At 37.0% G+C, this 72089-nt stretch overlaps 2 protein-coding genes across 2 annotated transcripts; one reads left to right on the top strand and one right to left on the bottom strand.

Annotated features, from left to right (window-relative positions):
• Positions 1-45747: 45747 nt before the first annotated feature.
• On the top strand, positions 45748-46894 carry LOC140891345 (cytochrome c-type biogenesis protein CcmE homolog, mitochondrial). The gene has a single exon (XM_073299797.1). It carries the CDS (start codon positions 45808-45810, stop codon positions 46630-46632), a length of 825 nt encoding a protein of 274 aa, XP_073155898.1. The 5' UTR covers positions 45748-45807; the 3' UTR covers positions 46633-46894.
• A 272-nt stretch (positions 46895-47166) lies between these two features.
• LOC140891337 (chlorophyllase-1-like) lies at positions 47167-48672 on the bottom strand. Its single transcript, XM_073299787.1, has 2 exons — positions 48202-48672; positions 47167-47928 (listed from the first exon to the last, which is right to left on the bottom strand). The coding sequence occupies exons 1-2, from the start codon at positions 48532-48534 to the stop codon at positions 47266-47268; spliced, it is 996 nt and encodes a 331-aa protein (XP_073155888.1). The 5' UTR covers positions 48535-48672; the 3' UTR covers positions 47167-47265.
• Positions 48673-72089: the final 23417 nt, after the last annotated feature.

The following is a 72089-nucleotide window of genomic DNA, read 5'->3' as shown; positions in this document are numbered from 1 at the left end:
TTTTGTAGGTGAAAAATTCTAAGCCCCAGCATCTAGGCCACAAAAATCAGCGCCTAAGAGCTGAAATGAGGCCAAGATGCGAAGCTGCGGAGCCTAGGCTCTTAATAAAAAAATTTCATAGGTGCAGCGCCTAGGCGCCACCCCCACCACCCCCAAAAAGGAAAATATAATATATATATATATATATATATATATATATATATATATATATATATATATTTGGGAGAGAAGATGAAGGATGATGGTGATAGCACCAAGTCCCGAAGCTCGGTGCCCGAGGTACGTGTCACTTACTTTTACTTATTACTATACCTTGGGAAAAATACATGTATTTAATTTTGGGGGGTGTGTGAAAAAATTTGATGAATTAATTTGAAGTTATGATTGCTTTTTTATTATTTGATCGATGATTGGTGACTTTAAAGACATGACTTTGTAAATGTATTGGTCTTTGATGATGAAATAAAAGATATGAAAACAGTTAGTGTTAGCTATATTTTATCTTGAGTTCTCACGCATATGCACTAATGTCATGATTTTCGATACTCCTGACAATTAGAGAAAAATTGTGTGGATTTGTAATGTGGATTAGAGAAATTGATTCTTAACTCTTGTGATTTTTTTTTGAACCTGAGGTAGATTTTTAGGAACACAAGTGATTTAGGTAATTTTTGAATCAATCGAACTTTTTATTGAGCCCTTTTAGTCATTCTATAATCATGAAAAGTACAAAACAAAATGAGTAGCTAAAAATTTGCATAGCAAAAAATTAATGACGGAGAATTAAGATGAGGGGAGGCCTTGAAAAAAATGGATTGAAATTCCAATCCAATCAAATCCAATGTTATAAATAAGGAGAATGTATGGAGTAGAAAGAAGCCAGATGCAACATCTAGCAGTACAAATAAAATTTTATGCTACTCGTACTTCCAACTCCGAATCATTAAAAGATAATTTAATCCAATCCCTTTTCTATAATCCTTAATCTTTGATTAATGTTTATATATTCTTGGATACATGCTTTCCTGCCTATATTGATTGAACCAATGACAACAAAAAAATTCATATTGATCCGTGCAAATAAATATTGAACTCTGTTGATTGCGTCTTTAAACTTGAGGGGAAATTTAATGAATTTATAAAGCACATTGATCGCATAATTTTATCGAAAGGTGGGTGTGTAGATGAGATTGGAAAATCATACACACACGAGAACTCTTGATGAAATTAGCCAACATGTAGACTAAATTGTGGAATATAAAAGTCAAAGGACGATTGTATTACAAAATATCATGTCTTCATGTGATCTATTTTCTTGTCTGCATGAGTTGTTCTGCTTGGGAATATCAAAGGTCTAACTTTGGGAGGATTTGATAAGTGAAATTTATGCACCTAATTGTTTTACGATTTATCTTGGATTTTATTATGAATCAAGAGATATCATGCACATTTCAATGTTGTTTTTGTGATATGCAGAAAATAGACAAGAAACATTAATTGAATGAAAAGAGATGTGTTCAGGATACAAAGGAGGTTAAAGAAGAATTAAAACATGATTTTGGGAACACAAAAGAAGAGCCTAAGCACTGGAAGAGGAGCCTAAAGCACCGAAAAACACATTTTGGGGTGCAGAGTGGTGCCTAGGTGCCTCAATGGATGATGGGAGCCATGAGGGTGGAGGCACCACTGGTCATAAAAAAAAACTAGCGCTTAGGCACTGCTGTTAAGCGCCTAGGTCCTGCTCATGCACATAAAAATAAGGAAAATACGAGTTCTTGAGATTCAAAACACCGGACGTGTTGGACATTAATTTTTGTGTTTTGAGACTTATAAAAGACATATTTTAACTACATAGAGGAAAAATTAACTGCACAAACACATGCTGAACACACAACAAAGAGAGGGAAAAAGCTGAACTGCACAAGAGAAAGCAAAGGTTTGAAGGAAGATCGATCGCGAATACGAAGAACGCTGAATCTGGGGACAGACAAGCAACATCGGCTTCGTTATTATTTTATTTTCTTTTAAATTCTGCAAATTGATGTCTAGATTCATAAACAAGCCGTTTTGTTTTGTTTCTTTTGCATTATGAACTAAGTTTTTTATTCTAGAGGAATGACGTACTTTAATTGAGACAATTTCTATGAATTTTTTATTTATGTGATTGAGTTACTCAAGTTTAATTGTGTTTTCTGGATTTTAATATCTTTAAATTGATTGGCCATAAATTGAATATTAAATTTATTTGAAATCTCGCATTCCGAAGATGAGATTTTGAATAAGATAATATAAAATACACTGTTGCATGTATAAGTGTCAAAATAAGCTAGTCCCGTCGAGTTGGCCCGTCCCATCATACAAAATAGGTGGGTTGGGTTGTCAATTTCTCAACCTGCCAAAAGGTGGGCCACCCTGCCCTGCCCCGTCTAATGGTGGGTTGTGGTGGGTTGGCCCGCAAAAACTCACCAAATTACATGTAGGCCCATCGGGTTAGCCTGCCCCACTACCTAAAATATGTGGGTTGGTACTTGGGTTGGTGTTTTCCCAACCCGTCTAATGGTGGGTTGCGACGGGTTCTGGGCCGGCCCACCGCGCTAATCCATTTTGACACCGTATGTTTATATAGTTTAGGAGGCTTATAAATTCAACAGAGCTTTAGTAAGAACATCGTTTTTCAGAATTCATTAAGTCTATATTTATAATAGGGATATTGAAATCAAAACTTAATTGATAAATTCTATATGTTACTTGGGTTATATCTGCTAGATAAGGGTTATATCTGACCGAGTGTTTCACCTTGGGGAGCCTTTTCCCTGTTTGTCAAGAAAAAGGATGTTTCAACGCGTATTTGTATTGATTACAAGAAGTTGAACCAGGTCACAGTTAAGAACAAGTATCCTCTTCCATGAATAAATGACTTGTTTGACCAGCTTCAGGGGACTTCCGTTTACTCCAAGATTGATCTGAGGTCTGGGTATCATCAATTATGAGTCCGAGATGAGGATATCCCAAATACATATTTTTGTACAATGTATGGTCAGTACGAGTTTTGAGTGATGTCATTTGGCCTGAAAAATATGTCTGTTGTCTTCATAGATTTGATTAACAAGGTTTTCCGAGATTACTTGGATAAGTTTGTGGTAGTGTTCATCGACGACATCTTGATATACTCGCACAGTATTGACGATCACGTCTACCACCTTAGGAAAGTTATGTAGTTTTTGCGAGAAAATCATTTGTACACAAAAATCAGCAAGTGTGAGTTCTCGATTGACCGAGTTGTCTTCCTTGGACACTTGATCTCTAGGGATGGAGTTTCATTTGATCCTAGCAAGACGGAGGAAATATTGAGTTGTTCAAGACTGTCAAAGTCTTCAGAGATCCGTAGTTTCTTGGGTCTGATAGGTTACTATCGTTGTTTTATTGAGAATTTCTTGCAGATAGCTAGAACTCCGACTCATTTGACGAATAAAGATGCTCCCTTCATTTGGTCTACAGAGATTGAAGAAAGTTTCTGCGAGTTGCTATGACGATTGAAGACAGCCCGTTTTAGCATTGTCATCTGGATCTGGTGGCTATATATTCTAAATTGATGCATCTCTTCATGGATTGGGTTGCATTCTCACTCAAAATGGGAACGTAATCGCATATTCCTTCAGACAACTGAAGACTCACAAGGAGAATTACCTTGTACATGATTGAGAGCTGGCAGCCATTGTCTTCGCTCTAGATATTTAGTGACATTACTTGTACGGTGAGAGATACGAGATCTATTTGGATCACACAAGTTTGAAGTACCTATTCACTCAGGAAGAGTTGAATACGAGACAACATCGATGGATGGATCTGCTAAAATATTACGATTGTGAGATCAAGTACCATACAGGTATTTCAAACCCAATGCTGATGCACTTATTCGTAAAGTGTAGTTGAGTTCCCTTCGAATAAGTGTAGTTTCTCAAGTGGTACGGGAGTGTTGTGCTTTGGGATTTAATTTTCTTCATAAGAAGGAACAGCAGGGGATTCGAGATTTTTGTGCTTGCGGAACCAGCTTGGTATTCGAGGATCAGGGAAGCCCATTATTTGGATCCTAAGACTCAGAAGTTAGTCCAGTTAGCTCAGGACGACAATACTTCTTGTTTTCATCTTCAAGCAGAGGGTTTTTTGTGCCTATCTAGCCGAGTGATAGTTGTCTCAAGCTCACCGTATCAGATTTTTTGTGCACCTAGTCAGCATGAAGATGTACAAGGATTTGTGTACGAGATTTTGGTAGAAGGGTTTGAAGCGCAGTGTCTACGAGTTTGTATCGAGATAACTTTTTTGTTAGAAGGTCAAGGCAGAGTACAGATGACCTGGAGGGTTGCTACAAATTTTAGAGATTCTTTAGTGAAAGTAGGAAAATGTGACGATGAACTTTTTCACCCACTTTTCATTATCTTCCAGGAACAGTGGTGTGATCTAGGTTGTAGTAAACAGGTTGCCTATTTCTGCACATTTCCTTCCGTACAACCGAGACTTCACCTTTTATTGTATGGAACTGTTGTACATCCAGGAGATTGTTAGATTCCATGGGATTCCCTTGGGAATTCTCAATGATAGAGATCCGAGGTTTACTTCCAGGTTTTAGGGTAGCTTCCAGCATGCTTAGGTCCTCTTTGAGTCTGAGTACTGCTTATCATCAGGAGAACGTTGATCAGTCAGAGAGGATGATTCAAACTATTGAGGACATGATCAGAGCTTCTGTGATGAATTTTGGGCCATCATGGAAAGACCATTTACCCTTAGTTGAGTTCGCGTATAATAACAGCTATCATCGTAGTATAGGCATGGTACCTTTCGAGAATTTATATGGACGGTTTTGTCGTATACCTCTATTTTTAGATGAGTTTGGTGATCGTCAAGGTGAGACTAGTCCAGCAGATTGCCGATAAAGTGTATTTGATTAGGTATAGATTTAGAGCTGCTCAAGATAGGCAGTCTAGTTATGCCAACACGCAGCGTAAACCCTTACATTTTCAGCCCATAGAGCATGTTTTTTCTGAAAAGTTTCACCTTTCCAGAAGATGATGAGGTTTGGGCTAAATGGTAAGTTATCACCAAGGTTCATCAGACCCTTTGAGATTCTAGAGAAAGTTGGGGATGTATCTTACTATTTGGCTTTGTCGCACTATCTTTCAGCATGAATTCAAATGTGTTACACATATCTCTGTTGTGATATTATATAGCTGATGAGTCGCATGTTTTGAACCCGACTGAGGTTCAGATTGAACAGGATATGTCATACGTGGAGAGGCAACTCAGGATCGTCAACGGGAAAGATAAAGTGCTGCAGAAAAAGCGCATACCAATAGTCATGGTTCAGTGGAAGCGTAGAGGCACCAAGGAAGCTACTTGGGAGTTAGAGAGTCGTATGCATTTGTATTCATTCAGAGAATCTTGGGTTGTTTTGAGCATTGTATTTTCTTTTGCATTCAGTACTTGTATCTTGTAAAATGTTCAGTTGTAATAAAGAACATTTCGTTGTGTTGATTATCAGTTTTCCTCAAGTTTTATTTCGAGGATGAAATATCTTAAGGTGGGGATAATTTATTAACCCACACCCCATTTTAAGAGATTAAATAGGAAACATGACTTCAGAACCACCGAGGATTTCGGAAGATCCAAACTCTAGATTGGTAGATCCGAACATGTTCGGAGGCACTGTTCAAGTTCGGAAGCTAAGGGTGTATTTCGGAAGATATGAACCATGGCAAAACGTCTGATCAGAGTTAGGCCATGCAATTAGTAAGGTGTCAACCACACTATGAAACATGGGAGTTCGGAAGCTCAGAACTTGGGTTCGGAAACTTTGAACACAACCAACCACTTAGGTGTCAAGGAGCTTTAGACACGTCAATGCAAGCATGGTATTGGAAGATCCGAAGTCTACATTGGTGCTTCTGAATTTTCCAAGTACAGAACGTGGCATGCAGAGATCGAAGCTTCTGATCGGGGGATCAGAGTTTTCGATCGCCTATAAATAGTCCATCTAAGGACCTCATTTTGTGCTCATTCACACATAATTCCTCTTTTTTTTGGGGTGATTTTTGTCGTTTCCAGCCATATAATCGGAGGCGGGCAGTAGCGAGGCATTTCTGGAGGAGCTGCTGAGCGGTGCTCAAGAGATGTGGCCTTCGACAGCAAAAGGCTGACTATAGACGTAGGTATAGTCCGAGATCCCTAGTAGAAATAAGGAGTATCTATTAACTTAGTTTTGGCTTTTAGACCAACTTTATTCATATGATAATTATTGTCTTGTAGGCTTGGACGCTAGAACGGTATTTCTAGGACTACCTTGGAGAGGTACATTTAGTACTGACTTAGATTGTCAGCGAATATGCATGTTTATATGTTGTATTTTTTATGTGCCATGACCATGTTTTATTGTTTTATATATTATGTTGCATGTGCATATTCATGTTGAGCCAAATATCCTTCGAGAAAGCCATTTGAGTAGGGTCTCTCAGCCCTATATCCTTGTTATATGGTTGTACATAGTGAGACGCCATGATGATGGAGACTGACTCTACGGTGATCCTCGACGAGTGTTTGGATGTACCCAGCAGAGTAACCACTGATTTTACTACACGCTCATTGGCACCTAGACTGAGCAGGACTTGAGAGTTAACCAGTACCTCGTCATAAGCATGCATCATACTAGGTTTTTATGCTCGTGCTTTAGTTTTTGAGCATAATTTGTTCACGTCTATGTTATTGTGTTATCTTGGACACCCTATTCAATGGGACATGGCTCAGATTGGACAAGGTCGATGGATTGAGGCAAAGCTGAGAGCAGGTTTAGTGGTTGCAGCAAGGTGTTGCTCTATTCTCAGGGTTTTATTTCAATGGTTTTGGTACTGATCTTCGATATGTTTGTATAACACTATTTTACATGGGTTTTATTCACCATTTGTATACTGTCGGTTTGGGTTGTAAACTCGTTTTTATTCCATTTCTTATTACCGTATTAGGTTTATCTTAATTGTATGCTTAATAAATTAATTAGTAGATGATTTGGGTCGAGTCCCTACATTTATGTTATGAGAGCATGCTTAGTATTTTGGGACATAGTATGGCATTTTGGGTTTTGATGGCGTACTTCTTTCAGATTGCCGATAGAGACGACAAGAGCCACATTAGTGTGGGTCGTTGGGGAGATGATGATGATATTAGTTGTTCCCGTGGACACTGTAGTGACCCACTTCGGAATCACCTACTAACAGAGACTTAAGCATGTAATTAAACTTAAAAAAAATTAATCAAATATAACTGCGGAGACTTAAAACAAATAATAATCCAGCAAATTACAACCAGTAATTAACTGGAGCCAGAAATAATATACAACCCAGTCGAAAACCCAAAGCACAAGAGGGTCAATCCTAACTAGCTCTGCTAGCACCAACTGAGTTCAAAACCCATGGTCTCCAACTACACATTGGTCCCAAAACCTGGAAAACCTGTAACTACCCCGTATAATGGGTTGTCCAAAGAAATTACACGGACCTGGGCGATAATAACGCTCAACAATAAGGTATGAGTATACACATGCTATGAATACTAATCAAATGAACGGGTACCAGAAACCTATCACGATAAAAATCACTTCTCAGTTTGGAGATTTCATGGTATGTAGAACTCTATGCCATCTCATCTGGAGGTGGCTCCCATACCATAAAATGTGGAAATAACCGGATCCAAATCCATGGAATCCATCCACAAAATAACTCGGAGTTGAGTGATCCCTCTACTGGTAATATCAAGGTATATGCTCAACATGATAATTCATGTAGCAGTAATAATCGTGGCATTGTAAATGAACATAAGCCATGCCATATAAACCATGCAAACATAGAACATGAATTATCAACCGGGATATCTCGAATACTACGTCTGTACATCAAATCAATCAACTCAAGCAACCTAGCCACTCAGGTACTCAAGTCCAAGCCTAAAAGAATATAATCACCATATCACTAATCACTTGCAAAAAGCCTTAACTAGACTAATAACAACTTATATGAGCTAATTAGAGTCCAGCAATATACCTGCATCCGTTTTCAGCCCTTTGATGGAGATGGCCTCAAAACCTGGCACAACTCCAATACGATCCCAGTAGTGACTCAATATTATCCGGTATCCGAAATGACACATAGAAATGCCTAAAAACCAGCAAGAAACCGAGAGAGAGAGAAGGGAAATGAGCAAGAAAATGAGGGCCTCGACTCCCCTATTTATAGACCACGATCGGAATGTCCGATCTCCCTTCCAAACTCCCTCCACCAAACGCGTGTCATTTGATTGGACAACACAGTTGTGGACAAAGTTCGGACCTATGGAACTAGGGGTTCGAAGCTTCCTAACTCACTTTTGTCAAATCACCAGTCAGAAACCCATATCTACCTGTCGGAGAATGTTCGAATTTTCCGAACTCAAGATCGAAACTTCCAAACTAAATTCTAGCTTCCAAAGGGTTTAGAATCACCGAACTGTTCCTAGCTCAAGTTCGGACCTTCCAAAGTGTTCTAACCCTTGGACCTTTCCGGAACATTTCCGAACGCTCTGAATCTGATTTTCTACTTAATAATCTCATCCAAGAATTCCTTAATCATATTTTAACTATTCTAAACATGCTTAAATAGTTAATTGTTTATTTCAGGAATCGAGCTACTAAATTCTCTATACCTTAAGAGATTTTGTCCTCAAAATCAGGTTTTGGTCAACCCTTTGAATGTACTCACAACAGGATTCCCAAAACTGCTAATTAATCATTGGTCTAAAGCATAAGAAAATTTACTCTCTGGCAACCTAAAATGCCTGATCGAATACACATTCGTACGGAACTTAAAATTTACTCGAGTCCAAACACCAAAATATTCTTGAAATTTCACCGTATGTGGCACTGAAGTCTCTCTTGCCAAGAACTTCCTTGCTAAATATTTAAAGTTTCATCTGTTAACTTCCTTAGCTAAGGCTAGAGAACAAGTTTATTCAAATTTCCTTGTTCTTTTATCAGATGCAAAACCCATCTACATAGGTAGAACCTACATTAATCCTTTTTCGAACAACTGAATATGATTTATCTAACATTATACTATTGCATCCCAAAGCTGATTCCACACTCTAGCACTCATTCATGGTTCAAGTTATGAGAACCCTTGGTCGAGTCACAAAACTCAATCATCAATTTCCTTGCCACGCGGTTGAATTTGAATGACAGTCTCATCGCCTAATATCTAAGCAAATATACAAGACTGGTCTCATTACGGAATCCTAATAACTCACGTGAAAATTTCCATCGAACCATCAAGAAATCTCTTGAAATCCTAGCATATCTCAACGCACCGATATTTGATCACGATAGCTTGAACCACACTAATTTGAGATTCCTCTAATATCTATTTATACACAGTAAAATCAATGGTTGTGTTGCCTTACTAGACTGTATTAAAATTATCTCATCAGTTCTTGCAACACTATGGCTAGCAATACTGGCAATTAGCACTATCAATAGACAGTACGAGTATCCCTTCTAGCTACTCACATGCTTTCGACTCATACTTAAGGAACAATACTGCTTGATAGTCGAAGTTATTACAACTCAAATAGTAATAGAACACCTTTGTAGATTTGCAATCATCCATTGCAACTAGTCACAATTCAAATCTGAAACATACAACATCCGTGATAATCCTTTAGCTAATCGACATTCAACTATCATATGTCATTATTAAGTAGATGGATACTATACAAAATCCACTGTATCACCTTTCTGGTCTGTCATTGGTTCTGATATCTCCAGTGTTAATCCACGATTGACGATTGTCTACAATCTTTCTTATAGGCTAGCTGTGCCAAAGCTCTTATCCCAGAGTCAAAACCTCTGAATATAACAAAACCGAGTTACTTCTGATACTGCAGGCAAAATCGTTGTACCCAAAAAGATACTACTATTGTGAAAATGGCAAGGTCTCCGCCAAATCACCTGCGTTGTGACAACGTCGTTGTCCACAATTCACATGTATTTTCAAAACAGAATCATTCGGGTTCATTACTCTAAAAATAGTACAATATATAAAATTGTTGGATGCTCGTGTTAGTTAGTACAACTCCTGGTGCTAATAGTTTGAATAGAATGGTTACATTTGTCTCATGGCATGTGACAGTAGTCGTAGTATTCAAAAGAAGAATACATTATATTTTCTTACTAGCAAAAGTAAGTCTAATCGAATCCTGACTCACACTTCTTGATGAACACAAACGAAGACATCCATTATTTTTTGAAGTCCTCAAAAGTCTGTCGCAATTTAGTTTACTCCCGAATCAACTATGTCAAAATATTCACGTCAATGTTCTAACACATCAAAATACACCCGAGAAGTCGGTGACAATAATCCCGCCAGACGCAAAAAACTGCAGGTCTCAGCTACTGTCATCTCCTATGTCTGATCATTAATTCTATCATGCTAGAGCCCATTGAAAAGACTCTGCTCACTCATCAGCATACTGGTCTTTATCACTGTCCAACTAACACCATTGTATCTCAAAAAGTCACAATCCAAACATAATTCAGCTTGGATACCTTATCTAATACTTATATTCCAAAGATTAAACATCTCTTCATCTATCCGTGATAAGGATATTCAAATTTTGCCAATTATAAGAGCCACTTGAATCTCTTAAGTGTAAACACTCTAATGGTATGTGTTAACGGTCTCCCAAGGGTAATTTTTCCTTTGTTAAGTCCTAAAGCACAACCGGCTCTTAGAACTCTTACTGTCATCGCTAGTGTTTACATTCCACTACGACACAACTGTAAGTCATCATTACAACTGTATCATCTACTGATATCAATTGACTGCGGCTCCTGCTTAGCCTCAAAATCTCGATCAAGTTATGCCAACTACTTTCGATCTTTGATTCCTACTGGAATCTAGAACTATGGATCAATATATTCTTGAACTTAGAGTTCCCTTTGATCAATTCAAGGAATCACTGTTCAGTCAAGAAATTACCTTTTACAAGAATGTTGGAATCACAGAAATATTACACCAAAGATTTATCATTTCTGCCTCTGACAAATTCAAATGATAACTGTAAGTAACCACTGGCATGAACCCTGCACCAGACCGAATCAATTCACTAGAACTATTCGAGTCCAATCTTTGGTAGATATTGAATTGCATACTTAGTTATGAACTTATTCTATTCAAGTAATAATCCTCTGTCTCAGATGATACTAACAAAATAAAATCTAATTAATCCGGATCTCTAATGAAATTAGACGATAAATATACTATAATTTTTAGTACTAACCCAGTACCAAACTTAATCAAATGAATTCAGCTATCACTAAAAATACTCCTGGTAGTTATACCCCTTTCTGCGACTATGTAAAACATCAATACTGAGGTAGCCTTCTCTGAAAGCATATCTGGAACACAAAGAATGCTCCCAGAACAAACATCAACATAGGGTCACGCCTCCTCAAACGTCTAAATCGAAAACCAACACAATCCACAACACTTGGTATAAACCATCATTGTGCCCCCGATGAAACTCATCATCCCTGGAAACAACCAACAAGATCACAAACTTACCCAATTATACTAGGAAACACCTAAAACTAATCACATGACAAGTAACCAATTTACTCAAATAATCCATGATTCACAGTACTTGAACACTAATATACTAGAAACAATTACTGAAATCAACCGAATAATCTAATACCGAAAACATTAAACCACTTAACCAGGTTTAACACAATTCTTATTTCAAATTCTTAGTTACAACCACTAATAAATTTCTAAAAGTTTGGAATCAATAATACAAATGATTCAATTTCTTACAACAGAAATACTTACAATCTAACTAAATGTGGAAATATTACATTCCGTCGAAGATACCCTATTCAACTCAATTGTCATATGCATACTGGTATCCACTGATCTTGAACATAAGATTTCTAACTACATCTACTAAGCATCCATTCAGACTTCTAGTAGAACATATTCCTCCTAAGATCTACAAGACCTCACCAATCTATCGGATCTTTTCAATATTGTGGGGTCCATTATCTGGTAGATGAGGCAAGACCTTCATGAAAATCTATCCCACTACTAGTGGAGAATCTTCACAGGTTACTCCTCTGATCTAGAGATGATTTGAATTACCACTCCATGCATCCCAACCAATCCCCTGCATCCTTCGGTGTCTCATTGTCCAACAATGGTCTATGCTCCAATCGGATAGATCTATGCATATCAAACTTACAAATATCTTTTGGTGACGGCGATCTCTTGATGTTTATGGTCATTACCCAATGTTCGTCCCTAAAATGGATACTCTCGCCGTTGAGTCTATCCATGTACTAAAATATCCCAATGGAATTAAATCTAACAGAAGGTTCTATATCCCAAAGACCTAATGCATGCTCTGATACCATAAATATAGTGAACCACTCCGAAATCACCTACTAATAGAGACTTAAGCATGCAATTAAAACTTAAACAACAAGAATCGGAGATACCTGCGGAGACTTAAAACAAATAATAATATGGCAGAATAAAATCGGTAATTAACTGGAACCAAAAATAATATACAACCCAATCGAAAACCCAAAGCAAGAGAGGGTCGATCCTAACTAGCTCTACTGGCACCAACTGAGTCCAAAACTCATGGTCTCCAACTGCACACTGGTCCCAAAATTTGGTAAACCCCCGTCAAATGGGGTGTCCAAAGAATACACGGACATGAGCGATAACAACGCTCAACATGAAGGTATGAGTATACACATGCTATGAATGCTAAAGCAAATGAATGGATACCAAAAACCAATCACGGTAAAAATCAATTCTCAGCTGGAGTCGCAAGGGTATGTAGCACGCTGGGCCATCGCATTAGGAGGTGGCTCTCCCATACCATATACCGTGGAGATTATCGGACCCAAATCCATGGAATCCATCCACAAAATTACTCGGAGTTGAGTGATCCCTCTACTAGTAATATCAAGGTATAGGCTCAACATGATAATGCATATAGAAGTAATAATCGTGGCATAATAAAGGCATATAAGCCATGCCATATAAATCATGCAAACATAGAACATGAATACTCAACCGGGATATCTCGAATATTACGTCCGTACCTCAAATCAGTCAACTCAAGCAACCTAGCCACTCGGGTACTCAAGTCCAAGCCTAAAAGAAGATAACCACCATATCACTAATAACTTACAAAAAGCCTTAAATATACTAATAGTAACTCATATAAGTTAATCAGAGTCCAACAATATACCTGCATCTATATTCAGCCATTTGATGGATATGGCCTCAAAACCTGGAACAACTCCGATACGATCCCAGTAGTGATTCAATATTGTCTGGTATCCAAAATGACACATAGAAATGCCTAAAAACCAACAAGAAACCAAGAGAGAGAGAGAGAGAGAGAGAAAGGAAATGAGCAAGAAAATGAGGACCTCGGCTCTCCTATTTATAGACCATGATCGGAACGTTCGATTTTTTGTTTGGAGCTTCCGAATGCATTTCAGAAATTCCGATCTCCTTTTCGAACTCCTTCCACCGAACGTGTATCCTTTGATTGGACAACACAGCTGTCGACAGAGTTCGAACCTACCAAACTAGGGGTTCGGAACATTCGAACTCACTCTTGTAAAATCACCAATCAGAAACCCATATCTGCATGTTGGAGAATGTTAGAATCTTCCAAACTCAAGATTGGAGCTTCAGAACTAAATTCTAGCTTCTGAAGGGTTCGGAACCATCGAACAGTTCCTAGATCAAGTTCATACCTTCCGAACTTCTAACCTCAGACACTTTCGGTTCATTTTTGAATTCTCTGAATATGATTTTCTATTTAATAATCTCATCCTGGAATTCCTTAATCATGTTTAAACCATTCTAACCATTCTTATACATTTAATTTTTTATTTTGAGAATCAGATTACTACATAAGCCGACATCACAACGAGGTTCGACATCGTTTTGAGATTAACAGGTTCCTTTAGATAGGGCATAAGCCTTTAGTGGGAGGCTTGACTCCGTATGCAGCTGAGGATTGGCTTGAGCGCATGGAGATTTTTTTCTGTGTCTTTGACTGCTTGGAGGAGCAGATGATGGAGGCCACTACCTTTTTGTTGGAGGTTTGTGCCTGCAAGTGGTAGAGATCTTTGTCCGCACAGTTGCTCCGAGTGCAGGGACAGGTCTTGTGGGACCGTTTTCGTAGGGCATTCATGAAGTTGCACTTTCCTCCAGCCCTCCGTCAAGCCAATTCGATTGAGTTGCTTAATATGAAGCAGGGATCCATGAATTTAGATGAATATCAGCAGAATTTCATCGATTTGCTACCATAATGCCTGCATATTTGTGCCAGTTCTGAGGCGAATTATGACCACTTATTTGCAGGGTCTGAATCATGAGATATTTGACCTGGTCATTGTCTGTGATGACCGCACTTATTATGAGGTTTTAGTGAACCATTGCCGACAGACGGAGATCAGTGTGAACCACGCGTTTGTTTCAGTCTTACCCTCCGACCAGTTCTCTTGGAGCACAAGTTTAAACATGAAAAATAACTTAAAACACGATAATCAAATAAATAAGTAAAAACTTAAATAATTCAACTAAAAACTACCACCAAGAGTACAACCGGCACCAAAAAAAAGTAGATAAATGTTATACAACCCCGTAGAAAAGTAATACTAAATTCAACTAATAGAAACTTGGTATAGTACAATCCACTCTCTTGTAGTTCAACAACCGCTACCTCTCAGTCCGTTCAAGCTAAATCATGTCCCGTAGAATGGGGTGTCCAGAACCAAAACCAAGGACATGAGCTAAAAATGCTCAGTACAAAAGTATGAGTATACATATGCTATGAATGCTAAATGTAAATGAACGGGTATCGGAAACATATCACGGTAGAAACTCTTGCTCAAACAAATGGCACCGTGATATGTAGCACACTGGGTCATCGCATCAAGAGGTACTCCTATACCAAAAGAAATACGTGGAATATCCGGACCCAAATCAATGGAATCGATTTACTAAACCTCAAGGTTGAGCAACCTCTATACTGGTAATATCAAGGTATAGGCTCAACATTATAATGCATTTAGCATAATCATCGTGATATAATAAATGTACATAAGTCATGCCATATAAACCATGCAAACATATAACATGCATACTGTAGTAGCCCGGTTCTATTTTACAAGGTTGATGATTTAATTATGTTTAGAATGGATAAAACATGATTAAATAATTTTTATATGACCTAATGGACCAATAAATCGGATCCAGAATGTCCAAAAATGGTAAAGGAGCAAATTTGGGCTCAAGTAGTTCGGATGGTCCGAACTACATAACTTAAGTGGATTCGGAGGCTCCGAAGGGTTCGGAAAGGACGAAGGAGTTCAGAAGCTCTAGGGAGATCAGAACGTCCGAAGTATGATCGGAGCTTTCGATCATAGTTAGGCCATGTGCATTATTGACGTGTAAACTTGCTCGGACATGCAGGAGTTCGGAATGTCCGAAGATGGGGAACGAAGCTTCCGATCTTTGAATTTCTGTAACGTGGACTACATGCGAGTTTGGAGCGTCCAAACTCGCACTATAAATAGGGTGATGCGGTTATATTTTCCTATAATTATTTAAGTTAATTTGTATGATTAGGAGAATTTCCATTGATTAAATTCATTTTATAGTTTCTAATCATTGTTTGTGTTTTTATATAGGAAAATAGAAAAATGGTGCAAAAGAATTGAAGAAAAAAAAGCAAAGAAAGAAGATGGAAGAAGTAGAGCTGTTCGTTATAGCTATTTACGAACAGCTCTAACCAACAATATCTAACGAACAGCCCTTGAGAAGTGATATCGCACTTGTGAAGGGCGCTTGGGAAAGAGAGAGTGAAGCGCTATCGTGCTTGTGAAGGGCTCTTGGGGCTAATGAAGAGCGCTGATGTGTATGCGTACAGAGTCTCTGGCAGAGCATGTACCGCTCGATTGGTAATTTCTAACCGATCGAGCAGGAGAAAGGAGAAAAGAAGGAGATTTGGACCAGAGAACATCTCGCTCGATCCGCAAGTTTTGACCGATCGAGAAAGATGCGAAGTTCGGGAAATTTCATCTTAAAAGGAAACTTGCTTGGGGAGGACTCTAACCTTAATTAGCTTTTATATTTTGAATTTTAGAGTATCTTGAATCATCTTTTGGAAGGCTGAAGAGTGAAGAATACATCTGGCGACTAGGTTTTATCTTCCTTGTTCTTAGATTCAATTTCTTCTTCAATTCTTTTAAGTTTTAATTTTTGGTAGAGGAAGACAAACCCTTTGAAGTTTATTTATCTCGTGATATTTTGATTTTAATTGTTTAATTTTTATTTGAGTATCAAGAGTTGTTTGAAATTGATTGATATGCTTGTGTGTTTAATTATTGGTTGAATATCTAATAATTTTCTCATACAATCTAAAGCTAAATTAAAAATCAAATCTGTAATTGTTTGATCACTCTAATTTGTGAAACAACTGCAATTAATAATTTTCCGCTTGTGAATTTTTTAATTCCTAGGAACAACAATTGACTAGATTACATAAAACCGTTTGTGTTTGTATTGTTTAGCTTCATCAATTTCACTAGTTTGAATGCTACCTTAGATTTAAATCTTGATCGCTTGTATTTTGATTGATTTATTGGTAAGGGTTAATTCAGAATGCTTGTGTCTAATTAAATAAAATTAAGGTGAGATAGGAATTAAATTTTCAATGATGAATATCCAATGAAAATTAATTACTTTTAGAGAATCGATGATCGGGTGAATAACTTCAAGGGTGTAGTCGTCCGATACCAAGGCTCGTTAATTAATTGCTTTTTCATAATTTTAATTCTTGCATGCTAGTTAATAAAATTTATTTTATTTGCTTTTAATTTTAGTTAGTTAATTCCAAAATCCAAAAATCCCCTTTTATTTATTTTTAGTTTTTTTAAGAAGACAATAAATTGCACCTTCCTTGTGAAAATGATCTCTACTTTTGCTACTACATGTTTATTTAGGTTAACTGAGTGGGGTTAATTTGGGCGTGATACGACTAAGTGCTACCAAATTTTAACTCCCTCATACTTAACTTTTGCTCACCCTTGAGCAAGTCATGCAAAAACAATGCAAACATAAGCAAGGATGAATTATGGACATCACAGCCTCAGAGAAGTTCCAACATACAAAACAAAATTACGAACACTCTCGATTTTCCATAATACATAGGGCATCCGAGGCTCACTTTTATCTTGCCAATTCAAAACTTTCTCTCTCGGTTCTTAGTAGTTATTAGGGGTTTTTAGTCTTCCCTGGTGTGCGACGGGGCATTGACGAGGCGTCCAAAAGTCGTAGAGGAGCTGTGCCCAAGTTTTGGGACATTCGACAGCAACGGGCTAACGACGGACGAAAGTATAACCCTAGATCCTATAAATAATTTGGGAGTATCTATTATCTTATTTAAGGCTTTTAGATGTTTTTTAGTGATATAGTAATCTTGTGATTTTAGGCTTGGACAATAGAGCTCGTGTAGCTTGCCTATTAGTATTAATGTACGAAAGTACTATTCGATATACCCTTACTGAGTAAGCATGTATTATGTGTTACATTATTTATATGACATGATTTCATCTGCACATATTATGTCACGTTATTATGCTTCATGCATGATTATCTTGAGGTTGTATCTTTGTGATATACTGTAGTAGGGTTTTTCACCCAATCTTGTTAGTGGATGGTTGGACACGTAGATTCGTGATCAGGTCACCTATATTCACTGTACGGTATGTTAGCCACCTCTTGGTGCGACGACGCATAGTGCTACATACCTAGGGCCCGAGTCTTTTATTGATCAGATATTCTTGACCTCAAGTCTTGGTAACCCGTACACTTGCATTCATGCACATATAATGTAGTGAACTGTAACCCAACTAAGGTAATTAAGGGATTAATCAACATGAAATGAACCGTTAAGAACTAATGGAGATTGGAAGCTCTGAACGATGATCGTAAGCTCTAAACATGACGTCACGGATAAGCTCAACAAAATGACATCATTGCTTACATGTTGATGGGACATCGAAAGCTCCGATGTTGGGATCGGACGTTTTGATCGAGGCTCGAAGGTTCCAATCGAGTTCTATAAATAGGGGTGCCGAGTCTCATTTTCAGACGCACCAATCACCTCTCTTCTCTCTCAATTCCTAGGCCTTCTAACTCAGATCTATGGAGTTCTAGGCGTCCTATGGAGAATCCAAAAGTGGCATAGCGATCCAGGCATCGTAGCGGAGCTGTGGCCTAGTTTTGAAGCAAGCGGCAGCAAAGGGCTGACAACGAACGCAGGTATAGCTTTGATTTCCTAAAAATATTTAGGAGTATAGAATAGTTTAGTTAAGGCTTTTACAGCTTATTTAATGATGCATGGGTATTTGCATTGTAGATACCTTAGTGTGGACTAGTAGGCGTGGGATTTAGACCAGTGGTGCTAGGATTTTCCTGCAGTGTTAGAGGTACGTAAGTACTGACCGAGATATCCGACATGATATATATGCTTATATGTTGCATGAGTATGTGCTATGTGTTTTACCATGTTTTACGGCTTTAGCACATGCATGTTTTTACACCGAACTGCATCTGGTATGATGTGAGTTGTGACAGTTTTCATTGGTGATGAGTCACTCCTTATGGATTCGTGTCTGGGGACACTTAGCCCCTAGTTTTTTTCTATCACTAGGAGCGACCATGACGGTGGAGTAGACGCTATAGTCCGCGGAGTCGCTCTCTTAGCATGGTACTGTGTATTCATGGAGCCCTGAGTAGACTTTTTTAACCAGTATTTTAAAGTCATTTGCTTGCTGCATATTAGTCTATATATCATTACTTTCGTATTGAGCGTTGTCGTTCACGCCCTGTGTTGGTTTCTTTTTGGGATTCTTTGTGGCAGGGCAGGTTTGAGACTGGATGGTCCAGGTGACTCGCAGCAGGGTTGAGGTGGTTACCTGTTGCAGCGAGGTTTTAGTGGTAGGTTTTGTTAACCTAATACTTTTGATCTGGTTTTATAAAAGTATTTATACACTATATTGTCGTCGGTTATATTCTGTCGATTGGATTTGCTGTATTTTAATTATTCCGTTTTAATATTAATGCATGCGCTAATCAAACTCTGATTAGGTAGTGGATCCGGGTAGGGTTGCTACATATAATATTTGTAAACTCATACTCTCATGTTGAGCATAGTTCTCTCACGTCCATGTTTCTGTATTTCTTGGACACCCCATTCGACGGGGCAGTTGCAGGTAGATCTCCTAGGGATTTGGAAATTAGGTGGTGATCAAGGCAGGATTATAGGGTTAGTCGCTAGGTTTTACTTCATTTATATTAAGTTAATTCGATTGGGTTGTATTATTTGGGTTTATTTATCGATTGTATTCTGTCGGTTCAGTATTTTGAATTAATTCCGCAGTTACTCTAATTATGTTTATTTTATAATTGCATGCATAAGCTTCTGATTAGTAGGTGATAATGGAGCGGATCACTATATTTATGGCATCACAACATGCAATAGGATTCTTTGGGACATAGTATTGACATTTGGGTTATCCTTGTAGATTACTAATTGGATTCGATGATGATAGCAGTGACAGGAGTTGGAATAGCAAGATACTTAGGCTTTTCCAAGATCGTCATCACCAAGATTTGCACAAGTAACTTGCCTTACGTGGATCCCAGAAAGATTAAGCTGGAAGAGATGATCCAATTTTGAACTCCAGGTATTTCTCAAGGTTGGTTGGAGCGCATGAGACGCTATGGTCTATCCATCTTTGACCAAGGAAGATACCCCCTGAAGATTCTCCACTAGTAGTTGGAGAGATTGTCATGAGAATCTTGTCTCATCTACCAGATAAGAAACCCAACAATATTGAAAGGATCCAGTATATTAGCAAGATCTTTTAGATCTTGTGAGGGAGATGGTCCGACAGCAGTCCATGGAAACCTTTGACTGAAGACGGACGGAAACCTCACGTTCAATATCAGTAGATGGAATGTAAGATTTTGGAATTTAGTCAGATTGTAAGTTTTGTATCAAGATTTTTTGTAATAAATACTTCTGTTGTAAGAATTTGAATCTTTGTATTCTAGACATTTGATGTATTGGTAAATAATATCATTGCACATATTTTCGGTGTGATTTGATTTGAATCTAGATTTCTTGTTTCTGTTAATTGGATTTGTAATAAAGAATTGTACAGCACTTGGGTTTTTTTATTCAGCACTCGATATAATTCTAGTATTTGGTTTTGGGGTTAAAATCAAATCCAGAGTTGGATTATTTCTATTCCAGTGTTTGGTTGATTGATATTCAAATGCAGTTACTTCTGTATAATCTGATTAGAGTTATACGCGTTGTCGAATGATTAGTTTTTGGGTGTTTACCCTAGATTATTGACTATGAGGTTTGTGCCAAGGATGATGTGTTTCACCAAGGGCATGATTCATACCAGTATGTTTGATTTGAGCTGAGCAGTTTTCTTAGATCAGATGATTTAGTTTGGATTTTGCTAAGATAGTTTTCAAGTGATGATAGGTTTCATCAGGGGACAATGAAAGATTATGCCAAGAACTATGGACTGTGAGAATTATTATCTGTACGAAGAGGAAGCGCGACCCTATGTCAGCATTACTCTGGAAACATTTCGTGTTTCAGGGGTAGGATATGTTTTGGGGAGGCTACCTTAGTCTAGTGGATTTACAACAGTCCCAGAAGTATTTTAATTTTGACAGCCATGTCCTTTTGTAAAGAATAGGTTGAACCCAGATCGTCTGACTTTGCCAGAGATACAGTTTGAAATAGGTGTAAAGAACTCGGTTTTAGTAATCATGTGATTCCAAGTGTTTTGAAATTAGATGAATTCTTGAGAAGTTGTGATTCAGATATTAGAATTTTTTGATTGGCAAAGTAAAGTTTTAGTAATAAAAACGGTAAAAGGTTTCTTTAATTGATTAATCTTTTCAGGGCTAAGTGCGATGCCACAGTGGATCAATACCAATAGATAATACTGTTTAGTATGATGAGCATCGAATTGTAGTTTGGTAATGGATATTGTGAATCCTGAGGTAAGTTGGGATAGTTCTGTAAGCCTGTTTTTCTTAGGGACTTAGTCAGATATTGATCTCAAAAAGGATATCTAGATTCACATAGATTGTTGGCGTTCAAAAATGTAATCTATCAAAAATGTTTATGTCAAAGTTTTTAGAATTGTCTTCTACCTAAGGAAAATAGTGGAGATTAAACTCTCGATATTATGGTAATGTTAACCCTGATTTACTAAAGTATTGACATCTATCAGCAATTAGATGATTAGATAAGTATGATCAGAGATTGTGTGGGTTGAACAGTTGGTTTTTATTAACCATGATTGTGGCTCAGACGGAACATGTTTCTGACTGTATCTGTTGCATTACACCGTTAGTGAAACCAGTAAAAGACAAAGTATGTATTTTATTTTAAAAAAGACTGACTTGTTATTGTACCTAGTTTGGTACTAAATGATGATAATCCAATAATCTGAGATTAGACTGGGTAATTGATATGAGTTTATCGTAAAATGTTAATTTTGAGGAATGGTATACAGAACATGGTACTTAGGAATCTTGGTAGTTTTCTGGAGAAATTTAAACGACAGGTTTGGATTTAACAAGATAGCATCAAGTGATTCGACATGGGGAAAGGACAGTAGCTGAGACCTATGGTTTTTGGGTATGGTAGGAATATTGTCACTGATTTTCCCGAGATATCTTTTGGATGCATTAGATCATTCTTGTGACTGGATAATAGAGTCGATCTGAGCAGGGATTATAAGACTTGGCAATTATTAAGTGACTCAGTTTGTGCTTCTTAGGACCAGTTAGTTAGGAATTGATGATGGTTTATTTCTGTCAGTGAGATGATAATCAACATCATTTGATCGACATAGTAATGTTATTTCAAGTTGTATGTTGTGAGAAAAATGTAATTATTCAATCTAGATTTTAGTACCAAGATTGGTATTAAAGAACTTGAGTGTTTAGTAGGATTGGAGATTGGTCCTCAAGTATAACCCGAAATGTTTCTGGAGGACAAGTATTGTGGACAACGACGTTGTTACAGTACGAGGGAGTGGCAAAGACTTGGCCATTTTTTGCGTTAGTGGTATCCTTTCGGGTATAAAGATTTAGCCTATGACGATAAAAGAAATTTTGATTTTCTCTTCTAAGGTTGATTGATTTGAATTTTGGCATTGCTTGCCAACATTTTGTAGACAATGTTAATCGTGATTTTTCCACTGGGATTATAGAGATCAGTGTCAGAATAGATCAGTGATACAATGGAGTTGTATCGAGTTTATCTACTTAATGGGGTCAGTTGTTGATAGAAAAACGATTTGCTCGAGGATATTCGTGTAAACTAGTGTTAATTTTTCCAAGTATGAGGGAATTGATAATGAGTAGTTTAAAGAACTGCCAATTTTATCTAAATATGTTACTGAGGGTCAATGTCAAACCCTAGTTAGTTGATGATGAATTAGATATCAGAGGAATCTCGAATAGAAAGATAGCAACTATTGTGATATATCAGCAGTGCATTGAGATCTGTTACAGTTTCATGAAACTCAGTTAATGAGTTGTCAGTGATATTCGGTGAGATTCTTGTGAATTTTCAGATTCAGTTTACTAAAGTTGAACGTAAACTTTTGTATGATTTATTGAGATTCAGGAATGACTCCAATCTTTATTATCAGCTAGATATTGGAATTACTAGATCGTTATTTGAATTTATCCAAATGAGTAGAAGATTTGATGGTTGAATTTTGTGGTTTGGCCATCAATGTTTGTAATTCCTATCATAGGAAAATGATAAGACCTGGTAACAATTTTTGGAATACAATAGGGTAATTCCAGATAGACTGTATTCAGTTTCGATAACAGAGTAAATGTGGATTTTACTATTATGGGATGAGATCATTTTTCTCGTTCTAGTTAGTGGTAGCACCTAGAAAATAAGGAAGTTATTTGGGAATCAAAGAGCTGTAACAAGCAGAGCATCTGGAATTGTTTGGGATTGTTATTTCGGAATGAGGAAATTGTATCTTGTAAAATGCTCAGTCATGAAAAGAACGTTTTATTCTGTGTTTGTATACTTAAGATTGATTTCGAGGACGAAATCACTTAATTGGGGAGAATGTAGTAGTCCGGTTCCATTTTACAAAGTTAAGTGATTTAATTATGTTTAGAATGGATAAAACATGATTAAAGAATTTTTATATGACCTAATGGACCAAGAAATCGGATCCAGAATGTCCAAAAATGGTAAAGGAGCAAATTTGGGCTTGGGTAGCTCAGATGGTCCGAACTACATATCTTAAGTGGGTTCGGAGGGTCCGAAGGTTCGGAAGAGACGAAGGAGTTCGAAAGCTCTGGGAGATCGGAACTTCCTAAGTATGATCGGAGCTTCCGATCGTACTTAGGCCATGCGCATTATCGACGTGTCAAATTTCTCGGACACGTAGAAGTTTGGAACATTCAAAGATGGGGATCAGAGCTTCCGATCTTTGCATTTCTGCAACGTGGACTGCATGCAAGTTTGGAGCTTCCGATGTAGGGTTCGGAGCGTCCAAACTCTGCCTATAAATAGGGCATCCGAGGCTCACTTTTAGATTTCCAATTCACAACTTTCTCTCTCGGTTCTTAGTAGTTATTAGGGGATTTTTATCCTTCCCTGGTGTGCGGGGGCCTTGGCGAGGCGTCCAGAAGTCGTAGCGGAGTTATGCCCAAGTTTTGGGCATTCGATAACAACGGGCTAACGACGGACGAAGATATAACCCTAGATCCTATAAATAATTTGGGAGTATCTATTAGTTTAGTTAAGGCTTTTAGATGTTGTTTAGTGATATAGTAATCTTGTGATTTTAGGCTTGGACAATAGAGCTCTTGTAGTTTGCGTATTAGTATTAAGTTATGAAAGTACTGTTCGAGATATCCTGACTGAGTATGCATGTATTATGTGTTACATTATTTATATGATATGATTTTATCTGCATATATTATGTCACGTTTTTATGCTTCATGCATGATCATCTTGAGCTTGTATCCTTGTGATATCCTGTAGTAGGGTTTTTCACCCTATCTTGTTAGTGGATGGTTGGACACGTAGATTCGTGATCAGGTCACCTATATCCACTATCGGGTATGTGAGCCACCTCCTGGTGCGACGTTGCATAGTTATACATAACTAGGGCCCGAGTCTGTTATTGATCAGAGAATCTTGACCTCGAGTCTTGGTAACCCGTACACTTGCATTCATGCACATATAATATTTCTATACTCATACTCTCGTGCTGAGCATAGTTTGCTCACGTCCATTTTTATGTGTTTCTTGGACACCCTATTCGACGGGGCAGTTGCAGGTAGATCTCCCAGGGATTTGGAAATTAGGTGGTGATCAAGGCTGGATTACAAGGTCAGTCGCTAGGTTTTACTTCATTTGTATTAAGTTTATTCGATTGGATTGTATTATTTGGGTTTATTTACCTGTTTTATTATGTCGGTTCAATATTTTGAATTAATTCCACAGTTACTCTGATTATGTTTATTTTATAATTGCATGCCTAATCTTTGGATTAGTAGGTGATCATGAAGCGGTTCACTACACATACTCAACCAAGTTATCTCAGATAGTACGTCTGTACCTCAAAATAAGAAACCTAGCAACACTGGCTGTAGTAGCCCGGCTCTATTTTTACAAGATTAATTAAGTAAAAATGGTTGAACATGGATTAGGGCTTAATTTTGAATTAATTGGACAATTTATAAAAATTTGGTCAAGTTGAGTTCGGACCGTCCGAACCAGGGATAGGAGGATCCGAACTACTTCGGAGGCATGAACAAGGGATCGGAGGATGTGGAGAGATCGAACCGTCCGAACCCAAGATCGGACCATCCGAACTCAGTTAGGCCATGCAAGTGTGAGGTGTCAAGACTGACCAAACACGTAGCAAGATCAGACCGTCCGAAGTTAGGATCGAACCGTTCAAAGTGTGCATGTAGTGACGTGTGATGCATGCAAGGTTCGGACCCTCCGAACTCAGCCTATAAATAGAACCTCCGAGAATCAGATTTCTCACACTTTTCTCTCAACTCTCTCTTGGTCTTTAGGCCTATTTAGGTGTTTTCTAGCCTTCCTAGGCTTGGTCCAGGTGTTGGCAAAGCTTTTATAATAAGGTTATAATGCATGAGTACTTTGCATTTATTGTGGACTATAGGCTTGGATCATTAGAGCTGGTATAGCTTGCCTAGTAAAACTATGATACGTAAGTACAAACTGAGATAGCCAGCTGAATATACATGTTTATGTGTTGAATTATTATCTGTCATGATATTCATGATATATTGTTCATGATTTGTATGCGGCATTTTCATACCATGTTGAACCTGTTATCTTTAGAGATATCCAGTTGTTCTAGGGTCGCTCAACCCTAGGGTTGTTGTTATATTATACGATGGGGTACCGTGTCACACCCATTGGACCGACGGGGCAGCGTGTGCGGTTTTACCCAGGATGGTGATAGTCCAAGATTGGGTTCAGTATGTGTGGCACCCACTGAATCTTCGGAGCAGCATGCGCATACTGAAGGCGCCTATGTACTGAGCATGATTTCCATATATGATCCCAATTTACCCAGAGCATTCATAGTTCATGTTGCATGCATCATATAGACATGTATATTCGATACTTTACGTACTGGGCGTTAGCGCTCACGTTCTTGCTTTTATCTCGGACACCTCATTCGACGGGGCAGGTTTGCAGGTGGACCAAGAGCGAGAGAAGTAGTTGATCGGTGTCCAGAGCTTGGTAGCTGAAGTTTTCAGAGGAGATTTAGACTAAGATTTTATTTGGTATTTATTTCAATTTGGTTTTATTTGAGATTTAATTATCTTTGGTTGTATTCCGCTACTATTTCTCTTATTTTGTTTGATTAAGTTAAATGCATGCTTAAGTTTCTGATTAGTAGGTGGCTCTCTGTTCAAGCCTATAAACAGATAATCACTGTATCACTAAAAGTCTACTAAAAGTCTTAACTAGACTAATAGCTACCCGCTGAAGCTACTCAGAGTCTAGTAATATACCTGCATCTGTAGTCAGCCCTTTGATGACGATTGCCCTAAACTCAAGACACAACACTGTTACGATCCCAATAGCGCTTTGTCAATGCCTAGCCCTCGAATACATCGCTCGAAAACCCTTAAAAATAACTATAAGCGAGATAGAAACTCGATAAAGGAGTGAGGAAAGTGAAACTCTCTGCCCCTATATATAGACCACGATCAGAATGGCCGATATTTCATTTGGAGCTTTCGAATGCACTTCGGAACTTTCGATCATCCTTACAAACTCCCTCTACCGAATGCGTGTCCCTGATTGGTCATCACACTACTGCCGACACATTTCGGATCTTCCAAAGTCTAGTTCGGAACTTCCGAACTCTCTCAAGTCCAATCACCAATCAAACCCATACCCTTTCTGACTGTCACGAGATCGGAGCTTCCGATCTGTAGTTTGGTGCTTCCGAACTTCTCGGTACTTCCGATTAACAACACAATCTACAAACTAGTTCCAACACATTCCGAACTCTCCTTCGGAGCTTCCGAACTATTCCAATACATGAAACCCTCGAAACCATTATTGGTCGTTTTGAATCCGATTTCCAACTCATTAAAATCAATTGAGAACTCCATAATCATGTTTATTCAGTAGATTAACTTAATTAAGAGTCGGGCTACTACAGATCCTCTCAACGAATTAACGAAACTGCAAATTTTTACTCTGCAACGAGAAAACTAGCAAACCAAGTTACACCTCGTGACCCTGCACCACTGGGATGGCCAACATAGTTTTGATATCCTCAACCACCTGGGCATTGGTATTCGGACTGAATGACATAGAGGACTTTTCAAAGTTAATAAGCTGTCCTGAGGCTCTCTAGTAAGATCTCAGACAATTCCTTACTGTAGCATAGTCCTCCAACCGTAGCCCGAAAGGACATAAGGTTTTCATCTGCAAAGAATAGGTGAGAAATAGAAGGAGACGTGTAGGAAATGTGACTAATATTAGCAATTTGCATTCCTCCATTGCTATAAAAGTGCTGAGGAGAGTCCATGTGCACACAGAATGAAAGATTATGGCAAGAGAGGATCTCCTTGACGTAGCCCTCTCATTGTCAAGATATTCCCGAAAATCTCCCCAGTTTCAACATGATACCCTCAAGAAAACTTCATTAAACTCTATCGTAAGCTTTACTCATTTCAAGCTTCAATGCTACATAACCTTTCTTACACCCTTTCTTATTGTGAATCCAATGTAAGATCTAAAATCTCAGGATGATATTGTCACTAATCAACCGAATTGGTATGTAGGCACTCGGAAACTCATTCACGACCTGTATGATGATCGTCCTTAGCCTGTTTGTCAAAGTTCGGGCCACTATTTTGTAGCAAACGTTGCATAAGCTGATAGGTCTGAAATCTTTCATTTTCATGAGAATCTAAATTTTAGGAATAAGAGTCACCACAATTCTGTTCCACCCCATGATATCATTCTCTTCATCGAGAATTTTTAGTACTGCTGAAGTAACCTCCCTTCCGAAAATATCCCAGAATTTCTAATAGAAAAAGGCAGACATCCCATCTGGTCCTGGAGATTTATCCGAGTGCATGTCAAATAATGCCTTCCTTACTTCTTCCTCCGAGAAAGGTGCACAAAGATTTAAATTCATAGATTCATCTATCAGAGGTGAAACACAATCCACAATATTCCTTCTGTCCTCCATGGCAGGATTATCTGACTGGAAGAGGTGTGTGAAATAATTCTTAACAATTTCCCCCATCTTGTTACTCCCGTACACCAATATCCATGTTTTGACACTAGCCCTTTGATGTGATTCTGAGCATGCATAGCTGAAAATACTTCGTGTTACGATCTCCATGGATAACCAGTTAGCCCTACTCCACTGCTTCCAATACAATTCTTCCTTAGATGTCAGCTTCCCAATCTCTCGTTCTAACACTCCTATACGGTGTTCTGATACCTGCCATAGATTTTGAGATTTTAAGTGGTTCAATTATTTCTTTTTATTCTACAAGAGTCGAGGTATATGACGAAATTGATCCTCAGCACAGACTCGGAGAACTTCCTTAGGCGATTAGGGAAAGAGATGGCTATGTCAAGGGTATCCCAACCCTCTTTCACAATTTCATGGCATTCATTATCCGTCACCCAGTGAGGCTCAAATTGAAATACTTCCCATCTACGAGTCTGCTGTGATTATATTTCTCCAAGCTAGATGAATATGGGTCTATGGTATAAGTGAAAAAAATTACAAAGATTGCGCAGCTGCTATTGGATACAAGAGTCGCCACTCAAACATGGCTACATACCGATCCATACTTTCAAATATGATATGCTCAGCCCCCCCCCCCCCCTACGATTCACCATGTAAAGAACTCTCCACTGCTGTGTAGGTCCTGTAAGGAGCAGTCATCAAGGACCTCTTTGAAAGATTTGGTCTGAGCAAGCGGCCAAGGCAGGACCCCATTCTCTCCCACATCAAAACAGATCTCATTAAAATCTCCACTCACTAACCAGAGAATTCCATGAAATTCCTGCATGCTGCCCAGGCTCCGCAACAAAGACCACGAGAATGTTTAGCATTGGTCTTCGGGTGGCCATAGAATCTAGTAAATCTCCACTTTTTATTCTCGTGCTAAACCATACAATCAATATGTCCAGACGAGTAAGAAAATATGGATATATCAAACGGGTCTCCCCACAGAAGCATCAGTCCTATTTTTCTGCTAATACTGCTAACTACAAATTCTAATACTGCTAACTACAAATTTACCAGCAAAACAAAGAGTCTCCCTCCACATATTACATTCATGCTCCGTCATTTTCGTCTCACACAAGAAAATAAGGGTTGGGCTCTTCTCAGCGATAAGTCTCTTAAGTTCTCGGAATGTCTGTTGGTTCCCAAGTCCTCGAGCATTCCAAATAATACAACTCATTGGTTCCGACGGGATTTCTTAGAAACCACCACCGTTGATAGATTTTCATTCAATCCTCCATCCAAATCAAGTTTAAGTTTCAGAGAGAAAATAAAGGGCTCGTCAGGCTTACTTCATCATTAAAGTCTAAACCCGTAATATTCACAAGTGCGAGCTGTCGGGCTTGAGCTCCCACTTCCCAAGCACGGTGCTTCCAGCTCTTCTGAGCAATATGCTTCACGGGCGAATCAGTACCACTCTCTCACCCACTATCTTGCTAAAAACTTCCTTGACCTGGCTTAGACTTGCAGGACAAACAACCAGATCTATAGCTTCTTAATGGACCGCGGATTTCTGATTCTCACATATATCCTACGTTGGGTCTACTATAGATTTCACCATTGAAGCAAGCATCCCATTAAGTATGAGAACTACCTGCAACTGCCCATGGAAAATAGGGCATCCAGCCAATAGAAAACAACTGAAAGTGAGCCTAACATGCTCAGTACGAGAGTATGAGTATACACTATTATATGCGCATGAATGCAAATGAACTGGGTACCAAGACACTCAGGTAAAGAAACTAGCTCATAGACCGGGCCCAGGGTATATAGCACGTTGCGTCATCGCCTCAGGAGGTGGCTCATATTCCCAGTGTATAATGGTGACCTGACACAAGACTTACGTATCCAACCATCCAGAAACTCGTAGAGTGAGCACCCTAATACAGGATACCTCTAAGGTAATGGCTCAATATGCTCATGTATGCAACATGTTGGAGAACGGTGTTCAGATCAATCAGAATTGATACCCGGTGCAGCGGAAGTTTAAAAATTTTATATGGAACGATTCCATAATGGGTATCAAAACTTTACGATTAAATTGTGTGTGTAAAAATTAAATAACAATTATAAATTTTTACCTCCAATCTCGAATCGAGATTATGGACACCAACAGATTACTCTGCTCTTGTTGTATATCCCAGGAACTGATGGACGAACAATTCTTCAATCAGGTCCACGAACAGAGATTTAATCCCTCTGATAGATTGCACTAGAAAATCTATCAGAAGTTTCTACGAAGAGAATTAACGAATTTGATCCGTTAAACCAGACTGCAAATTCAAAATTCACAGGCTGGATTTTCCCGAGCAGAGAGGGAAGGGGGCGGCCAATTTTAATAAAAACAACTAGGGTTTTTCGAAAATTGTGAGCCTCTGTTGTGTAATTTCTGTACTGCAATAACTTATTTATAATGTGGGCTGCTAACAGCTTAGGGCCCATTAGTCATAAGTTCAAGCCTGACAAGCAAAGCCCGCATGTTCAGAAATTAATATAAAATTCATCGTGACTCAGATTGATAAACCAATTTCACCAATGTTCACAGAAACCATTTTTGCATCTTTTAGAGTCAAGATAAATTTTCTGAATCCGAATTCAGTGGTTTCCAAAAAATGCCCATCCCTATGTCATTTTAGGAAATCTTACTCCTCTACTCTTAAATAAGAAGTCCCACTTCTTTGTTCATTAAATTTAACTCTTTAAATTTAACTATCTCAACGGGGATTAAAAATCCATTACTCTGTGTGACCCTCAATGGTTCAGGGATACAGCTAGCCGTGGGCTCACAACTCCTTGTGACTCGGAACAACAATTTCCGACTTGCCCATCGAATCATGGTAAGAGCGCCTAGCAACATCGCCCCATGATTCCCTAGGTATCACTGATAGTGCCTGCAAGAACCAATAGATTTTGGTTAGCGTACAGTACGGTCCCTTCATCCATATATCCCGATCGAATCAACAACCATTGGTAAATCGAGAGTCGTTCGAGATTCGATAACTATGCAATACATCTTGAAGATCAAATAGTGACATCGCATGTGCTACTAAGAAACCATTTCTTAAAACACATCATGTACTCTGGCCAGAGATTCGTCACACTAATATCTCCTCAGATTGCATAGGATATCCACACTCGCAAGTATGTGGTGAATCCTTGACAACAAAACATCGACTCATATATGTGTCGTAACTGTACCCAATCCCGACACCTGATGACCCCAATAGAGTCGGTAAACGAGTCAAAGCACAGTACTAGCATATAGAGTCTCAATGATGTTTCAAGTAGTAAGGACTAATGGTGTACAACCAAAACCGCGGACTTCATCCACTCGATAAGTGATAACCACTTGGAAAGTCCGGATAGGATAGTTCGATCATTCATCGTATGAATATCCATTTGCATGCTTTGAACATCTCTATGTTTCATACCAATGAAACGTGGTACTCAGCATCGCAAATGCTAGTCTTAATCTCGAGCGATCCTTATCCTTATTAACGGACGGCTCAATCGACTAGGAACTGTTTAGAATATACAGTGACTATAAGATGTGTTTCATGATAGTCATCACCATGTACTACCACATCTTACATACACTATAGTATATTCAAGGTCTTTATCAAAACAACAACAGTATATCACAATATAACAATATGAAGAAAGATAAAGTCATTGCCATTAATAAAAGTGTAAATTATATTAAACAAAAGATTGTTTATACAAAGAGTCATCAAAGCCCTTAGCCACAAGTTGGCTCACCGGGCACCCACTCTTTCAATCTCCCACTTTCCCTAAAGCCAACTAGTCATACTACGTAGACCCATTGCTTCGCGATGTTTGTCAAATAATGGTCCTGGCAAGGGCTTAGTAAGTGGATCAGCGATATTGTCTGCAGAGGCCACTCTCTCGACAGTGATGTCTCCTCTTTCCACGATCTCCCGGATGATGTGGTATTTCCTCAGTACATGTTTGAATCTTTGATGAGACCTTGGTTCCTTTGCCTGAGCAACGGCACCCGTGTTGTCACAGTACACCGGGACTGGACCAACAATTTCAGGAATGACGCCCAACTCTTGGACGAAATTCCTCATCCAAACGGCCTCTTTAGCAGCAGCTGATGCCGCAATGTATTCTGCCTCAGTGGTGGAATCCGCTGTGGTGTCCTGCTTGGAACTCTTCCAAGAGATAGCACCGCCATTGAGCATGAACACAAATCCAGAGGTTGACTTCGAGTCATCCACGTCACTTTGGAAGCTAGAGTCGGTATAGCCTTCCAATTTCAGTTCTCTTCCTCCATATACCATGAACATATTCTTAGTCCTTCATAAGTACTTAAGAATGTCCTTCACGGCTTTCCAATGCATTTGACCGGGATTAGCTTGATATCTGCTCGTGACACTCAGAGCAAATGCTACATCTGGTCTGGTAGATATCATCCCATACATGATACTACCTATGGCTGACGCATATGGTACATGTGTCATTTTCTCTATCTCTTCATCAGTCTTGGGACACATAGATTGGATAGAGAAACTCCATGACACATAGGTAGATGTCCTCTCTTGGACCCATCCATTGAAAACCGTTTCAATATGGTGTCGATGTAGGTTGCTTGAGTGAGTCCTATCATTCTCTTAGATCTATCTCTATAGATCTGTATCCCTAGAATATAGGATGCCTCACCCAAATCCTTCATCGAGAATCTGCCTGATAACCATATCTTTGTTGACTGCAACATCCCTACGTCATTCCCAATGAGTAGGATGTCATCAACATAAAGTACTAAGAATGTCACAGCATCCTTAACTACTTTTTTGTACACGCACGGTTCCTCCGGGTTCTTGATGAAACCAAAATCCTTTATTGTTTCATCAAATTTCTGGTTCCAACTTCTTGATGCCTGTTTGAGACCATAGATCGATCTCTGAAGCTTGCATACATTATGCTCGCTTCCCATGGATGTGTATCCCTCAGGCTGCGTCATATAGATCTCTTCCTTAATGTTTCCATTAAGAAATGCAGTCTTCACATCCATTTGCCATATCTCATAGTCATACCAAGCAGCTATGGCAATAAGGATTCTTATGGACTTGAACATTGCAACTGGTGAAAAGGTTTCATCATAGTCAACTCCTTGTCTTTGAGTATAACCTTTCGCCACCAATCGTGCCTTGTAGGTCAATACCTTACCATCAGGCCCAAGGTTTCTCTTGTAGATCCATTTACACCCTATTGGAACAATTCCATCGGGAGGATCTACTAAAGACCAAACTTGGTTTGTATGCATCGAATCTTTTTCCGACTGCATAGCTTCAAGCCATAAATTTGAATCCGCATCAGAAATTGCTTCCTTGAAGTTTCTTGGATCACATCCAACGTCGGGTTCATCTTGATCCCCTTCAAGAAGAAGACCATATCGAATAGGAGGTCTAGAAGTCCTCTCGGATCTTCTAGGTATAGGCGTGTCCGTCATTGGTTCCTGAGGTGTAGGATCATTATTTTGTATTTCGGGTTCTTCTCGAATTTCTTCGAGTTCCATCATCTCGCCTTTCTTATCCAATAAGAACTCCTTCTCCAAGAAGGTGGCATTCCTTGAAACAAACACCTTTGTTTCAGCAGGATGATAGAAATAATATCCGATTGAATTCTTCGGATACCCTACAAAATAACATAAGGTGGATCGACTATCCAACTTATCTCCCACTGTCTGCTTCACGTAAGCAGGACATCCCCAAATTCTCAAGTACGAATACTTAGGAGCTTTGCCATTCCATAACTCGTATGGTGTTTTATCCACTGCTTTGGTGTGGACGTTGTTCAAACACAATACCGCCGTTTCAAGCGCATAGCCCCAAAACGAAGGTGGAAGCTCAGTGAAACTCATCATGGATCGAACCATGTCCAACAAAGTTCGATTACGACGCTCCGATACACCATTTAGCTGAGGTGTCATAGGAGGAGTCCACTGAGAGAGAATCCCATTCTCTTTTAGATAGTCCAAAAACTCGGTACTCAAGTATTCTCCACCTCGATCCGATCGAAGTGCTTTAATACTTTTACCTAGCTTGTTTTCTACTTCAGCCTTGAATTCTTTGAACTTTTCAAATGCTTCAGACTTATATTTCATTAAATATAAATACCCATACCTAGAATAATCATCAGTAAAGGTAATGAAGTAGGTGTGGCCGAATTGAGTACCAATTCTAAATGGACCACAAACATCTGTATGGATCAAATCCAACAGATTTTGACTACGCTCAGGTTTCCCCTTAAAAGGAGATTTAGTCATTTTTCCTTTTAGGCAGGATTCACAAGTAGGTAGAGAGTTAATATCAGACATATCAAACATGCCCTCTCCCACTAGCTTGTTCATCCTCCTTGAGGAAATATGACCTAGCCTAGCATGCCAAAGGTTTGCCGGGTTTTGACTATCAATTTTCCTTTTGTTTGTTGTTACCGGTTTATCAACATAATTTATTGGAACGTCTTTTAATTTTAAGTTATATAGATCGTTTTCAAGTTGTCCATTTCCAATCAAACATTCATTCTTGTAAATATTTCAAATCTCATTCACAAAATTGCAAGAATAACCATCTCTATCAAGCATAGAAACAGAAATAATGTTTTTAATCAAATCTGGAACAAATAAAACTTCTCTCAAAAGTAACTTAAAACCGTTCTGCAAAATTAAATAAACATCTCCCACAGCTTTAGCTTCAACTCTGGAACCATTTCCGAGCCTCAGTTGGGTCTCACCCATTATAAGCCTGCGACTTCTTGTCATCACCTGCAAATCATTGCAAATGTGAGATCCACATCCGGTATCCAATACCCAAGAAGTAGTATTAAGTGAAACATTTATTTCAATATAGAACATACCCTTCGCAGTTCGCAACTGCTCTAGATATTCCTTGCAGTTACGTTTCCAATGACCGGGTTTCTTGCAGTAATGGCAAACATCCTTGGACTTTTCCATGTTTGAAGCCTTTGTCTTGTACTTCTTCTAGGGTCCGGTTTTCTTGGGTGGGGCAGAACGTTTCTTACCCTTTGTACTTGGCCCCTTCTTAGCAGAAGAAGAGGAGCCCACCAAGAGAACTGGTTTATCCTTCTTTAAGGTGGCTTCATATGTTACAAGCATATTGACCATCTCTTCAAGGGAGGCCTCTATCTTGTTCATATTGAAATTCACCACAAATCCGTCAAACGAAGAAGGAAGAGATAGAAGTAATAAGTCCACGTTGAGTTCATGCTCCAACACCAAATCAAGTGTTACCAACTTCTGTATGAGCCAAATCACTCGTACCCCATGATCACGGACCGAAGTCCCTTCACGCATGCGACACGTCATTAGCTCTTTTACAGTAGCGAACCTTTCAGCTCTCGATTGAGCCCCAAAAAGTTTTTTGAGTTGTACGTGAATGTCAGCAGCATTCACGGTATCCTCAAATCGCCTCTGAAGTTCATCAGACATCGAGGCTTGCATATAGCATTTGGCCTTGATATCATGGTCTCATTATGTATCAAGTTTAGCCAACTCTTCCGGACTTATATCAGCTGGTGCTTCCTTCGGAGGAGATTTTTCTAACACGTAGAGCATCTTCTCCGAGGTTAAGACAATCTTCAACTTACGAAACCATTCCGTATAGTTTGCGCCAGTCAGTTTATTTTGTTCGAGGATAGAGAATAGTGGATTGCGCGAATTCATATTAATGAAATACTGAAAAGAAACAGATAATTATCAGTGATTGTTTAATTAATTTACTAAGACATAAAATAGGCGAAATTTATTTTATGAATCTCACTCCCACTATTTTAACGATTTCACTGCCCTCTAGTGAAAACAGGAAACTGTTTTTCTTAGTGGAAACATGGAGTCCAATTGACAAACTATGGTCCCGAATAATATCAACCAACCATAATTTTCAAAAGGTAGAGCTCAATTGCTTCCAAAGCAACCTCCACGTTTTTACCTCATGTCCAATAAGGGCCCAATAATATGACGCCGTTTATTGTGACATGTCAAGATGACCCATCAATATTAAGTTGTGATGGACGGTCGCCATGTGGATCCCCCAATAATATGAGCCGATCCCATGGGAGTTCCACCCAACTTACAACATGTGTCGATCCAATGTACAGCTTTCCGACGAACGGGCCCCCCCAATAATATGAGCCGGACCGTATCCGCGGGTAGCATCTCATACATTGATCGTTGATGGAAGGTAGGAACATTTAAACAATATTTAAATTTCCTTTATTTATCTTGATATCAATTTTAAATCATATTTAAAATGAGGGATTTTAATTTTGAAAATTTGTCTCATCATTTTAAAATTTGTATGCTTGCGGGATTCATACAATTTTGTCTAAAACATGCATACAACTATAATATCATATATTATATAGGATGATCGATTCCATTTCTAATCGACCCGTGGTTGCCAATCACGAGTCTAAGTCCAATCCTAGGTAATATGCAGGTATGCAATGCAATCCTATTACATTGAGCTTCCAATTTACATTTCTTCAGTCTTTATTGTCTGCTGGGCCCACCTCCGTCTTCAAATCTTTATCTCCCACTAAGTCTAATGTATTTACAATAAATAACCATGACAAGTAGGGGATACATTTTAAGGAGTGGGAACGGGCCATAAACCAGGCCCATTTTTATTACATATGACAATTCATATTGGGCCATAAACCAGGCCCATTAATAAATCCAACAACAATAAAAACAAATGTAAATTCCTAACATACACCTACAAAATTGGTCATGGCAATCGATCATCCTTATCCAATAATATTTAATTCAAAATTAATTTATTGGATAACATGCAATGGCAATTTAAATTAAAAGGATAAAATCATATTCCATATATAAAATCTTATTTTACATACAAAATCATATTTTATCTTTTTATCAAATAAAATCATATTTTACATATAAAATCTAATTTTATACATAAAATCATATTTTACTCAATATTTCCATAAGATCATATCTTATCATCAATTGTACCAAAAATAATTAATTTCATAAAATCTGATTTAACGGATAAAATCTATAAATTTTCCAAAAATTCAAATTTATCCAAAAATCAATTTTAAAATTTTCGGACTCGAACAATTCGATCCGATGCCTCGTGGACCAATCAAAAACAATTTTCGATCGGACCAAAAATAGAATTTTAACATATTAAAATTTTAATTTAAAAAATAAAAATTAATTTTTCCCAGGCAGCCCGCGCCCCAAAGTGGCTCGGGCCGGGCAGCGAGGGTCGCTGCCCGTGTTTTGCCCGAAAAATTTTTATTTTAAAAATAAATTTATTTTGTTTCAAAAACCGAGGCTTAAAAATTTTTGTACAATCGATTAATTTAATCGCTTGATCTGAGCAACCTGTCTCTGATACCACTATTGGAGAACGGTGTTCAGATCAATCAGAATTGATACCCGGTGCAGCGGAAGTTTAAAAATTTTATATGGAACGATTCCATAATGGGTATCAAAACTTTACGATTAAATTGTGTGTGTAAAAATTAAATAACAATTATAAATTTTTACCTCCAATCTCGAATCGAGATTATGGACACCAACAGATTACTCTGCTCTTGTTGTATATCCCAGGAATTTATGGACGAACAATTCTTCAATCAGGTCCACGAACAAAGATTTAATCCCTCTGATAGATTGCACTAGAAAATCTATCAGAAGTTTCTACGAAGAGAATTAACGAATTTGATCCGTTAAACCAGACTGCAAATTCAAAATTCACAGGCTGGATTTTCCCGAGCAGAGAGGGAAGGGGCGGCCACTTTTAATAAAAACAACTAGGGTTTTTCGAAAATTGTGAGCCTCTGTTGTGTAATTTCTGTACTGCAATAACTTATTTATAATGTGGGCTGCTAACAGCTTAGGACCCATTAGTCATAAGTTCAAGCCTGACAAGCAAAGCCCGCATGTTCAGAAATTAATATAAAATTCATCGTGACTCAGATTGATAAATCAATTTCACCAATGTTCACAGAAACCATTTCTGCATCTTTTAGAGTCAAGATAAATTTTCTGAATCCGAATTCATTGGTTTCCAAAAAATGCCCATCCCTATGTTATTTTAGGAAATCTTACTCCTCTACTCTTAAATAAGAAGTCCCACTTCTTTTTGTTCATTAAATTTAACTCTTTAAATTTAACTATCTCAATGGGGATTAAAAATCCATTACTCTGTGTGACCCTCAATGGTTCAGGGATACAGCTAGCCGTGGGCTCACAACTCCTTGTGACTCGGAACAACAATTTCCGACTTGCCCATCGAATCATGGTAAGAGCGCCTAGCAACATCGCCCCATGATTCCCTAGGTATCACTGATAGTGCCTGCAAGAACCAATAGATTTTGGTTAGCGTACAGTACGGTCCCTTCATCCATATATCCCAATCGAATCAACAACCATTGGTAAATCGAGAGTCGTTCGAGATTCGATAACTATGCAATACATCTTGAAGATCAAATAGTGACATCGCATGTGCTACTAAGAAACCATTTCTTAAAACACATCATGTACTCTGGCCAGAGATTCGTCACACTAATATCTCCTCAGATTGTATAGGATATCCGCACTCGCAAGTATGTGGTGAATCCTTGACAACAAAACATCGACTCCTATATGTTTCGTAACTGTACCCAATCCCGACACCTGATGACCCCAATAGAGTCGGTAAACGAGTCAAAGAACAGTACTAGCATATAGAGTCTCAATGATGTTTCAAGTAGTAAGGACTAATGGTGTACAACCAAAACCGCGGACTTCATCCACTCGATAAGTGATAACCACTTGGAAAGTCCGGATAGGGTAGTTCGATCATTCATCGTATGAATATCCATTTGCATGCTTTGAACATCTCTATGTTCCATACCAATGAAACGTGGTACTCGGCATCGCAAATGCTAGTCTCAATCTCGAGCGATCCTTATCCTTATTAACGGACGGCTCAATCGACTAGGAATAGTTTAGAATATACAGTGACTATAAGATGTGTTTCATGATAGTCATCCCCATGTACTACCACATCTTACATACACTATAGTATATTCAAGGTCTTTATCAAAACAACAACAGTATATCACAATATAACAATATGAAGAAAGATAAAGTCATTGCCATTAATAAAAGTGTAAATTATATTAAACAAAAGATTGTTTATACAAAGAGTCATCAAAGCCCTTAGCCACAAGTTGGCTCACCGGGCACCCACTCTTTCACAACATACAGTCATGGCATGCTGTATATAAAGGCATATAAAACATGCAATCACATAATCCATGTAAACACATAATACATGCATACTCAATCTGGATATCTCGAATAATACTTCCGTATCTTTCTAAGGCATATCCTAGAAGCTCCCCATCTAGGTTCAAACCTACCATGCATCACTACAACATAAATAACCATGCATTACATAGCATGCCAAACATTATCTAAGGCTCTAAAAGCCTTAATTAAACTATAGTCTACTCCCTATTTACTATAGGGAACCAAATCCATACCTTCATTCGTCGTCAGCCCACTGATGTCACATGCCCAGAGCCTGGGCATAGCCTAGCTACGACCCCTGGATGCCTCGCCAGAGCTCTTCCACCTAGTTTCTACTGCGGGCACTGTCCGCTATAAAAATACTATTTCCTACTCCAACTCTTAAATAAAGAGTCCCGAAGCCCTTAAAATAGATCCATTACCGGGAGAGAAGAGGAAATTGGATATTCAAAATGAGAGCCTCGGACCCTTTTTTATAGGCATGGGATTGGACGGTCCGAACTGGGTTCGGAGGCTCCGATCCTGGCATGAATTCCATGTGTAGAGTGCATTTTGACACCTCAATCTGGCGGGGAGTTTGGACGGTCCGAACTGATCCGCATGCTCCAAACTTCTTCGGGCCTTCCGAACTCGTTTGGCTGTTTTTGGACTGTCTGAGACCCCCGGAACCCTTCCTACAATTTTTGAACGTTCTGGATCTGATTTTCCACTTATGTTTACCAAATAATGACTCCTTAAACATGTTTTGACACTTTTAAAATTATATGTCATTTTCTAACATGTTTAAAATCATTTAATCTTGTAAAATGGAACCGGGCTACTACATTCTCCCCTTACTTAAGATATTTTGTCCTCGAACAATCTTAAGTATTGAATGAAGTTAACACTAAATAAACATATTTTATTCAGGCTGAACATTTTACAAGATACATTGAACTACAATGATTTCAAAGTAACTCTGGACAGCCACTGAACTAAAACAAGAGCAATAATCTTGTTGGGTATCACCTTATCCAAAAGACTATGGATTATTATACTAAACAACCATACTTGTTCGAATTATATCTCATTTATTGTCCAATAATCCAATTACACCAATACACTCTTAGAGATATCTTTCTGGTAAATCAACTATATCAATCCTTGGGTGAATTAATTCTGGTCCTTCAACCTATCGCTCCTCCACTTCTTCCCAGAAAAGTGGAGTATGACATCATTGTTCATACAACGCCTCGGATGGTGTCACACCATTACTGTTGTACGCGAAATCAATTTGTGGCAACTAATCTTGTCATGCTGGACCAAAATCCAAATAACATGCTTGCTACATGTCTTCAATAGTACGAACTGTGCGCTCTGACTATCCGTCAGTATTTGGGTGATAAGCTGTACTCAAACTGAGATTAGTACCCATAGCACGCTGAAGACTCCCCCTGAACTTGGAAGTAAACCTAGGGTCCCGATCGCTGACTATTCTCAATGACACTCCGTTCAATCGAACAACCTCCTGGATATACAATCGTGTCATCCTGTCAAAACTATAGTCCCGATTATAAGGAATGAAATGTGCTGACTTGGTGAGTCAGTCCACCACAACCCAGATAACATCACAATTCCTCGAGCTCACCGGTAAATGGGTCATGAATTTCATCAATCAACTCACCATTTCTGCTCAGGAATGGATAAAATGTGATGCAACCCTCCAGGTCATCGGTGTTCTGCTTTGACTTGCTGACACACCAAACATCTAGAAACATACTGATACACACTTCTCTTCATTCCTTTTTACCAGAACCTAGTACAAAATTTCGAAAGGATTCTCATATTTTATGACTAACACTTGTCATAACATCCGTGAAAATATCTTTGTCTACAGTTCTTGATTTCCTGAATCCTCTAGGTTCTTTCTTGGAAATATCAATATAAATATTCTATTGACTCAAAAGTCAATTAGTATCACTTATAATGACATCTATATCATAACTTGAGATAACACCTGAAAATGAGAATACTGATTATCCTGTCACGGATAATAATTTCTTGTTGAATTTTGACTTGCACTACTAGATGAACAAAAATATTTCATCTCTCTTTGGAAAAGTCCTAAAATCAATACAACCTAGCAAATCCCCTGAATCGATCTCATCGAATCTAACATATCAATGACGTGACGAATCCAATAGACATCCCGAAAAATTGGTGACAATAATCCCGTTGGATCTGATAACCTTAGATCTCAGTTGTTGTCCTTTTTTCATGTCTAAACACTTGATGATATCCCGTTAGTATCCATTAAAATTCAAACGCTTGTTAGATCAATTTCTGACATTGAAGTCCCAGAATTACTGCAAAACATTCTTGAGAACTGAATATCTGAGTATTGTACTAATCTTATCAGTCTACCAAAAAGTTAACAATTCCAATCGTTCTTTCTGCAAAAAAATATTTACCTCCCCCATCACGGGGTTATAACATTTGTATCTACCTCAGAAAAATAGTTGCAAATAGTCACTGGGCACCAAACTTGCACCAGTTTAACTGACCATTTCAAAACACACATGAACACCTAAGTACTCATCTTTCCACTATCCAAGTGAATTCTTATATTGTCGTATCCATGTTGTAACTTAGCAGGCTCATGATATCTGTCAATAGAATCGAGTATCTTTTCAAGGTTATCAAACTGACACCAAATTATACTTTAACGTAACTGTTGCAATGATCATAGTTCACGTCTCCCAGTATAAGTCATCCCAGTGTCCGGATAAAACTCATCTTTGCTTGATAACCCATCAATCAAATTCCAATTCTTATAGGGAAACTTACTTAAGTAAATTCATTACTTAGAATTTCATGTTCATCTCGTAATCAAGACCCAGATCACTAATTATACCTCTAATAGAATCAGACAATACTGGTAAAACCTCCTGGTTCTCCCCTAGTATCACGTAAAAACTATACATCCAGAATATACCCTTGTCAAAGAATCTTTTCCAAGACTATTCTATCCACGAAATCAATATATGTATCTCCAATGAAGTCAGAAGATAACTCACCACATTCCCTTGGCACTAATCCAGCACCAAGTATAATTCTAGAAGACTCAAATAAATCCTGAATACTCTTCTGATAGTTATACCCATTGCTATGACTGTACATACAATGAAACTGAGGTAAGTCTTCCTAAAATGCCACACTGGAACAGAATCCTTCCAGAGTACACCGGGATAAGGTTGAACTTACTATACCATCTCGGAACCCGACAGTCATCAGCATCCTGGCATAACTCATCCCTGAGTCTCTGTTACTATGCAACATTCCTATCTGGACCAAATCATTGGTCAAGGAAAACTCTCTGCAGAGGCACAACTCAAATCCCGAGTCTGCAAGCATCTGATAATTAAATCATGTTGAATATCAATTCAACTAATCTCTAGGATTAAATACTGAAATCACAAATCAAGATCAAAACTTATCTACTCAGAACAATTACTTATCAAAGAAAATTCATTCCAAGACTGTTCTGACAACGGGACATCTGTATATCTAACAGACGATAACCAAATCTTGATACCATACTTGGTATCTATCAATCTAAAGATGCACCTTGTTGTGACTGTTGCCAAAATTCCCAGACTGATTAGCCTCCCCTAAATAGTCCCTGGAGCACAAAGGCCTCCAAAAAAACCTCTGAAGTATGAAAACTTCCAGAGTAATACCGACTAAGAGTCGCACTTCCTCACGTCTAGTCCTGGTTACAGTCCACAACTCTTGGTATTTCTTATTCTGTCATCCTGATGAAAATCCATCATCACTAGGTAACAATCTAAAAAGATCAAAACAGCCAACTGTTATAAGGAAATCTGTCTAGAACAAACATTCATGCATCCTGATGAATCACATCATCCCTGACAAACACTTGACTTACTAGAATATTCTAGGTAAACTATATAGAACTATTCATTGAAAACATGAAAAATCCCAAGTACTCATTTAAACAATTATCAATCTTTTATTCAATATAACCAAGTTAATCTTCAATTATTACAATACTTGAACCACAAATCCAGGTTCCAATACAATCTTTATTACAAGCCCTATGCAATATATAACTTAATCAAAAGATTACATTGAAAGATGTACAATACAACAAAATCTTAGTACATTAAGTAACTGAAAATACAATTGATTTCAACTGAAATACTGTTTACAACAAAATACAGTATTTAAATTCCTGCGAAAGTCTTTCATTCCATCTATTGATCTTGAACATGAATTTTCCCATCTGCCACTCATATCAGCAGACCTTCTTTCCCTCAAGATCTAAAAGAATAAATCTCGCTAATCCATCAGATCTTTCCAATATTGTTGGGTTCCTAATCTGGTAGATGAGACAAGATTTTCCTGATAATCTCTTCAACTACTAGTGAAGAGTATTTCGGGGTGGCTTCCTTGGTCGACGGAGAATGGATGACTACATGTCACACATTTCATTCAACCATGAGAAGCGCCTGACATTGAAAGCTTTATCTTCTCTTCCAGCTCCATCCTGCTGGGATCCACATAATACGAAACTCTGATGTCAACCTAGACAATGACGATCTTGGAAAATACTAGATATCTTGCTATTCCAATTCCTGATATTGCTATCGTCATCGAATCCAACTTGTAATCCTACAAAAGATAAACCAAAATCAATTCTATGTCCCAAAAAATCTGATTGCATGCTCTGATACCATAAATGTGGTGACCGTATCGTGATCACCTACTAATCAGACTTAAGCATGCATTTAACCAATAAAATAATCTTAATCAGAGTAACTGCAAAAATTAAAGTAAGTCAAATACCATGTACCAAATCCTAGTGGTCAACTCTGCTATCCAACCATGGTCACCACCTAACCTCCCTGTCCCTAGGAGAACTACCTGCAACTACCCATGGAAAATAGGACATACAGCCAACAGAAAACAACCGGAAGTGAGCCTAATATGCTCAGTACGAGAGTATGAGTATACACTATTATATGCGCATGAATGCAAATGAACTGGGTACCAAGACACTCAGGTAAAGAAACTAGCTCATAGATCAGGCCCAGGGTATATAGCACGATGCGCCATCGCCTCAGGAGGTGACTCATATACCCAGTGGATAATAATGACCTGATACTAGTACATGTGTCCAACCATCACGGTGACCTGATACAAGACTTACGTATCCAATCATCCACAAACTCGTAGGGTGAGAACCCTACTACAGGATACATCTAAGGTAATGACTCAATATGCTCATGTATGCAACATACAGTCATGACATGCTGTATATAAAGGTATATAAAACATGCAATCACATAATCCATGCAAACACATAATACATTCATACTCAATCTGGATATCTCGAATAATACTTCCGTACCTTTCTAAGGCAGATCCTAGAAGCTCCCCATCTAGGTCCAAACCTACCATGCAGCACTACAACATAAATAACCATGCATTACATAGCACGTCAAACATCATCTATCATGCTCTAAAATTTTAATTAAACTATAGTCTACTCCCTATTTACTATAGGGAACCAAAGCCATACCTTCGTACGTCGTCAGCCCGCTGATGTCGCATGCCCCAGAGCCTGGGCATAGCCTAGATACGACCCCTGGACGCTTCGCCAGAGCTCCGCCGCCTGGCTGCTACTGCGGACACTGTCAGCTATAAAAATATTATTTCCTACTTCAACTCTTAAATAAAGAGTCTCGAAGCCTTTAAAATAGAGTCATTACCGGGAGAGGGGAAGAAATTGGATATTCAAAATGAGAGCATCGAACCCCTTTTATAGGTCTGGGTTCGGAGGCTCCGATCCTCACATGAATTCCATGTGTAGAGTGCATTTTGACACCTCAATCTGGCGGGGAGTTCGGACGGTCCGAACTGGGATTGAATGGTCCGAACTGCCACCTGTCCGATCCTCTTAGGCACTTATGCCCTGTTGAGTTCGGACGGTCCGAACTGGTCCGCATGCTCCGAACTGCTTCAGGCCTTCCGAACTCGTTTGACTGTTTTTGGACTGTCTGAGACCCCTCGAACCCTTCCTTCCATTTTTAGATGTTCCAGATCTGATTTTCCACTTATTTTCACCAAATAATGACTCCTTAAACATGTTTTGACACTTTTAAATTTATATGTCATTTTCTAACATGTTTAAAATCACTTAATCTTGTAAAATGGAATCGGGCTACTACATTACTAAACCTTTGAAAGTATTTTTTATCTTCAATAATAAAATTAGATTCGAAATTATAAATTTTTGTTTATTATAAGGTCAAAACCATTATCGCAATTATTAATTAACAGTAACTGAAACCAAAATTATTAATAAGAAAATTTACGATTAAAGGGTCGAGATTTTTGTTGTCATGGCTAATGATATATTCAAACAGACAAGTCATAAAACATATCAAGCTTAATGATTCTTAAAACCCTTGGAAATTAGAGCATGATGGCCGCCAGATACGCCTCCCACCTCCTCCGCCACCGCCTTGCAACCGCCGCCACCTCCTCCGTCCTTATTCCCAAATATCATCCTCTCATACCTTCTCTCCTTTTCAATTCTCACCTCTCTCCATTCGTAAACCACCCCAAACGCCTCGATTTCACTCTCCGTTTTCTCTCCGCCGGTTCGATCCGTCCGGCCCGACGCAACAAACCCGACATCGGCGCTCGCGCACGTCAGCTCCAGACCCGCCGTCTCTGGACATACGCCATAACCTTCAGCTGCATTGCGGGCTTCATTATCATAGTCATCAATCAATTCCAGGACCAGCTAGTCTTCTACGTCACCCCTACAGACGCCCTCCAAAAGTACGAGGCAAACCCTAGTAAATCCAAGTTCCGCCTCGGAGGCCTTGTTCTGGAGAACAGCGTAGCTGAAGTACCCACTTCCCCTGAAATCCAGTTTGTGGTCACCGATTTGATCACAGATATTTTGGTGAGATACGACGGTCGTTTGCCGGATCTTTTTCGCGAGGGGCATTCCGTTGTGGTGGAGGGGTTCATTAGGCCTGTTGACGAGGAAGATAGGAAAAAGGAAGATGCCATCATGGAGAACAGCAGTAAATTGGTGATTTTGGAGAAGGCTAGGAATTTGGCGTGTTATTTTAAGGCTACTGAGGTCTTGGCCAAGCATGATGAGAAGTACATGCCTGCCGAGGTGGCTGCGGCACTCGAAAAGAATAAGAAGAAATTGAAGGAGGAGGAGGAACAGAAGAAAAGGGAGGAATCATTGATCAGTGGTAATGATAGTGATAATAAGAATTCATGATCGTATTGGTAATTTTTGCATTACAAATTATATAATTCTGTTACACACTTACATGTTTTGAGTGTAGAGTAAGCTGAGGATTTGAGAGGACATTGATTGAGGGATGTGTAGGCGGTTTCATAGTTGCTGTAGTGAGATATTGCATGCGATATTGATTTATAAATGTATTGTTACCCCTAAGAATGGGGTTTATGAATAATGTGTTAATAAATGAATTGGGTTTTGATGTGCCATTCGAATATAGGTTTTTGTGATTCCCTTTAATGTGATTGTGTTTTTATCATTTTCCTAGCTATTGTGGCATGTGAAGTGTGAACTTACCATGTATGATTCTGTTGTTTCCGAATTTGGTATACAGAAATCTGTTTCACAGCTTGTGGCTCAACTATTTAAAAATCGTGATGGTGAAGAATGGTCCATACCTTATTTTGCATAGTGATTAATAACTATTGTCTGCCTCTTTGCATATAGAGAGAATTTATTTAATATGGTTTAGTTACTGAACTCAAAAGCAGATCAGGAGGACAAATGACATGAAATTTCAAGTACCACTAACTTGAGATAAAACCTACTAAAGAAGTAAACTCTCAACCCATAGGTACAAAATATGAAAGAATATGTAATCATGACTCATTATTTGACATAAATAACTGGACCGAGAGTTATAGGCGCAACACTTGGTGCATCAACAATACTTTGTAGATCTTCACTTTCACCTACCAAATAAGCCTTGAGAAATGCCACAATAATACCGCCAACACCATTTCTCATCAATTCTTTAGAGCCCTTTCCACTCTTGCACACCAAACTTGCCAAAGCCACCTTTGAATCATCCAAAATATCACAATGGCCATAATCTTTAGCTAGAAAATAACAAGCAGGTGGTTTACTCTCGTTGAAAAATTCAGCATGATTGATCCCATTTGGGGCGAACGATGGAATAAAGCCCTTAGATTTATTGCTCAAACCTGTGCCTATGATTCCTACGGGCATCGAGAGATTGAAAGAGTGTGGGATATAGGTTAGGACATCGGGCTCGACCCTGCCTGGTGGACTAGGCCCTGCAACTGGGTCCATTCCTAGTAATGCTTTGAATTTTAGGGAAGTTAAGTCCTGGCTTAGTGCCAGGGAAAATGCTGTTTTGCCACCTCTGCTGTGGCCTAAAAGAGCAAGCCTAGATAGATCCGGTTTCAAATTTTCAGGAAGGATAATCTTTAGGCCAGTAGATAGCCAGTTTGTAACTTTGGTTGCTGTCTTGATTTCATCTTTCATTGACATAATCAGGCACTGGTAAAACTGTAATTGCCAAAGACATAAATATAAGAAAATGACCAACTATTGTATATATATATATATATATATATATATATCTCGAAGAAAACCATATGGTGCTGAAAATTGTTGTTTAGAAATTAGAATGCAAAATAGTACAATATCTAGCAGGATGCATAGAGAAAAGTCCTTGTCTGCAGATGAACTTAGATATCAAATTCTGCTACAATTCTTTGAACATAAATGAACATGTCCGGGCACGACTTTTTTGAGAAGAGAGAGGATGCAAAGTCTTACCTGAGGAGCAACAATGATATATCCGTGGGATGATATGTGTTGAAGGAGATGGGAATACCAAGTATTAGCAGTACAATAACCATGGCAAAAGAGTATGACAGGATAAACACCCTTGGACTCCGGCGCCATGATGAACAATTCTGCCGGAGGCAAAGAGTCATCTGATTTCTTCACTTTGATGGTTCTCACCTTTAAATTTCCAGGTGTGAATACTGAACTCTCAGCTTTTGAACATTTATCATGTAGCAGTGCCATTTTTCTCTTGATGGATGGATGAACACTAAATGTTGCTATCGTTCTTATATAGTGTCCAATGCATTGAGTTCTCCTCATGGTTGACTGAGAAGGTGCTCATGTAACAATTTTTGGATGGAATCCACAATGAATTAAGTCTACGTAGTTTGGCAATTATGGGTTGGGAGCTTCTATACCACTTTAGGATAGATAGTGCATATTTTATATCTTTTTAATGTTGTATGTTTACTTGATACTTCATGTATGGCAAGGATTTAGTTTGAAGTGGGTCAACAAGATATTGGGAGTTGAAAGTCAGAATCAAGATTAGTCTAAAATCTGGCATTTTACCTAAATCAAGACCTTTGAATTTAGGGTATTTTCCCTAAACAAGACCTTTGAAGTTGGGGCATTTTGCATTATTAAACACACGCTATAAAATATTTCACATTGACTGCCATTACACATGGTTGGAAAATATTTGTTGACTTCATCTCTTTGAAAGTGGATTGAGCCTTGTTTGCCTAAAAGCATTGGGAGATGGGAAAACTGGTTTGGACGAAGATGTGCCTCTTTAAGCCGTGTATTTGATTATAAAAATATTTTAACATAGCCTTTTTTTTTCTGTGTAATAAAAATACTTGTGTGCCTTATCTCTGTATTTTAAATTTGTTTTTGCAAGAAGCCTTAAAAAGAGCCAAACGAAAAAGTCAAACATTGAAGTTTGGTCTGTGCCCACTGTGCTTTCATTTTCTATGACACATCAGGCACGTAATCATGAATGAGGTGAAAAAAAACACGCAAAGAAACTATATGAAACGAAGCCGAAGATATGAGAGATTATCATGCTTGCATATGTTTCCTTTAAAAATATAATTTGATTCATGATCATTTCCTTGCAAAATAATAAATATGCCACAACATCAAATTCTTTAGCTGAAGTAGTTTTAGCCTTTGATTTTTTTTCGTTTTTTGTTTTACCTTATCTTTGACCTTCTTTATAAACCGGATCGCTAGGCTTTGTTCGATCAATCTTATAGATAATTGGACCCTCATTTAGTTCGTTGCTGGGATTTGAATTTGTGCACATTATCCTTTAATTTTTTTTTTTTAACTTTTATGACATGTCCGTGGACACTAATTTTTTACTATTTTCTAAACCAAGAGAGTGCATGGATAACAAACTCTCACCCCTCATGTAATGCGTTGTAAAATTTAAGATTTTGTATTTAGTTTTTTACTATATATATATATGATTGTGTTGTAAAATTTAAGATTTTATTATTTTTTTTATGCAGGAGTGGTATAATCATTTAAAAATTTATAAGTTTAGATAATGAAAAATAAGTAATTTAGTAATTTCCAAAAATTTAAAAAGTTAGATTAGATATGATAGTTATGGTGACTTATAAATTTACTAAAAGGTTTTTTTTGGGGGGATTCATACTAAAAGGTATTTTTATGATACTTTTAACGAATAAAAGTTGATTAATTTCGTAATTTAAGATGGGTATATAAAAAATTAGACGAGATTTCAAAATTAATTATTGTAGGTCCCCTAACGATAAATCTAATGACCATCATTGAATTAAAAAATATTTTAATGTAAGATCAAGTACGAACCTCACATGTTTGAATCAATTATTTTTTTCAAAGATGTTCGAATCAATTATAACCATTAGGTAGTGAAGACAATGACTGCATTGTAAGATTTCATTAACCCTTCTTTCTCATCTTCTCGTCATCTTAGGCATCGTTCTGTTCATCATATTATTAATATATGTATAACTCATCACACCTCATTCTACGTTCTTCTTATCATATTATTTATCCATATATTAACTATTTATTTTACATCAATCAAATCATTAATTATTTATTTTACATCAACCAAATCATTGAATTTAAATTACTATATTACCCCTTATAAATAATATAATTTTTATTTTATTTATTGTTAAAAAGACAAAATAGTCATTTAACATTTTTTATATAAAATTTAATCAATCAAATCAAATAAACTATAATCTATCAATCAAATCCAATAATATTTTAACTATCATTTCTTATTTATTTTTTATTACATTATATTATTTATCTATATATTACTTATACCATAACTCAAATCAAACGGTACCTTAGATTATGTAGGAAACACCTCGAAAATATTCGTTCGTTTTCAATTAATTTTGTTTATGTTCCCTTTGAAGATTATATTTTAATTCTTTTCAAACTATTAACGTATATCAATGAATGTTTTTAGGAAACAAGAAAATAAAATGTTTTGTTTATTAATATTACAGAAAAGTTATCATTGTTATGAATAATAAAGAATATAGAATGGGAGAATGAGTATGAATACTTTATTCATTACTGAAGACCTCTATTTATAGAATATTATAAATTTTGACTACTAGATAACATGATGTTTTAAAAAGAAATCTAATATATCGATTATCTTGTAAAACATTTTATATGTAATACCCACTTTAGATGATTATTGAGCCAACAAATCTATATTTAGAGAGACAAGAGGCTTGAGTGTTGTCTCGTTAAAATTTTTTCAAAAAAACCAAGTGAGAAAAACCTGAATGAAGGAAAAAGAGTATAGCAATAGTCGTTCTTCATGCTCTCAATCATCTATTGTCTTTTAACTGATCTATCCTTATCTTGTGCACCAATTTCTAGCATGATGAAGTTGGCAATGTCTTTGTGAATAAGTCAACTGCATTATCACTTGAGAAAATTTGATGGACATCAATATTGTCATTTTCTTGAAGCTCGTGTGTGTAGAAAAATATTGATGATTAGTTTTATCATGTTTGATGTAGCTTTCTTTTAATTGTGCAATGCAAGAATTCTCTTCCAATATTACTATCGAGCTATCTTTGGTTGGTGGCAACCCGCATGATTCTTGAATATGTAACATGTGATGTGTCATAGATCAAAATCATCGGTTGAAAATTCTAACAAAGTACACTATGTTAAGTAATAATATAGTTGGATATAGTCCAAGTCGTCTCACAAAAAATGTTATCTTTACTAGGATATAAATATTTAATTCAATCTAGGTTAAATAAGATAAGAGCTTTTTGTGAACGATTAAACTAAATTACTCTAAAGCAAAAAACACAATTAAATTAACAATGAATTAAAGAGAATTCAAATTTCAAGAAAATGGCCAGAACACACAACGTTACCAAAAATCAATTATTGTCACGTATTGGATTTAATCAAAGCAAGAATTATATAATGTCACGATGAAATATTATTAATCTTTTTTAGAATTATTAATCTTATTTTTTATTTAACAATTTAATTATTTTTAATTAAATTTAATTGAACAAAAACGCATTCAACAACTATGGAATTTCAGCTTTTGGCCTAAAATCGCACACTGAAATCGGATACTATTTATAGTCAGTTTAACCATGTGTTGCTCAATATTTTTAAAGTTATTTTTAATCTATTCTCTTTCGAGTCAAGATCAAAGAAAAAACATGAGATTAATTGGTCATATATTTACTATTTTATAAAAGTTGAAGCCATGATAGAAACTAATTTTGGTGTGTCAATCACACCAAAATATGTTTTTCCAATTTCACCATAAACCTTCTATTATGAAAATTTAATTTTGTAAGATTAGTGATAATTTAACTTTAATTTGGTTACTTATTTTGTGTCTAAAAATGCTCAACTATGTAGTGATTAGTGGATTGATTTAAAATTTAAACTTTAAATAACCGTCCAACTATGTAGTGATTAGTGGATTGCTTTAAAATCTCAAATTTAAATAACCGTCCAACTGTAGTGACTAGTGGATTGATTTAAAATTTAAAATTTAAATAACCGCCAAACTATGTAGTTATTAGTGGATTAATTTAAAATTTCACACACGCAACGCGTATGCCATGGTCGCTAGTTAAAAGAAATAATCTATGCGAATATCAATCAAATAGAATAAAATAGATCAAAACATTAATCAATCCAATGTGCAAACAAAGATCAAAAGTTTGGTCCTATCGTGGTCCAAGTCACAAAGTAAACTACTCTATAAAATTAAAACTAAACAAAAATCTAATATTTGAAATAATGAGAAATAAAAAAATAGAAGGGGAGAAGGAATTTCAGTGATGAAGCGTGAAGTGCATCTCATTCCCCCCACTTCAAGCCCTACCTATCGTCTTGAAAAAGTATCAAAATTCCTCCAAAGTTGTGCCAAGTTCTTTTTGTTGAAAATATATTATTTTATTATTGTTGAATATTGAATGTTGAATATTGAGTTGTAAAATATTGAAAATTAGTGTGTAATGATGTAGATGATGATATATGAATTTTTGGACTAATCTCAAATGTGGATCTCTAAATATGTCTTCATTTGTGATGAAAAACACAATTGAATTGAGAGAAAAATATTATAAAGTGTAGAATTTGATATATTTTGAGTTTTGGAGTTTTTATTTTTTACCATAAATTTTTACTTTTTCACAACACGTTATCAGCACGATCGCTCGAAGGTTCTCTATAATTTTCGACGCTCCAAAATACAAGAAGTCAAAAATATTCAACAAGTAAGAATTTTTATTTTACTGTTTATATATTTTTATTGTGTATATATTAATATATAATTTCATATTATTATATAAAAGGTTGTCTATGACACTGACCTTATAATAACTTGATATGATATATATTTATTATGTATATATACTAACTGTATTAATATATAATTTCATGTTATTATATAAAAGACTGTCTATGACACTGACCTTATAATAACGTGATATGATATATATTTATTATGTATATATACTAACTATATTAATATATAATTTCATGTTATTATATAAAATGTTGTCTATGACACTGACCTTATAATAACGTGATATGATATATATTATTGTGTATTTATATACTAATCATATTCGTATAATCTCATATTATTATATAAAAGGTTGTCTATGACACCGAACTTATAATAATGTGATATGATATATAAAATTATTTAATTATGATTATCATTATATGCATTGCATCATTATCACGAATTTTTATTCAACACATACTCGATTTTTTTTCTTACCCCCAACGGTAACAAAACGGCTAGTTTTTTTGTCTATAAATATGTTCACTCAACCTCATTTTTAATCACACCAAAATTCATTTTTTTCTCTCAAAATATTTTCTCGTTTTTCAAAGATGAAGATGATGGCATTTCTAAGGCTATTTTTCATAACGATTATGATCATCATGCTCACGAGTCTTGTACTCACCAGCGATTTTTCACCACATAATTTTTCTCTATTTGTACACGCACTTGTAATCTTCGTTCTTTCATTATTTTGTATTGTCATATTAATGAAAATTAACTAATAAAATGCATTGTTATTTTTTTAGTACCACCATGTCAAATTTGGCCAAGATTGAATTCGTTGCGCTCGATATCACTGGAAAGAATTATATGTCATGGACTCTCGATGTAGAGATGCATCTTTAGTCATTGGGTCTAAGTGATACAATCAAAAAAATTAATATATCAACCTCACAAGATAAAGCAAAGGCGATGATTTTCTTACGCCGACATCTTGATGAAGGATTGAAATGTGAGTATCTCGCAGAAAAAGACCCAATGATTTTATGGAAGGGGTTAAAAGAAAGATTTGAGCATATAAGGGAAGTGATACTTCCGACCGCCCGTGATGAATGGAATACGTTGAGATTCCAAGACTTTAAAAAAGTTAGTGATTATAATTCTGCGATGTATCGAATAGTCTCGCAATTAAAATTCTGTTGACTTGAAGTCACAAAGATGGAAATGCTTGAGAAAATATTTTCCACTTTTCACGCATCAAATATAACTCTACAGCAACAGTATAGAGTGCGTGGTTTTACGAGATATTCTGAACTCATTGCATGTCTTCTTGTGGCGGAAAAGAACAACGAATTGTTAATAAGAAATCATCAATCCCGACCCACTGGATCAACGGCATTTCCTGAAGCAAATATCGTAATGAAAAATGAAAACCAAAATAAAAGGCATAGACCAGATTTTGGTCGTGAACGTGGACGTAAAAATGATCGCGGTTGTGGTCGCGGCCGTGGATATGAAAGTAATCGAGATAGTTACTTCAATAACTCATCTCAAAAGAACGTCACGAACCACCCACCAAAAAGGCAGTATGAAAATATGAGTGAAAATGAAAATCACTCAAAAAGATCTGAGAGTGTTTGTTATAGATGTGGCACTCCAGGACATTGGTCACATATTTGTCGAACCCCTGAGCACCTATGTAAGTTCTATAAAGAATCGACAAAAGAAAAAGGAAAATAGACCAATTTTGTTGAAAATAGTGACCATTTAATTGGTTCAACTACTTTCAATGCTGCAGATTTTTTGAATGATTTCGAAGACATTGATTAAAAGATTGGTGGCACTAGATTGTAACAAATTTGTATTTTTCATGCATTCTTGTATTATAAAGCATGTTATATTTTGCATTTGTATTGTACTTAATTTTTCTTTATTGAATTTTTGTGAAGTTTGATATGGAAAATGCTATGAGCAAACATGTAAATAATATCATGGAAATTTGCATACCGGATAGTGGTATAACGCACACTATTCTGAGAGATGAAAGATATTTTTTGGAAATAAAACCAAAAAAAACAATGGTGAATACAATATCAGGTCCTGTAGACTTGATTGAAGGTTGTGGTAAAGCACAATTTTTGTTACCAAATGGTACAAAATTTCTGATAAATGATGTTTTATATTCACCACAATCGAAAAGAAATTTGTTGAGTTTTAATGACATATATTCTCATGGATATGATACTAAGATGATAACTGATGGAAATCAGAAATATATGTGTCTTACCACATATAAATCAGGAAAGAAATATGTGGTTGAAAAATTATCAATGCTTCCTACTGGATTGCATTATACACATATAAGTCCAATCGAATCAAATATGGTGGTTAATAGTTCTTCAATATTAACAAATTGGCATGATCGATTGGGACATCCTGGTTCAATAATGATGCGAAGAATTATTGAAAATACGCATGGTCATCCATTGAAAGACCAGAAGATCTTTCAGAATAATAAGTTTCAATGTAAAGCATGTTCTCTTGGAAAACTTATTATAAGACCATCGCCAGCTAAAATCCAAACAGAATCACTCATATTTCTTGAACGCATTCAGGGTGATATTTATGGGCCAATTCATCCACCATATGGACAATTTCGATATTTTATGGTATTGATCGATGCCTCTAGCAGATGGTCACATGTATGCTTATTGTCAACTCGAAATGTGACATTTGCAAGATTAATGGCTCAAATAATAAAATTGCGAAATCAATTTCCCGATTATACAATCAAGAAAATAAGACTTGATAATGCTGGAGAATTTACTTCCCAAACTTTCAATGACTATTGTATGTCAATGGGAATTACTGTTGAACATAATGTTGCTCATGTTCATACACAGAATGGATTAGCTGAATCATTGATTAAACGTCTACAACTAATTGCTAGACCAATGATTATGAGAACAAAACTCCCTATTTCTATATGGGGACATGCAATTTTACATGCAGCGGCATTAATTCGCATCAGACCAAGTGCATATCATAAATTCTCCCCATTGCAGCTTGCATTTGGTAAAGAACCAAATATTTCTCATCAGAGAATTTTTGGATGTATGGTGTATGTGCCTATTGCACCACCTCAATGATTAAAAATGGGTCCTAAAAAAAATCGGTATTTATATCGATTATGATAGTTCATCAATCATTCGATATCTTGAGCCTCAGACAGGCGATGTGTTTACAGCACGCTTTGCTGATTGTCATTTTAATGAAGAAATCTTCCCAATGTTAGGGGGAGAAAAGAAACACATCAAAAAAGAAATCACATGGTATGTACCATCAGTGTTACATTTGGATCCAAGGACCAAACAATGTGAGAAAGATGTACAACAAATTGTGCACTTGCAAAGAATTGCAAATCAAATGCCAGATGCATTTGCAGACACAAAATGGGTAACAAAATCATATATACATGCTGTAAATGCCCCTGCTCGAATTGAAATTCCAAAGAACCAAATTGAAGACACTCATGATGTCATAAAACGCTTGAAGCGTGGAAGGTCAGTCGGTTCCAAGGATGAAAATCCTCGAAAAAGAAAAGGCATAGAGAAACACGATGATCATAAAATAGAAAATGGCGTTCCAGAAGAAACACCTGATGATGAAAATGTTCTGTCAGAACCACAAACTGACAAGAATCGTGAAATCTCTATCAATGATATTAATACTGGAAAAATATGGAACCGAAAATACATAGAAGATATTGATGAGATATTTTATTATAATGTGGCTTGTGACATCATAAATGAAAATGAGAATCATGAACCAAAATCTTTTGGTGAATGTAAAACTCGTCATGATTGTACCAAATGGAAAGATGTCATCCACGTTGAATTCGATTCGCTAAATAAACGTAATATATTTGGACCTATAGTCCTCACACCTGAAGGTGTAAAACCTGTTGGATACAAATGGGTTTTTATACGAAAGCGAAATGAGAAAAATAAAATATTCAGATATAAAGCTAGACTTGTTGCACAAGGTTATTCTCAAAGGCCTGGAATTGATTATCAAGAAACGTATTCTCTTGTTATGGATGCAATTACGTTTTGATATTTGATTAGTTTGGCAGTATCTGAAAATTTGGAAATGTGTCTTATGGATGTTGTTACAGCTTACTTATACGGATCACTTGATAGTGATATATACATGAAAATCCCTGAAGGATTTAAGATGCCTAAATCACAAAGTTCAAAACCCAGAGAATTTTATTCTGTAAAATTGCAAAGATCATTATATGGGTTGAAGCAATCCAGCCGAATGTGGTATAATCGGCTAAGTGAGCACTTGATGAAAAAGTGATATGTAAATGATCCAATATGCCCTTGTGTTTTCATCAAGAAAACAACATCCGGATGTGTAATTATTGTTGTATATGTTGATGATTTAAACATCATTGGAACGAATAAAGAAATTCAAGAATTTATGATGTACTTGAAGGAAAAATTCGAAAAGAAGGATCTTGGAAAAACCAAGTACTGTCTGGGTTTGCAAATCGAACAAAAAGAATGTGAAATTTTTGTTCACCAGGAAAATTATACATAAAAGATCTTTAAACATTTTAATATGGATGAATCAAATCCATTAAGTACTCCAATGGTTGTAAGATCATTAAACATAGAAAAAGATTCATTCCGTTCATGTGAAGATGATGAAGTTATTCTTGGTTCAGAAGTACCATATCTAAGTGTCATTGGTGCCCTTATGTATCTTGCAAATTGCACTAGACCTGATATATCTTTTGCTGTAAATTTATTGGCAAGATTCAGTTCATATCCAACAAAGAGGCACTGGAACGGAATTAAACATATATTCCGTTATCTACAAGGAACGACAGATTTGGGATTTTTATACTCAAAATACACCAATCAAAGTATCATTGGTTATGCTGATGCTGAATATTTATCTGATCCACATAAGGCCCGTTCCCAAACCGGATATGTATTTACTCGTGGAGGCACTGCAATTTCTTGGCGTTAACAGAAACAAACACTCGTAACAACTTCATCAAATCATGCCGAGATTATTGCATTACATGAAGCAAGTCGTGAATGTGTATGGTTAAATTCAATGACTAAACATATTCAAACATCGTGTGGATTGACAGTAGACAAGAAGCCTGTGACACTATATGAAGATAATGTTGCATGTATTGCTCAAATGAAAGAAGGATACATCAAAAGTGACAGAACCAAACATATACCCCCAAAGTTCTTTGCCTACACTCAAGATCTTGAGAAGAATAAAGATATTGATATCTATTATATTCAATCAAGTGAGAACTCATCAGACCTCTTCACAAAGACACTTCCCACGACGATATTCAGAAAGCATATATACAACATTGGGATGCGCAATCTAAGGAATATGTGAAGAATCACTCATGTTAACATGAAGGGGAGTTTACGTGGCTGTACTCTTTTTTCCTTGCTATGGTTTTTATCCCACTGGGTTTTTCCTAGTAAGGTTTTTCATGCCCAAATTACCCAACTCAATCAGATAATCACTAAAAATGTAGTAGTGTGAGTAGGGATCGTTCCCACGAGGAAAGGTAAATTTAATTATGTTCTTTAAATACTGGAAATAAATAAAAGGGGTTTTTGAGATTTGGATTAGCTACTGAAAATTTTAAGCAATTAAAATTAATAAGATTACTAGCATGCAAGATTGAAAATTAAAATAAAGAAATCAATAAGAGATGAGACTTGGTATCGGTCGACTACACCCTTGATATTCATTATTCATTCATCAATTCCCTAAAAATAATTAATCCTATCAAGTATTCATCATTGGAAACCAAATTCTTGTTTCACCTTAAGTTTAGCTAATCAGAAAACAACATTCTAGATTAACCCTTACCAATAAATTAACCCGAATTCCAGCGATCTAGATTTAAATTTACGATAGCATTCAAACTAGTAAAACTGACAAACCTAGACAACACAAACACCAGCGATTGTATTTAGCCTAGTCAATACTTGACCCTACAATTCAATAAATTCAACAACAGAAAATATCAAACGTAGTTGCTTCGAAAATTAGTTAATTCAAACAATTACGGATTTGAACTCTAATTTAGCTATAGTTTGCAAAACAAAATCCTAAGATGGCCAATCCTAAAATCTTGCATTCAAGAATGAAATAAACCAGATCAAATATTGATACTTAACAAGAATTAAACACTGCAATTCGAATCTCATGAATAAATTATATCAAGGTTTCGTCTCCCTCAACCAAGTAAAAAGGTTTAGCTACAACGATTCATCACCAAATCCATAAAAATTCAAACAAGAGAAGAAAACTAGAGAGAAAATTGAAAGAATAAAACCTAGCCGCCTTTGAGGGTCTCCAAAATCTGATAATAATCCCTCAAAAACGGAATTAAATGTTGAAGAACGCGGCGATCAAATCAATCAGAATTGATACCCGGTGCAGCGGAAGTTTAAAATTTTATATGGAACGATTCCATAATGGGTACAAAAACTTAACGATTAAATTGTGTGTGTAAAAATTAAATAACAATTATAAATTTTTACCTCCAATCTCGAATCGAGATTATGGACACCAACAGATTGCTCTGCTCTTGTTGTATCTCCCAGGAACTGATGGACGAACTGTTCTTCAATCAGGTCCACGAACGGATAATTAATCCCTCTGATAGATTGCACTAGAAAATCTATCAGAAGTTTCTACGAAGAGAATTAACGAATTTGATCCGTTAAACCAGACTGTAATTCAAAATTCACAGGCTGGATTTTCCCGAGTAGAGAGGGAGGGGGCGGCCACTATTGAGAGAAAATAACTAGGTTTTCGAAAATTTGTGACCTGTTGTATGTAATTTCTGTACTGCAATAACTTATTTATAATGTAGGCCGCTAACAGCTTAGGGCCCATTAGTCATAAGTTCAAGCCCGACAAGCAAAGCCCGCATGTTCAGAAATTAATATAAAATTCATCAAGACTCCGATTGATAAACCGATTTCACCAATGTGCACAGAAACCATTTCTGTACCTTTTAAAGTCAAGATAAATTTTTCTGAATCCGAATTCAGTGGTTTTCAAAAATGCCCATCCCTATGTCATTTTAGAAAATCTTACTCCTCTACTCTTAAATAAGAAGTCCAACTTCTTTGTTCATTAAATTTAACTCTTTAAATTTAACTATCTCAACGGGGATTAAAAATCCATTACTCTGTGTGACCCTCAATGGTTCAGGGATACAGCTAGCCGTGGGCTCACAACTCCTTGTGACTCGGAACAACAATTTCCGACTTGCCCATCGAATCATGGTATGAGCGCCTAGAAACATCGCCCCATGATTCCCTAGGTATCACTGATAGTGCCTGCAAGAACCAATAGATTTTGGTTAGCGTACAGTACGGTCCCTTCATCCATATATCCCGATCGAATCAACAACCATTGGTATATCGAGAGTCGTTCGAGATTCGATAGCTATGCAATACATCTTGAAGATCAAATAGTGACATCGCATGTGTTACTAAGAAACCATTTCTTAAAACACATCATGTACTCTGGCCAGAGATTCGTCACACTAATATCTCCTCAGATCGCATAGGATATCCACACTCGCAAGTATGTGGTGAATCCTTGACAACAAAGCATCGACTCCTATATGTGTTGTAACTGTACCCAATCCCGACACCTGATGACCCCAATAGAGTCGGTAAACGAGTCAAAGCACAGTACTAGCATATAGAGTCTCAATGATGTTTCAAGTAGTAAGGACTAATGGTGTACAACCAAAACCGCGGACTTTATCCACTCGATAAGTGATAACAACTTGGAAAGTCCGGATAGGGTAGTTCGATCATTCATCATATGAATATCCATTTGCATGCTTCGAACATCTCTATGTTTCCTACCAATGAAACATGGTACTCTGCATCGTAAATGCTAGTCTCAAACTCGAGCGATCCTTATCCTTATTATCGGACGGCTCAATCGACTAGGAACAGTTTAGAATATACAGCGACTATAAGATGTGTTTCATGATAGACATCCCCATGTTCTACCACATCTTACATACACTATAGTATATTCAAGGTCTTTATCAAAACAACAATAGTATATCACAATATAATAATATGAAGAAAGATAAAGTCATTGCCATTAATAAAAGTGTAAATTATATTAAACAAAAGATTGTTTATACAAAGAGTCATCAAAGCCCTTAGCCACAAGTTGGCTCACTGGGCACCCACTCTTTCAATCTCCCACTTGCCCTAAAGCCAACTAGTCATACTACGTAGACCCATTTCTTCGCGATGTTTGTCAAATAATGGTCCTGGCAAGGGCTTAGTAAGTGGATCAGCGATATTGTCTGCAGAGGCCACTCTTTCGACAGTGATGTCTCCTCTTTCCACAATCTCCCGGATGATGTGGTATTTCCTCAGTACGTGTTTGGATCTTTGATGAGACCTTGGTTCCTTTTCCTGAGCAACGGCACCCGTGTTGTCACAGTACACCGGGACTGGACCAACAACTTCAGGAATGACGCCCAACTCTTGGACGAAATTCCTCATCCAAACGGCCTCTTTAGCAGCAGCTGATGCTGCAATGTATTCTGCCTCAGTGGTGGAATCCGCTGTGGTGTCCTGCTTGAAACTCTTCCAAGAGACAGCACCGCCATTGAGCATGAACACAAATCCAGAGGTTGACTTCGAGTCATCCACGTCACTTTGGAAGCTAGAGTCGGTATAGCCTTCCAATTTTAGTTCTCTTCCTCCATATACCATGAACATATTCTTAGTCCTTCGGAAGTACTTAAGAATGTCCTTCACGGCTTTCCAATGCATTTGACCAGGATTAGCTTGATATCTGCTCGTGACACTCAGAGCAAATGCTACATCCGGTCTCATAGATATCATCCCATACATGATACTACCTATGGCTGACGCATATGGTACATGTGTCATTTTCTCTATCTCTTCATCCGTCTTGGGACACATCGACTTGGATAGAGAAACTCCATGACACATGGGTAGATGTCCTCTCTTGGACCCATCCATTGAAAACCGTTTCAATATGGTGTCGATGTAGGTTGATTGAGTGAGTCCTATCATTCTCTTAGATCTATCTCTATAGATCTGTATCCCTAGAATATAGGATGCCTCACCCAAATCCTTCATCGAGAATCTACCTGATAACCATATCTTCGTTGACTGCAACATCCCTACGTTATTCCCAATGAGTAGGATGTCATCAACATAAAGTACTAAGAATGTCACCGCATCCTTAACTACTTTCTTGTACACGCATGGTTCCTCCGGGTTCTTGATGAAACCAAAATCCTTTATTGTTTCATCAAATTTCTGGTTCCAACTTCTTGATGCTTGTTTTAGACCATAAACTGATCTCTGAAACTTGCATACCTTATGCTCGCTTCCCATGGATGTGTACCCCTCAGGCTGCTTCATATAGATTTCTTCCATAATGTCTCCATTAAGAAAAGCAGTCTTCACATCCATTTGCCATATCTCATAGTCATACCAAGCAGCTATGGCAATAAGGATTCTTATGGACTTGAACATTGCAACTGGTGAAAAGGTTTCATCATAGTCAACTCCTTGTCTTTGAGTATAACCTTTCGCCACCAATCGCGCCTTGTAGGTCAATACCTTACCATCAGGCCCAAGCTTTCTCTTGGAGATCCATTTATACCCTATTGGAACAATTCCATCGGGAGGATCTACTAAAGACCAAACTTGGTTTGTATGCATCGAATCTTTTTCCGACTGCATAGCTTCAAGCCATAAATTTGAATCCGCATCAGAAATTGCTTCCTTGAAGTTTCTTGGATCACATCCAACATCGGGTTCATCTTGATCCCCTTCAAGAAGAAGACCATATCGAATAGGAGGTCTTGAAGTCCTCTCGGATCTTCTAGGTACAGGCGTGTCTATCAATGGTTCCTGAGGTGTAGGATATTTCGGGTTCTTCTCGAATTTCTTCGAGTTCCATCATCTCGCCTTTCTTATCCAATAAGAACTCCTTCTCCAAGAAGGTGACATTCCTTGAAATAAACACCTTTGTTTCAGCAGGATAATAGAAATAATATCCGATTGAATTCTTCGGATACCCTACAAAATAACATAAGGTGGATCGACTATCCAACTTATCTCCCACTGTCTGCTTCACGTAAGCAGGACATCCCCAAATCCTCAAGTACGAATACTTAGGAGCTTTGCCATTCCATAACTCGTATGGTGTTTTGTCCACTGCTTTGGTGTGGACGTTCTTCAACAACAATACCGCCGTTTCAAGCGCATAGCCCCAAAACGAAGGTGGAAGCTTAGTGAAGCTCATCATGGATCGAACCATGTCCAACAAAGTTCGATTACGATGCTCCGATACACCATTCAGCTGTGGTGTCATAGGAGGAGTCCACTGAGAGAGAATCCCATTCTCTTTTAGATAGTCCAAAAACTCGGTACTCAAGTATTCTCCACCTCGATCCGATCGAAGTGCTTTAATACTTTTACCTAGCTTGTTTTCTACTTCAGCCTTGAATTCTTTGAACTTTTCAAATGCTTCAGACTTATATTTCATTAAATATAAATACCCATACCTAGAATAATCATCAGTAAAGGTAATGAAGTAGGTGTGGCCATATTGAGTACCAACTCTAAATGGACCACAAACATCTGTATGGATCAAATCCAACAGATTTTGACTACGCTCAGGTTTCCCTTAAAAGGAGATTTAGTCATTTTTCCTTTTAGGCAGGATTCACAAGTAGGTAGAGAGTTAATATCAGACATATCAAACATGCCCTCTCCCACTAGCTTGTTCATCCTCCTTGAGGAAATATGACCTAGCCTAGCGTGCCAAAGGTTTGCCGGGTTTTGGCTATCGATTTTCCTTTTGTTTGTTGTTGCCGGTTTATCAACATAATTTATTGGAACGTCTTTTAGTTTTAAGTTATATAGATCATTTTCAAGTTGTCCATTTCCAATCAAACATTCATTCTTGTAAATATTGCAAATCTCATTCACAAAATTGCAAGAATAACCATTTCTATCAAGCATAGAAACAGAAATAATGTTTTTAATCAAATCCGAAACAAATAAAACATCTCTCAAAAGTAACTTAAAACCGTTCAGCAAAATTAAATAAATATCTCCCACAGCTTTAGCTTCAACTCTGAAACCATTTCCGAGCCTCAGCTAGGTCTCACCCATTCTAAGCCTGCGACTTCTTGTCATCACCTGCAAATCATTGCAAATGTGAGATCCACATCCGGTATCCAATACCCAAGAAGTAGTATTAAGTGAAACATTTATTTTAATATAGAACATACCCTTCGCAGTTCGCAACTGCTCTAGATATTCCTTGCAGTTACGCTTCCAATGACCGGGCTTCTTGCAGTAATGGCAAACATCCTTGGATTTTTCCATGTTTGAAGCTTTGTCTTGTACTTCTTCTCGGGTTCGATTTTCTTGGGTGGGGCAGAACGTTTCTTACCCTTTGTACTTGGCCCCTTCTTAGCAGAAGAAGAGGAGCCCACCAAGAAAGCCGGTTTATCCTTCTTTAAAGTGGATTCATATGTCACAAGCATATTGACCATCTCTTCAAGGGAGGCCTCTATCTTGTTCATATTGAAATTCACCACAAATCCATCAAACGAAGAAGAAAGAGATAGAAGTAGTAAGTCCACGTTGAGTTCATGCTCCAACACCAAATCAAGGGTTACCAACTTCTGTATGAGCCAAATCACTCGTACCCCATGATCACGGACCGAAGTCCCTTCACGCATGCGACACGTCATTAGCTCCTTTACAGTAGCGAACCTTTCAGCCCTCGATTGAGCCCCAAAAAGTTCCTTGAGTTGTACGTGAATGTCAGCAACATTCACGGTGTCCTCAAATCGCCTCTGGAGTTCATCAGACATCGAGGCTTGCATATAGCATTTGTCCTTGATATCATGGTCCCACCATGTATCAAGTTTGGCTAACTCTTCCGGACTTATGTCAGCTGGTGCTTCCTTCGGAGGAGATTTTTCTAACACGTAGAGCATCTTCTCCGAAGTCAAGACTATCTTAAACTTACGGAACCATTCCGTATAGTTTGCGCCAGTCAATTTATTTTGTTCGAGGATCGAGAAAAGTGGATTACGCGAATTCATCTTTATGAAATACTGAAAAGAAACAGACAAATATCAGTGATTGTTTAAGTAATTTACTAAGACATAAAATAGGCGAAATTTATTTTATGAATCTCACTCCCACTATTTTAACGATTTCACTACCCTCTAGTGAAAACGGGAAACTGTTTTCCTTAGTGAGAACATGGAGTCCAATTGACAAACTATGGTCCCGAATAATATCAGCCAACCATAATTTTCAAAAGGTAGAGCCCAATTGCTTCCAAAGCAACCTCCACGTTTTTACCTCATGTCCAATAAGGGCCCAATAATATGACGCCGTTTATTGTGACATGTCAAGATGACCCATCAATATTAAGTTGTGATGGACGGTCGCCATGTGGATCCCCCAATAATATGAGCCGATCCCATGGGAGTTCCACCCAACTTACAACATGTGTCGATCCAATGTACAGCTTTCCGACGAACGGGCCCCCCCAATAATATGAGCCGGACCGTATCCGCGGGTAGCATCTCATACATTGATCGTTGATGGAAGGTAGGAACATTTAAACAAATTTAAATTTCCTTTATTTATCTTGATATCAATTTTAAATCATATTTAAAATGAGGGATTTTAATTTTGAAAATTTGTCTCATCATTTTTAAAATTTTGTATGCTTGCCGGATTCACACAATTTTGTCTAAAACATGCATACAACAATAATATCACATATTATATAGGATGATCGATTCCATTTCTAATCGACCCGTGGTTGTCAATCACGAGTCTTAGTCCAATCCTAGGTAATATGCAGTATGCAATGCAATCCTATTACATTGTGCTTCCAATTTACATTTCTTCAATCTTTATTGTCTGCTGGGCCCACCTCCATCTTCAAATCTTCATCTCCCACTAAATCTAATGTATTTACAATAAATAACAATGACAAGTAGGGGATACATTTTTAAGGGGTGGGAACGGGCCATAAACCAAGCCCACTTTTATTACATATGACAATTCATATTGGGCCATAAACCAGGCCCATTAATAAATCCAACAACAATAAAAACAAATGTAAATTCCTAACATACACCTACAAAATTGGTCATGGCAATCGATCATCCTTATCCAATAACATTTAATTCAAAATTAATTTATTGGATAACATGCAATGGCAATTTAAATTTAAAAGTATAAAATCATATTCCATATGTAAAATCTTATTTTACATACAAAATCATATTTTATCTTTTTATCAAATAAAATCATATTTTATCTATAAAATCCAATTTTATACATAAAATCATATTTTACTCAATATATCCATAAGATCATATCTTATCATCAATTGTACCAAAAATAATTAATTTCAAAATTCAATTTAACGGATAAAATATTTAAATTTTCCAAAAATTCAAATTTATCCAAAAATCAATTTTAAAATTTTCGGACTCGAACAATTCGATCCGAAGCCTCGTGGACCAATCAAAAACAATTTTCGATCGGACCAAAAATAGAATTTTAACATATTAAAATTTAATTTAAAATTAAAAAATTAATTTTTCCGCGGGCCGCCCGGGACACTCCCGGGCTGCCCGCGCCCCAAAGGGCTCGGGCCGGGCAGCCCGGCTGCCCCTAGGGCAGCGACGATCGCTGCCCTGGGCAGCGACCATCGCTGCCCCCCCCCCCCCCCGGGAAGCGATCCAATCGCTGCCCGGGTTTTGCCCGAAAATTTTTTTTTATTTTTAAAATATTTATTTTGTTTCAAAAACCGAGGCTTAAAAATTTTTGTACAATCGATTAATTTAATCGCTTGATCTGAGCAACCTGGCTCTGATACCACTGTTGAAGAACGCGGCGATCAGATCAATCAGAATTGATATCCGGTGCAGCGGAAGTTTAAAAATTTTATATTCAACGATTCCATAATGGGTACCAAAACTTAACGATTAAATTGTGTGTGTAAAAATTAAATAACAATTATAAATTTTTACCTCCAATCTCGAATCGAGATTATGGACACCAACAGATTGCTCTGCTCTTGTTGTATCTCCCAGGAACTGATGGACGAACTGTTCTTCAATCAGGTCCACGAACGGATAATTAATCCCCCTGATAAATTGCACTAGAAAATCTATCAGAAGTTTCTACGAAGAGAATTAACGAATTTGATCCGTTAAACCAGACTGTAATTCAAAATTCACAGGCTGGATTTTCCCGAGTAGAGAGGGAGGGGGGCGGCCACTATTGAGAGAAAATAACTAGGTTTTCGAAAATTTGTGACCTGTTGTATGTAATTTCTGTACTGCAATAACTTATTTATAATGTAGGCCGCTAACAGCTTAGGGCCCATTAGTCATAAGTTCAAGCCCGACAAGCAAAGCCCGCATGTTCAGAAATTAATATAAAATTCATCATGACTCCGATTGATAAACCGATTTCACCAATGTGCACAGAAACCATTTCTGCACCTTTTAAAGTCAAGATAAATTTTTCTGAATCCGAATTCAGTGGTTTCCAAAAATGTCCATCCCTATGTCATTTTATGAAATCTTACTCCTCTACTCTTAAATAAGAAGTCCAACTTCTTTGTTCATTAAATTTAACTCTTTAAATTTAACTATCTCAACGGGGATTTAAAATCCATTACTCTGTGTGACCCTCAATGGTTCAGGGATATAGCTAGTCGTGGGCTCACAACTCCTTGTGACTCGGAACAACAATTTCCGACTTGCCCATCGAATCATGGTATGAGCGCCTAGCAACATCGCCCCATGATTCCCTAGGTATCATTGATAGTGCCTGCAAGAACCAATAGATTTTGGTTAGCGTACAGTACGGTCCCTTCATCCATATATCCCGATCGAATCAACAACCATTGGTATATCGAGAGTCGTTCGAGATTCGATAGCTATGCAATACATCTTGAAGATCAAATAGTGACATCGCATGTGTTACTAAGAAACCATTTCTTAAAACACATCATGTACTCTGGCCAGAGATTCGTCACACTAATATCTCCTCAGATTGTATAGGATATCCGCACTCGCAAGTATGTGGTGAATCCTTGATAACAAAGCATCGACTCCTATATGTGTTGTAACTGTACCCAATCCCGACACCTGATGACCCCAATAGAGTCGGTAAACGAGTCAAAGCACAGTACTAGCATATAGAGTCTCAATGATGTTTCAAGTAGTAAGGAGTAATGGTGTACAACCAAAACCGCGGACTTTATCCACTCGATAAGTGATAACCACTTGGAAAGTCCGGATAGGGTAGTTCGATCATTCATCATATGAATATCTATTTGCATGCTTCGAACATCTCTATGTTCCCTACCAATGAAACGTGGTACTCTGCATTGCAAATGCTAGTCTCAAACTCGAGTGATCCTTATCCTTATTATCGGACGGCTCAATCGACTAGGAATAGTTTAGAATATACAGCGGCTATAAGATGTGTTTCATGATAGACATCCCCATGTTCTACCACATCTTACATACACTATAGTATATTCAAGGTCTTTATCAAAACAACAATAGTATATCACAATATAACAATATGAAGAAAGATAAAGTCATTGCCATTAATAAAAGTGTAAATTATATTAAACAAAAGATTGTTTATACAAAGAGTCATCAAAGCCCTTAGCCACAAGTTGGCTCACTGGGCACCCACTCTTTCATTAAAATCCTAATAAAGTCTAGAGTTCAAAATAAAAGAGTTTTCAAAATTACAAAATCCTTCCCGAAAAGCCTAGTGCGCTCGAGAGCAGGAGAACGGCCGCTCGATCGCTCAATAATATGCAATTCTATGTTTTTAAAACTTCTTGGCCGCTCGATCGCTCTAATTCATCCGCTCGAGCGCTCGAAAATATGTGATTCTCTGCCTTGCCTCACCCGACGCGGCGCTCGATCGCTCGAGTTCATCCGCTCGAGCGCCCAATAATCTTCGATTTCTGCCTTCCTTTTCTTCAACTTCGACACCTCCTACACATTAAATCCGAAAATATGTTATGAAGCTAAATGCATGCAAATTACAAAACTAAGATAAAACAAGAACAAAAGCAAATAAATGCATGCAAATTACTAACAAAATAACATCAAATATGCAAACAAAACACGACTATCAGTTTTTAACGAGGCAGCATAAAACACGTAATAAAGACAATCATCATATGACGATCATCATCACAAGGGGGAGTGTTGAAAATATATTATTTTATTATTTTTGAATATTAAATGTTGAATATTGAGTTGTAAAATGTTGAAAATTAGTGTGTGGTGATGTAGATGATGATATATTAATTTTTGGACTAATCTCAAATGTGGATCTATAAATAGATCTTCATTTGTGATGAAAAACACAATTGAGTTGAGAGAAAAATATTATAAAGTGTAGAGTTTGATATATTTTGAGTTTTGGAGTTTTTACTTTTTACCATAAATTTTTACTTTTTCACAACACTTTTATATTTTTTCATCAAAAGTTCTATTTTTCTCATTAATTAGTGCCCCAAAATGTCTAAAAGCTTGGTGCAATCAAAAGATTCCGTAAATTCCGAAATTATGTGCGAATGAAGGAAATTTTTCTGTGAAGGACAAAGTGTCCGAAAAGTGGTCCGGACGTAGGTCCGTGCAAGGTCCCGATAGGGGTCCGAATCTGTGTATATTTGGGATTTTTTGGAATTTATAACGTAAAATACAAGGATGTGATCTCACACCTCATACAAGGTTCGTGTATTCAACTTCTTGACTTTTCTTGGCATGCTTCATATAATTCTTCTTTGCTTTCCGGCCAAATTAACGTGGCACCGTAAAATTGGATTTTTTTTTCATTTTTAGATCAAACCTGCAATGCATAAAAACATGACGATTTAAGCTCAAAACTCGAAATAAAAATGCAATATAAGCACGAATATGACAAAACAAAGTTGAAAATCCATTATAAGATTTGTGCTTATCAAACCCCTCACACTTAGCCTTTGTTCGTCCTCGAACAAATCATAAAAAAAATAGAGATACAAGATATCAATAACTTAAAACACAAAGTGACACAATCAACCTCTCAATCTACCAAATCTCTTCACACCTATTCAAAAGATCATAATTGGAAAATCGCAAATCTAGCTTTTGTTGCAATTCAAAACTCGAACACTACCAAGAAAATATCAACAAAATGAGACATGTATAGTGTGTCACAACTTATACTCCTCAAAATTTTATTCGGTTTAAGGATCTCTCATGGTTATTCATTATTTTTTTCAAAAATGCTCATGACTTAGTCAATAGATCTTTTCAAGCATATAACAATGTCACGACTCACTGACTACATAAGAAATCAAAAAGTGAGAGAAAATAGACAAATTATTCATTTAGCTTACTCACACAACTCTAATTCTCCAATAATTATTGAATTTTATCTTCAAATTTTTTTCAATTCTCATTCTCCAGTTTCAACCCCTTTTTTTTCATACCCCTTAATTTTTTTTTTCCTCGAGCACTTTCTACAACATACACATTTTTCAACAACCTTTTTTTTAATTCATAAATAGTTCACCAACTCCTTCATAATTAATAAATTTCAAATTGTGATCTATCAATTACACACTTGAGTAAATATGTTAGAAACACAATAAAAAAAAATTTCTACATCAAAATAAATATTGTTTGCGTTTTCGGACCCAACAAATTGTTTATGTCATCATTTTTAGTTGCACGAATTTGGAAATTTTGATTATTAGATGAATTGATAACATTGATATTTAATAATAAAAAAAAATTAAATAGGACACTACCCTAAAAATTAAGAAAAATAGTAGGTCTTCGTAAGACGGTCAATCCTACTCATATTTACAATAAACAATACTTTTTTCGTAAAAAATAATATTTTTTCATATGGTGACTGAAATAGAAGATTCGCTGACAAAATTGACATGTGAGAATAAGACCATCTGACAAAAGTTTTTGTAAGAGATAGATTGAACTAAATGCAATTCATAATTCTTAATGTGAAAATTAATTATAATTAGTGCCTCAAAATTGAAAGAATTAATATATCATAATGAACTATATTCCGACCTAGAGACGAATCCATGTTTGGCTCGTACTGAGCTGTAGCCCAATCCATTTGTTTTGTTGGTAGTAGGGATATTGCAATTTTCAAGCCCAATCCAATTATTTTTTGTAAGAATTTCACCAGGTAAAAACATATTGTTGGGTCTAAATTATATGGGTTTAGAAAAATAGTTATTTTTTCTTGACAATTTTACTTTGTTATTTATAATTAATTTTTGTTTTTTCCCCATTTTTGTGCCAAACATTTTCAAACCTCAAAGTGTGTGATCTTGTGTCTATTTAAATAATATTTATCCAAAATACATTTTATATTACCAAAATATATATTATTAATCTTTTTATTAGTATGTAAAGTGACATTGAAATATATTAATTTGTATGGCTTTCATAAATGTAATATGATCGATATTCTAATAAATTAATAGAAAAACATTATCGATCTGTTTTATAAAATATTTTATTTAATAAAAAATTCTTTTTAAAGTAAATTTAAAATTTACTAAAAAGAATAGTTTCAAAATTGAAAATCTTGAATCTAATTGAAACTTGTTGGTAGATTGCAAGAGTTACATATTAAATTATATATAGTGATGGGTATAAGCATATTTTAGTAATTTTAAAGTGTAATCTAAAAGTAAATATATAAATAAAATAAGTAGCTCAATTTTTAAAAATTGCCTCTTGGAGAGGGCCAATTGCTAATTTTTAAACCCTAGAAGGGTTTGTTTGCAGTTTAGTCCCCCATCATTTTGTCTATAAATACCAAGAACATTTCTCATTGTAAGTAAGTGACTTTTCAATATCAAAAAGCTC

This window comes from Henckelia pumila, chromosome 1 (genome assembly GCF_033568475.1).
Source record: "Henckelia pumila isolate YLH828 chromosome 1, ASM3356847v2, whole genome shotgun sequence".
In the NCBI taxonomy this organism is placed as follows: Eukaryota; Viridiplantae; Streptophyta; class Magnoliopsida; order Lamiales; family Gesneriaceae; genus Henckelia; species Henckelia pumila.
This window is presented reverse-complemented; position numbering and strand designations above follow the sequence as displayed.

Bases quoted from the DNA above. Each gene is read 5' to 3' on its own strand.
- LOC140891345 (XM_073299797.1), top strand. From the start codon at position 45,808: ATGATGGCCGCCAGATACGCCTCCCACCTCCTCCGCCACCGCCTTGCA.
- LOC140891337 (XM_073299787.1), bottom strand. From the start codon at position 48,534: ATGAGGAGAACTCAATGCATTGGACACTATATAAGAACGATAGCAACA. The intron at 47,929-48,201 runs GTAAGACTTTGC...TGGCAATTACAG, and splicing joins ATATCATTGTTGCTCCTCAG to TTTTACCAGTGCCTGATTAT.